A 71444-nucleotide genomic window follows, 5' to 3' on the forward strand; every position below is an offset into this window, starting at 1 on the left:
TCATTCTGGTGGTATAATTTGAGTATCTAATGCCAGCTGTGCTTGAAGACAGGCCTACTCCTGGCCTTCTGTTACCATTGTTTAACAAAACCTGGATTTGGTTTCTGTTACTTGCAACTTGGCATCCTGAAACCATAAATAATGGAGACCATCTTATGGTAAATAACTTTGCTTTCCCATCTTCTCAGATGAGTTGTTGAGGTCCAGCCAGTCAACTTATGTATATGTAGTGTCATCTATTGCCAATGGCAGTTCTAAGCACTGGGGATGCAACCATGAATAAAAGAGTCCTTGCTGTCAAAGAACTTATATTCTAGAAGGATGAGACAGCCACTCAACCAGTCTACCATACCTAAGTTTAGCTATAGATAAGAGATATCAACAAGATTAAGTAGGATCATGAGCTGGAGAGGCTGTTTTTAGTGAGGGTAGCCAGGGAATGGTCTATCAGAGGAGGAGGTGATATTTGAGTGAGGTCATAATGAAGAGGTCATAATGGTAAGAAGAGGCAGCTGTTCAAAGATTGGGGAAGAATGCTCTCAGCAGAAAGAAGAGCAAATGTAAAGGCTGGGAGCCAGGAATAAGTTTGGCCTGTTCAGGAGACAGAAATAAGGAGAGTATGACTAGAGTATCCTGAGTTAGGGAACAGTGGAGGGAGGTGAAAGGACAGGTAAGCTGGGGCAGACCCCTGGACCTTGTGAGAGTTTGGGTTTTATTCTGAATACAACGGGCACTCACTGGAGTGTTAGCAGGTCCTGACTTACCTTTCAAAAACAGCATTCCCATTGTTGGGTGAAGGTTGGACTAAAGGAAGACTAGAGGAAAGTAAGAAAGACCCATTAGGAGATAATTAAATAGTCCAAACAAGAGATGATGGAGGGGCTCTGGACCACAGTTGACGCAGCAGAGATGGAAATAGAAGAAAGTGGTGGGATTTAGGATACATTTTGGAGTCAGAGCCAATAGGATGCACTGATAACTTAGAAGTGAGGTGTGAGGAAAAGAGATAGTGCAGGCACAATGACTAAGTTTTAACTTGAGCAGCTAGATGGATGATGGTGCCATTTACAAAAATGAGAAAGCCGAGTTGGGGAGCAAACAGGGTAGGGAAGAATTCTATTTCTGTCTCAGCTGTGTGAGACATCCACGCAGAGATGTCACATGGGCAGACGGTCAGCCACACCTGGAGTTCAGGGAGATGTGTAGGTTGGAGAGACCTATTTGCACATCATAGACATACAGATGGACTGGATGAGGTCACCCAGCTGGAGAAGAGAAGAAAAACAGTCAAAAACAAAGGCCTGGGCTCTGCACCGTTCAGAGAAGGGGAGAAGGAGAAAAGGAGAATGAGGAAGGGCCAGTGAGGTAAGAGCATCAGACAAACATGACGTCACGGAAACCTAGACTAGTGCTTCAAGAACGAGAGAGTCATCATCTAGGTCATAGGCTACCCAGAGGTTGAATAAGATGAGGACCGAGAACCAGCCATTGACTTTGGCAAGATAACCCTGATAGGGACCGTTCAGTGGAGGGGTAAGGACAAAAGCCGTGCGGCAGTGCAATGAGAAGGGAGTGAGAGGAAAACACCAAGGTGGCAATGTAGGGATATGCTCTTTTTTTAGTTGAATATTTTTACAGTTTATTTTTAGTTTAATTTACATACAATGAAATGCACATATCTTAAGTGATGAGTTTTTTTGTTGAGGTAAAATTCATATAACATACAATTAACCATTTTAAAGTGAACAATTCAGTAGCATTTAGTACATCCCAATGTTGTCCAATCCTGGCCTCTATCTAGTTCCCAAACATTTTCCTCACTCCCAGGGGGGACCCCCATACTCTTTAATGGGTGTGGAGTTTCCTTTTGAGTTATACTTTATTTTTTTAAATATATTTTTATTGATTTCAGAGAAGAAGGGAGAGGGAGAGAGATAGAGACATCAGTGATGAGAGAAAATCATTGAGTGGCTGCCTCCTGCATGCTTCCTACTGGGGATTGAGCCCTCAACCAGGGCACGTGCTCTTGACTAGAGTCAAACCAGGGATCCTTCAGTCCACAGGCCAACACTTTATCCACTGAGCCAAACCAGCTAGGGCTGGAATATACTTTCTTAATGCACTATCTAATACACTCCAAAAAAAAAAAAAAAAAAAAGGAAGATTTATTTTTTAGGTCCAAATAGCTAAAGTTCACATAAAACAGCTCTTTATTGAAAGAACATGAGCTAAGCCAAAGTAGTCTATTATTAGAAGTCAGGGTCATGGTTACCTATGAACAGAGAAGAGAGGAGACTGTGTAGGGAATGGAAGGAGAGCATTTGGGGCCTTCTGGGATGCTAGAAATGGTCTATTTCTTGACCTGGGTGGTAGTTACATAAGTGTGTTCACTTAATTATTCAAGCCGTACACTTACGTACATTTTTCTGTATTCTTCAATTAAAAATTTATAAAAATAGCTAGGAATCAGGAGGCCTGGGCTTCTATTCCAGCACTGGAGGTGACCAGCTGTGTGATTGTAGTCAAGCCACTAAACCTCTCTGCGCCTCAAGTTCCCTCATCTATACATGGAGGGGATTGAGCCAGATGCCCTCCAAGCTGCCTCCCACCCAACATGGTTCCACGTGCGGTTTCCTTCATTTGAAGTCGTGCACCTGTGCTGCTGAAATAACCTGAAGCCCTCGCTGACCTTGGCAGAGGGGCAGTCCGGCCTTTTTCCTGTCCTTCCTTTCAGAAACTAACGGTTGCAGCTGACGTCTCTGTGGTGCCACTTGTCACTGGCAAGGCAGCTGTGAAGTTAATGATAGTGCAAATAAAAAGCTGCTGGTAATTAGTGGCTGGATGTTCAGGCATTACTGTTATTTTAAAAAATCAATTAGCTGAATAAGAAAATGCCATTGAGACAAACATCTATATTTTTCCTAGCTTGGTTCCAGCTGGGTAAGAGGATAATGTGGTCAATTCCAGAAGGGGAAAATGTGTTTCTGATATAGTGGAACTTAACATATATTTTTAAACCTGCATAGGGGATGGTCGGAGGCTGTAATCTTTTTATTTTATTTGGAAGTTTTTGTGGTGGAGAAAGAAGCTTCACATAATTGCCTGTGATTCGTAGCCGCTGCTGCCTTGTTAGCAAGCCCCTGGCTCTGTCACTTCTTCCCTTTAGAAGGCCGTTGAGAACACAGCTTCCAGGACACCTGGGGTCATGGATCCGACCGTGTTCCTGTCTCTAGGATAAGACCTGGGAGACTCTGACACAAGTCAATGAAGTAACAGAAATGTGTTCCTATATTTCTCTTGTTTATTGGGCAAATAACTGTACTTAGCTAAGTGATACAATATGGCTGTTTGTTTAGCGCTTCCTTCTGAAGGCTGCCTGGGTCTGTGTCCTGCACTAGCCAGGTAATTCTTGGCCAGTTACTGAAATGTCCTGAGCCTTAGTTTCCTTATCTGTAAAAGGAGATATTACTAGTACCCACCTCATTTGAGTACATATGTGCGTGCGCACACACACATGAATTTGTTTACCTAATCCATGGAGAATGCTTTGCTTAGTGCCTGACATGTAACAGGCGCTCAGTAAGTATTTGCTATTTTTACTCTGGGGAGAAGAGGTAGTTCTTCGGCCTGCGGGGAGGGCAATGGCAGGCAGCAGACAGTGGATGGCTGTTTTCCTCTTTGTGGCCTTGGGGACTCCTGCGCACAGGGGCTCTCTGCCACTGTGGTGTTCACAAGACCCCCGGCAGGGCTTGGAGACGTCTCTGTGCTTATCAGTTCTGATTCCCTGCTTGTTGGGCTTTCAGAGCTGCAAATAGCCCTGGGGAGGGAGTCCGAAGTTCTGGCTCTTCCCCCGTAATGGATGGTGACCACACCCCCTGCCACCACCGCTGGTGACACAGGCTTTCAGCATAATGGAAGGCTTTCGGGGATCTATTTTTCTCTCGCTGCATTACTCACCTCACTCCTCTGTGTCACAAGGAAGGAGAGGGGGAGAAACACAATAAACTGCCAAGGATGAGTCAAGTTTCAACAGCGCATCCTTGCTCAGGAGGCACCGCTGTTTCTTATGCATTCCCGAGATTCACATCGCAAAGCAAGTCCTGAACTCACGCTCCTTTCTTCCTCCTTTTCGGGGAAGGGCGGCCACTGGAACTGTGTTTTGATTGTATTTTTTCTAGGCTAGAGAATGAGGGAAAGTGATACTCCCAGAGCTGGCTTCTTCGGGGCCTCTGGGAGCCTTGATCGTGAACACAGGCTGGTTCTTGCAGCCTCAGCTCTCACCTTCTGAGACATCAACCCCCATCTGAGCCTTTCTGCCTTCCCTCCCAGGAGTGGCCCTGGTCACTATGGTTTGTCAGCGGCTCTCGCTTAAAGATGAGTGTGGAGAACTCCTCCTTAACGACCAGCACCCTGCTCTGGCCTTCTCAGCAGGGGTAGCACCCGACTGATGCTCCATTCATTTCAGTGAGGAGGCCGGTCAGTTCCCACATGAGTGTAAGTGCCTCCACCTATAACGTCTGTACAGAGTTCTCTTTTCAGGGTGGCATGGGGTCCTTCCCCAGGAGGTGTCAAGAGAGGGGAATGCTAAAGAGAAGGAAGAGATGCCATCATTTTTATAATGGTCTGTTGTGTAAGCTAAAGGATTTTTCTTATAACACCTTGTACTTGCATATATTTTCTTATTTCCATGGTACACAGCAAGGGAAAGATCAGGAAGGTAAAGCATAGGGTCAAGTTCAGGGTGTGGGGCAGAATGTAGGACATTGTTGAATTAACCAGCTTCTGTCTGGCATGAGTCATGTATTGAGCATCTCTAAAGGCCATAGGAAACAACATTACAGAAAACATTGATTTTAACGGAATGGGCGTGCTTGAGGCCTGCAGTTCCCAATTTTGGCCAAGCATTAGAGTCACAGGGAGCTTTCTGGTGATGCAAGTGCTGGGCCCTATGCCAGGGAATTGTGAGTCCCTGGTCTTGGGTAGGACTCTTCATGTTAGAAGTTCCCCCAGGTGGTTCTGATGACTGGTCAAGTTTGGGAACTGAAGGGTTGGGCCACATTTTGAGGGGAAGTGATCACATATCATTTACCATCGATAAGGCAGCTCAGGCTTACTTCTACACCTTTGGTGGTGAAGTGTAACATACAGAAAAGCACACAATGCAGAAATGCAGCTCAGAGCAACATCCAGTGTCCACCTCCCCGCTGAGAAAGGGAACATTGCCAACAGGTGCATTTTTTGGCAACTAAACAGAATCTTGAAAACGTCCCTGTTTACAAGCCATGGGACCTATTCCGTTGCTCTAGCATCTGAATGGCGAGGCTTGGGCTTTGGGTGTATCTCTCACACTCTTGGGTTTCTTTCTGACTTAAGGAGCTAACTTTTCACCCTTCATACCCTGCACTTGGATCCTGTAATTAACCAAGAGTCAGAATTTCGCTTCAAACCCCAACTCCTCCACTTTCCTGTGGTGTGAACTTGGGCGAGTTACTTTTTATTTCTGGCCTTTAGAGTTCTCATCTATACAATGAAAAGAATAACGATATCTACCTCATAGGATTTTGTGAGCATTAAATTTGTTGAGAAAATTCAATAGGACCTGGCAATCTACAGTTTTCCTGTCAAATCCCATTTTCACTCTACTCCTCTCCAAAATGTCTCTTCCAAGAAATTTTCCCGTCTCTCCCCTGCATCTGGGCCCCGAGCCAGCGGCCTGTGTCATTTCCATCTACAGGCTCTTACCTCTTACCTTAAAAGGAAACAAGCAAACAAACAGAATCCCTCCGTGACCCCACATCTCTCTCCTGCCATCACCTCATTTTCCTGCTTATCTTCACGGAAAAGTTTTTGTAATTATCGTCTCTGCTTATTCACTCCGCGTTGTTTCCTCTGTGCTCTGCGGTTGGGCTTCTGTGTCCCTGAGCCACTCACACCACACCTGTCCAGCCGACCAATGATGTTTGCGTCGCCCCAGTCCAGTGCTGACTGCTCTATCCTGAACTTAGTTGGCCTTTCAGCAGCATTTGACAGCTGACCATGCTGAGAGTTGGAGGGAGAGCCTTCCAGGCAGAGGGAACTGCAAACACAAAGGCCCTGAGATAGAAACAGAAGAAAAGGCTGGTGTGGCTAGAGCATAAAGGGTGGGGGGTAAGAGCCGAGAAGGCTGAGGTCAGCAGGGGCCTCACCACGTGGCACCCTGTGCACTGGAGTGAAGCTTCAGCACTGGGCCTGGCACAGAGCAGGTGCCCGCTGTTAGCTATTGTCATTGTTACTAGTGCCAAGTGTGGGAGAGGTGGGAAGCGGGCTGAGAAAATCCCGGGCCTTGAAGAGCTTTCCTTCTAGTCAAGTGTCTTATATCCACTTCGTGGGTTGCTGGGCAAGAGCCTGTGAGCCTATGTCTCGATAGTCAATTTGCTGTCATTGCCCTCCCCCACCTCGTACCCCCCCCCCCCACTTTCTTGATGAAATGCGCCCGATCCAGTGATTCTCTCTGGATATTTAAGGGTTAGTTTCTTACTTCAAAGGGAACAAAAGTGGGCTGTGAGTCCAGTGAAGAAAGAGATGACTAAGATCCCAACCATGAGATCACAATGTGGGCTGGGGACAGAAACCAGCCCTGGTGTCCTCTCTGATTTTCCAGATTACTCAAAGTAATCCCTTCCAAGTAAATAATAGCTGGCCTCTGTTGTTTCATCCGCGCCGAGCTGCCCAGCACACAAAAGAAAGCAGACTCTGGAAGCAGCCCTTTGAGTTCCTGATGCAACGCCTGTGACCTAACCATGGGCACACCTGTAGGCATACATACACTCAATAAATATACATTCTTAACATATATACTCGACACACATACACACTCAACACTGAGACATTTAATACACATAGACATTCAACACTCTCAACATATATAACCTACAAACACCCTCAACACACATAACCTATAGTCAACTGACATACACATTCAATCCCCACACATACTCAACACATACTACCCAACAGATACCCATGGACAATACACACACACTCATATACTCAGCACACACACATTGAGCTCCCACATTCAACACATCCATATTCACGCACAATCTGAACACTCATGACGCTAGTAGACTATGAGATACTTCCCATTTCTTTGCCTTTATTGCCCAGCAACTGACAGACCATGTGGAAAACTGAAGTGAGTCAGGAAAGATTCACCACTTTCAATTTTAATTTTATGCCACTTATCTACCAGATCAGAATTGGGAGGAAAGATCAGGAAAAATGAGCACGTAATTCTTGTGCGTGCACACACAACTGGCATAGTGCATTCTCTTTTCCTGTCTCTGCCCCTCTGTCTGTCTCTGTCTCTGTCTCTGTCTCTAATTATGGAAAGTTGGCCCAGAAGAGTGACCCATTTAGAACTGAGCTCAACAAAAAGTTAATGTGCACTATGGCTTTTCAAGGAGACCTACTTAAAACAGGCCACACTGAATTTACTCCCCCAAAGTTTGAAAGTTTAGAGAATACTCCAGTTACCACACAGGCAAATTAATTGACATTGGATGATTTGAAACCAAAACTTTAATGAAGAATGCCATGAATAAATGATGTTGCTACATCTAAAATTAATTGACTTGCATTTCCCAACTCTGATGCTAGCAGACTTCTTCCCCAAAATGATAAACCCATAGAGCATTCTGAGTGATGGCATGTAAATGAGTAAGAACACTGTGTTCCCTGTTGTTGATTCTGGTAGACCATTCATATGGCAAGAAATATGCTAGGAACGGATGTATTCCATTCTTAATCTGGTTGTTTTCAGACTTTTCTGCTTGAGAACATTTTGTCATTACACTAGTCTTCGTGTTCCTCTTTTTCATGTCTGGTAGCTCGAACTTTTCTTCTGTCACGCTCTGTTCTCAGCATTCCAGGCCAGCCAGATATCTTTATCCTCCACTTTAGACTCTACAGCATCTGTTGTGTGTCTAAATGTGTCTGGCTCAATACAGGTGCTTCACTTGAAGAAAACCTAGTAGAGAATTAGAAGTCATTCATAGAGATTCCCTTGACAATTTGTCTTAGTACCTTTTTGGTCTTTCAAATTTTTAATTTATATTCATAATCTTATTTTAGAACATATTGGTGTGCCACTGATGGAAATGGGGCAGGGGGAGGGAAGGGTTCATCACCCACAGGTAATTTGAGAAGCAATGATGTAGCCAACATTAGAATCAAGAAATTCTATTCATGGAAAGGCACACAAGGATGAAAAGCCTCAGAAATGGCGGGCGGGGGGGGGGGGAGGAGGGAGGATGTTTGCAGCACATTCATTATTAAGGAAGTTATAAGAATCAATTCAAATAAAAATGGGCAAAAAACATGAACAGACATTTTACATGAGGAATCCTAATGTCCAGTGAACATGTGAGGAGTGTTCAGCCTCACTATCACCAGGGAAAATACTACTAAAACCATAAGGAAAGCCAGACAGCCACCAGATCTCCAGAAACGAGGAAGTCTCATAATTCCCAGCGTTGGTGAGGACACAGAGCAGCAGGAGCTCTCTGGTGGGCGAGCAAGCCAGTGAGAGCCTTTGGAGCACTCTGGAAGCATTTGCTAGAGCTGAACATAAAGCCGGGCCATGAGCGGTAATTTCACTCAGAGACCTAGTCCTAGGAACCAAGGAGAATGTGTGCACGAACCCAGTGATGAAAGCAGCTTGATCTGTGATGAAAGCAAAGTGAAAGCAAGCCAATGGCCACCACCAGCGGACTAGGTAAGTAGATGTGCGCTGTTCACACTATGGAATAGTAAACAGCTGTGAACACTGTCAGGACACAGCTTCAGACCAGGACATCGGTGAAGCTCATGGCCTGCACCCTCTGTCCATCTCGTTCCCCCATGGGACCTGCAGGACATTTCAGGGTCGACTGTCCTATACATTCAGTGACATCCTAATGCTGGAGTTGTTCCTGTCTGCAGAACCTGCCCCTCTTGGTGCCCAAACATTGTGGGGGTGAGAGAGGGTCTTGAATGTGAGGGCCCCGAGCTCTCCTGGTCATCACTGTGGTTGTCATCACTGCTGTTAAGAGCATTTGGCCCTCAACAAGCTGGTTCTTGAACCACAGGTGCCTGTTCAGGTTGTTGTTCAGCCTTCCTGCTCATAGGCTGGTGCCTGCCCTTGTCAAAGGGGATTCCCAGCTCCTGTTGCTGTTCCCTGCTGTGGACCTTGCCTTTCTGATCTACCTCCTCAGGGGCCTGGGGATGGCATGGGGTGCATGAGATTCTTAGTTCTTACATCCTTTGTTCCTCTATTCACTCCCCTTGAGCTTAGAACATTTTAAAATGACTTTTCTCATATAAGATTTCAAGCCATATACCCCTCTGTCCAAAATAAGGTCCCCGAGAAGCATTAGAGGATGAGGCCGTCACGGCCCTGGCCTCTGCAGACGTAGCCTAGATAGATGACTGGGTGGAAGACACACAATGAAAAGGTAAAGACATTGAATGAATACACCGAGGACCCAGGACCTTCCTTTTCCTTCAGGAAATAACCAGCTGCCTCTCTTCCTTCCCAGCTGTAGGGCCCTGCAGCCCCTTAATCACCGCTTTCAGCACCCTCCCCCCCCCCCTCAAAGATTTCATTTTAAATTTAGCCTAGTTGTTCCAATAGCCCTTCTGGCTTTTTCCTTCTAGGAGCCCTCTAAATTGACTCCCAATCTGCCCCACCCCCATCCCCATCAGCATTGAAGTAGAACAAACCCTAGCGTTGGAAGGAGCCAAGTCACAGATCAGCTCAGAGCCCTGTGTGGTGGCTCCACACTGAAATGGGTATATTTTTGTAGTTGTTCTCGTATTTCTTTTTTTTTTTAATTAGTCAATCTCATTTAAAAATATAGCATAGGTTAAAAAATGTATATTGTACAAAATTCAAAAGGGAAAAGCTGGGGTACATGGTGGGGAAAAGGAGTCTCTCTTCCCCGTCTCCAGCCTCCCAGGCCCCTTCTTCACTATCACTGGTTTCTGCCAGAGACAGTCTATGCATATCCAAGGTTGCAGATGGCGTGTGTATGTAGCCTTGCCATTTTGTAAAACCTCAGACAACAGCATACCGCACACAATGTTTGCCTTTTCACTTGAAATTTCTTGACAATTTAGCTCTTCTTGAAGGCTTCATACATTCCACTATGAGACTCCGAAGGCTGCACTGGGATTTTCTTTCCTAATTTTTGCCCATTACAAGTGAGGCTGCTGTGAATAAGAACCCCTGTGTTTCGATGTCCTTCTCTAGACTGTTTCCTGAGTAGTTAGGAGAATGTTTCATGTTTCATTTCCAGAAAAGAGGATGTGGGAAGGGAGGGCTCTTCTGGGGCCTGCTGGGAAATCAGGGCTCTGCTGTGTACCACCACCTCACCTTGGAGATGACGTGGGAAAACTCCCATGAGAACCGTCTGGATGACATGCAATAATACGTTGGTCAGGGTGCTTTAAGAAGTTGAAAACATACAGATATGAGAAGATGTAACTAATGGGTAGATACTGCTGGAATCGTATCCTGGAACCAGCCACATTGCTTTATGTTTGCATAGATGGTATCCAGAAGGTTGAGAACGCCCAATCCAGACTGACTCAGGGAAAAACTGGAAATCTATTGTTGGCTGTAGGAGTTCATGGGGGAGGGCTGCCTTTAGGCATGGCTAGATTCAAATGCTCAAATGATGTCACCGGGATTCAGTTTCTCTATCTTAGCTCCATCTTGTAATGTACAGTGGTAGCCCCTTGTCTATGGGCGTTATGTTCCATGACCCCCCCAGTGTGATATGTTCCATGACCCCCCAGTGGGTGCCCGAAACTGCAGATAGTACCAAACACTATATATACTATGATAAAGTTTAGTTTATAAATTAGGCACACTAAAAGATGAACAATAATAACTAGTAATAGAATATACTAGTAACAATTATAACAATACTAGAGGCCTGGTGCACAAAATCTATGCAGTTGGGGTGGGTCCCTCATCCCAGCCTGTGCCTTCTCTCAGTCTGGGAGCCCTTGGGGGATGTCTGACTGCTGCAGAGGTAGGAGAGGCTGCTGTGGAGATGGGAGAGGCTCTCGCCAGCCATGAGCCCAGCGTCTGGCTGAGCGGCGCTCCCCCTGTGGGAGCGCACTGACCACCAGGGGGCAGCTCCTGCATTGAGCATCTGCCCCCTGGTGGTCAGTGTGCCATTCAGTCAATTTGCATATTAGGCTTTTATTATATAGGATACTGCAATGAAAGTGATGTGAATGTATTCTTTCTCTCTCTCTCTCCCTCTTCCCGCCCCCTCTCTCTGATAAACAATCTGATAACTGAGATAGCTACTAAGTGACTGAAGGGCAGGTAGGGTATACAGCCAGGATACGCCAGACAAAGGGATGATTCACATCCCGAGTAGGATGGTGTGGGAAGGCCTGAGATTTCATCAGACTACTCAGAATGGCATGTAATTTAAAACTTATGAACTGTTTATTTCTGGAATTTTCCATTTAATATTTTCAGACCACAGTTGACCATGAAAAACTGAAACTGTGGAAAGGAAAAGGGATAAGGGAGGGCTGCTGTATTGGCTCCATTCTCCTCCGTCTCCCCTTGTGGGGACAAAATGGCCATGACGGTCCAAGCCTCGTGGCCCCTCAGGCTTTTGTACAACAGAAAAGGGAGAGAACCTTCTTCCCTAGTAGTTGAACCGAAGGCCCAAACTGACTATGATTGGCCAGTCTTTGGTCAGGTGACCATCCTGAACCAACCAGAGACTGTGATTCTCTGGTTGTCCCAACCTTTTCTGCGACTCAAGGCAAAGTCAGCCTCACTGGAGTCCTGTGGACTGAGAGGAAAAGAGTAGATATATGAACATAAAACACGTGCTGGTCTGGCATTAAGTGAAATGAACATGGGACCATCAAGAGGGCACACATTTTCACTGCGTTTGGGGACTTACTGTTCATGAACCTGTCATTTAAAAATTCTGGCTCAGACAGCTGAGTTCCCATCAAGGAATATCTCCGCTTTCTGTTTTGGGGGTGGTAAAAACAACGAATTCCATGCAAGTGTGTGACAAAAAAAAGTGTTTACATTTTGAAATGGCCTTTAAAAATGTTTCTTTATGAGACAGAGGAAAACTCTTCCTCCTGCGGAGTAAAGAGGTTTGCCCTACAAAGAGCTGGCAAAATGATTTTAGTTTTCCATCAGCTGCAGGGAAAGCAAACACACGAAGGCTGAGCATCCTCCCTCTGCACAACCCAGCAGAGGTCAGGTGCAGGAAACCCCTTCATGTGTGTGAGGATGTTTAAATCAGAGCAAAGAGGGGAAAAGGCAATAATGGTTTTTTGATCCAACATGTGATTGCTTTTAGAATAAGCTCAGCCATGTGTTTTGTCAAAAGGGAAAATGGAGGAGGTCCCCAAATATGCTCCCTCACCTTCAAGCTTTGAAAGAGCCAATTATGGGATGCAAATGACCCAAAATTATGCTGGGAAATTATTGCTGAAATAATTGATGAGCAGGTCAGTTCTCTGATCTTATTTTCTCAGTTTATGCATCTGTTTCAACGTCTTGCTGTGCCTTTTTTCTGATTATTTCCCCAGCTCCACCCTCAGATCTTCATGTCATGGGAGCCTGTCCGTCTCGCTGAGCTCAGGGGAACAGTGCTGGCAGTCAGTGGACCGGCCTTCCTGAGGTAAGCACCGCTGCTCGGGGCCCTGTCCCATCTCACCATTCAGGTAAGTCAGCAGTTACCATCCTGCCCTTGACTCTGCTTTTGAAGAGAGGGGAGTGACTCTAGGGACAGGTGAGCCCCAGTACGCAAGCTGGAGGGGGCCACAAGGGGCACAGTGGAGAGCAGACTATCTGACAGCCCCAGGGAGGAACAGGACCCAAGGGCTCCTTTGCTCTTTTTCTGGTTCTATGGTCAAGCAGTTCCCAGCTCCCTCCTCCAAATATTTTGTTTCCAGGCAACTTGTTCCCTGACAATCAAGTACCCCAGACTGTGTTGGCCTGCAGATTTTGTTTTGTTTGATCAGTAACAAGTTTTAACAAATCTTAAATTTAAATATCTTTGGGTACAGTATATATATTCTTTAGTTTTCCACAGTCGCCACCACTCCCTAGTGCCTTCACATGCCTGCTCCATTATATCTTATCTGACTCTGACCTTCAGCTGGGGGTTCATGTTTATCACCTTGATTCTCTCCCTCCTTTCTCTTTCTCTGAAGTAAATAGCCTCAAGGAATGACTCTAGTCTTGTCAGTATACCCCCTCCCACGCCTCCACTGCTTCCCTGCGCCCCACTGGGTCCCACTTTTCACGTCTGCCTTTCGTGTCCTCAAAGAAGCCACCGCCCCCCCTCCCCCCAGAGTCTGCACCCATTCTGGCAGCTCTTCCTGCCATGCCCTCCGCCCCCTCCTCATTAATTCATACTCAGCCTCCAGAGCTCCACCCAAATGTCACTTCCTGAAGAAAGCCCTTCCTGGCTGCCCAGACTAGGCTGGATCCCGTCACGTGCTCCGAACACCCTGCACTTCGGCTTCACAGCAGCTATCTGATTGTCTTGCAATAGTTACCTATGGAGTGAACTAGTGACTGATGTCTGCCTTCCTCTCGACCTCCACCTCCTCCCAAACATGAGCTCAGGGAGGGCAGGAACTCTGTTTGTTTTGCTCATAGTCGGATCTCCAGCTCCTGGCACAATCTGAGTGCTCATTACATACTGATGAGTGAGGGAGTGAATGAAAGGATGGTTAGGATGTCGTCAGACTGAGATGGCAGGGAGGAGAATTTCAGGAGAAAGACAGCTCAAAGGGCCCAAAATATTAGAGCATGGAGCTTATGACAGTACCAGGCGAAGTCGAGTTCATTCATAAATTCCAGCCTTCGTGAATGAGCTGGATGTCCCGAAGGTGCCTCAGTGCACCAGAGGCTGTCAGACCGTCATTCTTCCCCTCACCACTGTGTCCCAAGGGCCCGCCATGAATGAGTAGGCCGAACAGGGTTTCCCAGCTTCTGCAAGTCCTTTTACTTGTCTCCAGAAAGTCCCTTGTGCACTCCCTCCGTAGCCTTTCACACCTCCCCACTGTTTAAACTCCTCACTCCACTTCCTCCTGAAATAAAGGTCATTCGTTAAGCTCTTCCTTGGTTTCTCTTTCTTCCATCTCAATTCTGCCCCTCAGCAGCACTTCTACTTAGTGGGGCAGAGAGAGCAGTCTTCCCAGGACAAGTTTCTCTAAACATTTGTGATTTTGCCTGAATTGTTTTTATTTGAGGCTTAAATGGATCCATTCATTTTTCTGATCCACTCAGCAACTTTGCTATTTTTTATTATTTTTGTTGTTGTTGTTAATCCTCACCTGAGGATATTTTCCCATTGATTTTTAAGGAGAGTGGAAGTGAGAGGGAAAGACAGAGAGAGAAACATCAATGTGAGAGAAACACATCGATTGGTTGCCTCCTGCACCAGCCCTGACCAGGGCCCGGGCCAGAAAGGACTCTGCAACCAAGGTATGTGCCCTTGACTGGAATTGAACCCTTTGGTCCATAGGCAGACGCTCTATCCACTGAGCCTAACCGGCAAGGGCTCAACTTTGCTATTTTTATTTTTATGTATTTTTATTGACTTCAGAGAGGAAAGGAGAGGGAGAGAGAGATTGGAACATCAATGATGAGAGAGAATCATTGATCGGCTGCCTCCTGCATGCCCCCTTACTGGGGATCGAGCCTGCAACCCAGGCATATGCTTTGACTGGAATTGAACCCAGGACCCTTCAGTCCACTGGCCGACACTCTATCCACTGAGCCAAGACAGCCAGGGCAACTTTGCTATTTTTAAATAAAAAAGGGATATGCCAAGTAATAATAGCAAGCCGAAACTCCCTCCATTGGTGAAAATCATCTTCAAGGACAGACCACCTTTTGGAGGCCTGGCGACGTAATGGAGGAGAGTGAGTCTGGGTGCAGGAGCTTGGGTGCTGAGGCAGCTCTGACCCAGCCCCTGCCGGATGGCCCTGCCCAGCACTGGCCTTTCTGCACTGTGAGGGAGCTGGTCAGGGGCTGGATCTCAAGTCCCCCTCTAACTCGGACGACTCCCCTGGGTCCCTGAGCTCAGGGTCAGTGGACGCCACGCTTTCCCCCTGCACTGAAACCCAGGAAAGCCCTAGAGCCTGGGTCACCTTGTGGCAGCATCCGTGGGCTCACCTGTCTCCCTGGACAGTCATGGTGCCAGTCTGGGCAGGGGGCGCATTGTGAGGTCCGATTTCCAGGAATGGAAGGAGAGTAGAGAAGTGCCTCTTTCTGTGACCTATTGTCAACAAGTCTGTGGTGGTTTGCTGCCTCAGCACCAAGAAATGAATACAGGTTTCTCACCAGATATCCCTTGGAAAACTTCAGTGTTGTCATGCAGTTCAGACCCACTGCACTCTGACTGCAGTACCCCCCAAGATGACCAGCATTCTGTAGATTCCGTCCCAGGAAACGCTGTCCTCTCTTTCCTGGGCCTGTGTTCCCTGATTCTCCACCTGGTCAGGAAGATCAGTACACATATTGACACACAGCACTATGTCTGCTATAAAATCTGCACTGAGTACCACCACTGGGAGGGAGTGCAGTCAGCACGTACTGAATGCCCAGCACTGCCCTGGACACCAGAGGCACCACACAGACCCCCTTGCTGTGCAGTGCGTTCGTCTGTTTGACCTTCACACTACCCTGTAAGCTAAGTAAGGGGAAACATTTTATACCGGTTTCGCAGATGAGTAAACTGAGGTTCTGGAGGTATTAAGTGCTTGCTCAAAGTCGTGCGGTAGGGCTGAGCTTAAACCCAGAATTCCTGCCTATTCTTTCCACAACACTAAGCCTCCTCCAAAACCAGTCTTTTGGAAGTCCGGGGAGAGGAAAGTGAAATCTCACAGCAGGTTTCTTAGAAGAGGTAGAATTTGAGCAGTCTTGTAAAATGGTAGAATCCCAATGGGTCAGGGCTTGGCAAATTGTGGCCCAAATCGAGCCAGCCTCCTGTTTCTGTAAATAACGTTTTATTAGAGCACAGCCTTGCTCGCTCACTTACACGTTGTCTACGGCTGTTTCCATGTTGCAGCAGCAGAGCTGAGTGGTTGTGACAGGAGCTGTGTAATGTGTGAAGTCTGAAATATTTACTATCTGGCCCTTTACTGAAAAAGCTTGCCGACTACCGCAATAGATGAGTCCATGTTTGTGGAAGGGGCTTGTGGGGGGAGAGGGTAAATGCCTACAATCTAAGGAAATCCACAGCTTCCGGTTAAAAGTAGCATTCAATTCCTTGGAGTAACTATCTTTCTAGTCCTAATAATAATAGCAAAAACGCCTATGGTACCTACGATGTGCCAGGCAGTATTTTAACTGCTTTACACATAACAGCTGTTTATTATCATTATCACCCCCCTTGTATAGATGAGGAAACGGGAACAGAGGGATCAAGCCGCATGCCCAAGCTTGCACAGGTAGCAAGTGGCAGAGCCAGTATTCCCAGCTGGGCAGCACACGCCAGAGGCTGTGCGGGGCTGCCTCCATATTGCTTCCCACACCCTTCGGAATCTCCAGCATTCATTCATTCATTCATTCATTCATTCCACAAGAATGTGGGGAGCCCTGCTGTGCTGCAGGCCCGGTACTAGATGCTGCTATACGGAGAACCAACTGTTTATGCTCAGGCATTTTCCTGACAAGGTCCCACACACCCTGCCACTCGCCTGGGAGCAGACACACTGTTTGCAGAATGGCGACTGTCCTTTGATGCACTGGCCTTGGGAGGTTCGGGAAGCTGTGACAGAGACAAAGTGCTAAAGCCACGAGGCAGTGATCACAGGCAGAGTCACCCACTGAGTAAGGCAGGGAGGAGGCTGCGGGGCCCCGTCGTGACGCCCAGAGACTAGTTACTCCGGCCTTGAGGACCTCTTACATCCACTGAGGCTGCAGACTCCGCTGAGAGCCACCTCATGATTAACTGGAGAGGATGAGCATGATGGGCAAGCCGGCCAGCTCCAGCATTGCACCCGCCCCATCAGCGCCCATCAGCTTTGTTCAGCTGCCCAAAGATCTTAGGGCGGCGTATTTCTCGTCCCCTGCAAAGGTGATTGGTGCAAGAAAATTAAGTATCTACTTCTTATCGGGAGACACAAACTCTCATACTGATTATTTCATCTGCGGTCAGCGGGGGGAAGAAGGAGGCCACTCCGCTGCAGTATGTTTAAGAGGAAACAAGGGCTCCCACCTACGGAGGTGAATTTACCTGTCCCTGGCCTCTTGCCACTCCACCCCCAGCCGCTGGGGAGCTGGAAGGGGGAAGAGAAACTGCCTATCAGCTCTCTCCACCCACATCCCCTGCTCTTCAGACAGCAAGTCTGGGAGGAGAAATACAGGTTGTACTTCAGTGCTGCTCAGCCGCATAAATCCTCCCCCTCCCACCCATCAGCCAATGCTGAGAAGAAGCAGAGGAAGCTTTGATGGGGCTCCCTGGCCCTTGGGAGGATCGCACACAGCATCAGTCATGGGGTAGTGGGTGTCAAGTTGGGGGAAAGAAGAATACGCTCCACCCCAAACTAAATGGAATGAAAGAAAAGATACTTGAGTATGAATAACAGGCTGCCCTCTCAAGATAGCTGCATTATTGGAGGCAGGCAGCCCAGGGGCAGGACAGGGAACAGTTCCCAGTTCTGCAACCCTCAGGGGACATCCACCTCCGACACCTGCCTCTGCCGTGACCTCGGCTGACGGCCCCTGGCACAGCTGCTGGTGAGCTGGCCGGCTGGGGGTTGGGGGACCCTCACAGCTCAAAGAGGCAGGCTCCAGCGAAAAGGGCGGAGCACCAGAACCCAGGGACACCCAGGGCCTGGCTTGTACCTCAGCACCTCTGCGCCTCCTTGGCTGGTGCCCCTGCTCTGAGGGGCTGGACACCTTTCACCACCGGCCCCCTGCTCACATTCCCTTTGTGCCTAAAGCTAAAGGCTTAAGCAAGCTCCCCGCTGCAGGCAGGCCTGGCCAGGATTTCAGGAATGAGCTGGCCAGCAGGCGTTTGTTCCGGGTGCCCAGTCCAATCAGCAGGTGCCACCATTTATTTAAATCAGCAAGTGACCATGGAGAGTCTCCATGTGCCACTCGGACCCAGGCCCTGCTCACACAGCACTGAATGTCTAGCTGAGGGACACGGACCCGAAACAGATAAATACAGAACCATCAATGGCACCATGTGCTCTGGAAGAGAAGAGCCAGGTGCCGAGACGGCAGGTACCAGGAGCCCTAAGTTAGCTGGGGGCTCCAAGGAACTGTGGAGGCAGCTGTGGAGCCTTGTGGTGGGTGGGCTGTGGGCGCTGTGGGAGGGCGAAGCTGTGCAGCCAGAAGAAACCACCCCTGTGAGCACGTGGTGTTGCCACCAACAGGCCACCAATGACCCAAGTTGGGTACAAGGGAGAGAGTGACCTGGGAAGAGGACAGGGGCTCCATCATGGCCCAATGTGATGTGACTGTGACTGGGTTCCCCCCAGGCTCAAGTGTCAAACAGTGCAGCCCCAAGCTCTTTATCAGGATGCTTGCTATTGTTTTCTCTCTCTCTCTCTCTCTCTCTCTCTCTCTCTCTCTCTCTCTCAACCTTACATTTGTCATGCATTTAAACCCAGACCCAGCAGCCTTTTGTTTCCTGTCTGCGTGCCTCAATGCCATCATTTGCCCCCTCTGAGCTATCCTGGCAGCAATACATGTCTAGGAAAGAAACCAGAAGGCATGAGTCTTAAGAAAGACTCTCTGGGGGCCCTGACTTAGGGGCTCCTCCCTGGAGACCCCACTCTCTGTCCAGTGCTGAAGGCAACACTGTTACAGTGCAGGAGGGGAGGGAGCCAGGGCCTCGATTTGAGTCCTGATTCTGCTCCCAGTTGACTGTGTGACCTTGAGCACGTCACGCACCCTTCCAGGAGTTTGTTGCCTCATCTGTGAAAAGAATTGATCCCCCTAGACCAGGGGATCCATATGCAGACTTTAAACGGGTCCCCAAATCCCCAGAATTGTACATAAACTTAGTGGACGTGAGTATTATGCATTTTTCTGGGCAGGGCCCATGGCTCTCGCTCAGTTCTCAAAGGGGACCAGGACCCCCAAAAAGGATCAGGAGCACCTGCCCTGGGGGATGTCTGTGAGCCCACAGCTTTCACAGTAGTCAGACTGCTGGCTCTGAAGTCTCGCCGTGGGTGCGCTTACTGAAAACGGAAGAGACGTGGCTTTTCCCAGAGGGGGCCTCTGGGGGCTGGGGGTGCTGCAGGCATTTCCGGTAAACTGCCTAGAGGGAGTTCTGAAGACACACACCTGAGTCTGCGTGCTGTGATCCCCTCAATCTAAGCAGTCACTGGGCACTTAACCTTGCTTTCATAATTCTGTACTCTTTTTATTAAGGAGGAGACCCCAACTTATAAGTCTTTGGACACCATACAACCTGGGTTTGTTCTTGGACCCAGAATGTGGAGTGGGGGTCCCATACTCAGGTGCTGCTCCCACTGGCCAGCTCTCTCCTCACTTGGCAGCATAGCCATCCCGAACCTGCCCTGCCCTTCCCTCTTTCCTTTCTCCTTTGCTGTGGATTCCAGGGGGTGGGTGGTCGGAAATGATCTGAATGAGGGGCCAGGCTCCCTGGGACAATGGCCCGGTATTCTCAACGTGGGAGAGGCATCTGCTGTGACTCAACCCCGCCCGGCCCAGGGTCGACACCTCCTCGGAGCCGGCTGCGTCTCGTGGAGGCGGCCCAGCTGTGCGCTGCGTGGCCCAGACGGACACCTCTCACTTCCTGTGCGAACAGAACTCGGGGTTTGGATGACGCGCAGGCAAGTCGGTTGCGCAAAAGAGCACATCTCCACCTTTGGTCTGCCTGCCCCACCCCCAAGGCCTAAAACAGGCCAAGAAACAGAAAAGTAACACCTGAAAGGAACTGGGCTTCCAACTGCTACAGACTTCGATCGGAGTCACTGGAGAGGGGTCCAGGGCGCACCTGAGACCGGTCAGATGGCAGGGCCAGTCAGCACCTCCTGGCTGTGTGGCTGGGGGTACAGGGCAGCCACAGGCCCTGCTGGAGCACCCCTGGGCAGCACCGACTGCCACCCCAAACGCAGGGTGGGGCCAATGGTCCAAGCTTCCGGCCATTCCCCGGGTGGCCACCCCCTCCAAGTCCAAGGGAAGCCATCTCCACGGGAGTCATAGAGCCCCACTCCCCACCTTTACAAGACACACACCGGACAGATGTTTTGGCCTCTGGACCTGCCCATTTCCTTCCTGCCCGCAGGCTGGGCAGCTAGACGGGGACACGTGAGTGAACAAATCCTCCAGGAATGATGCTCCTTGGAGTTTCTTGGCTGAGTTAAAAATAAGCAAATAAATGAAAATTTCTACTGGTCACTTGAGGCAGCATTGGTCCGCAGCACATGCCTACGCAGCCGGGTTCCTGCGGGGCGCACTCGCACCGCTCAGGCGGGGCTGTCCTCCCTCAGTCCGGTTTGTCTGAAGAGAGGGGAGGTGAACCCAGAGCGAAAGTCACAGTTGGTGAATTGGGCAAGTCCCTGACCCTGTCTGGGTCTCACTTTCCTGTTTGTGGGGCCTTGAACGCCCACAGCAGAGAGGCGTTTGGAGGATGAAAGGAACACTACCAGCGCAGTGCCAGGCACACAGTAGGTATCGGTGCAGATCACTGCCCCCTCCTGCGTCCCTCTCTCTGAGCTGCCTCCCTCCCTCAGGCCGCACTGGCTGCAGGCGAAGGCTCACCCTCTGGGGCCTGAGGCATTGGAGGCCTCGCTCTCCCTCCCGCGCCCCCCCCCCCCCCCCCCGGGTCATTAGCCACAGAGGCCTGTGGATCCTCCTGCCTTTGCACCTGGCTTCCTGGTTTCTCCCCCGCCCACTGCAATGCCAGGTCTCTGTCTCTGGTCGGACTCCAGCAGCCACTCCCTCTGGGCCTTCGGGTGCCTCTGTGCCTCTAAGCATGGGCTGTCCTGCCAATTCATGGACTTTGCTTTATTTGCATGCCTGCCCTCCCCTTGCACTGGGAGCTGCCCTGGGGTCCCTCCCAGCTCAGAACAGTAAACCTAGCATGGGGTTAGGTCCACACACAGGGACCATTAAAGCCCCCAAGAAGGAAAGAGCCAGCCTCGGACATCCTGCCCATGGCAGCCGGGGAGCTCTGAGTTCTCCTTCTCCCAGGAGAGATCGACTCTCAAAGGTCAGCTGGGCCCTCAGCCCCACCCCACCCAAGTGACTTCCTCCTGAGGAGGAGAAGGAGGAGCAGGAGGAGGAAGGCACTGCTTCTGGAGGCCTATTCTTGGGATGCTCTGGTGGAAAGAACCAGTCTTCAGGGGCTTTGGGTAGGACATGAGGTGGGGTGGGGTCACCGTGGGCCTCCATCCTCAGGTCCATCCTCTCCCCCACACCCTCTCTGTCTTGAGGTGGCCAGGGGCACAGTCGTGCGTCTGGTGGCTCTCCATGTCACCGTCAGGTGAGTCTGCGTCAGAGCCTCGGGTTTGACATCTGGTTCTGAATCTGCCTGAGTGATGTCCTCCTCTGGTTTTGAAGTTCGTGCCAAGGAGGAATGCCGCTGGAACGCGGCCTCTGCTGACATCTGGGCTGCTGGTCCTCGGCCACGAGGCTGACCTACTGGCTCACCCATCGAACGCTGTGGCTTCCCAGGTGTGGGCCAGGGACCCTCCTGTCAACCAGCCACACTCTCCCAGTGAGCATGTCTGCAAGACAGGCAGCCCAGATCGGGACACAGTCTGTGGCCGGGGATGAGTACACCCACCACAGAAATGAATGCTAGTCGCTAGCCTGTGAAAGCCTGTCCTAAATACCAGTCTCTGAGCCAAGCGCAACCTGTGCAGGATCTGACTTAATCACACAGATAGCCCTATCAGATCTTAGTATCCCCATTTTACAGAAGAGAAAACTGAGGCGCTCAAACTGAGCAACTGGCCACACAACGGTGGCACCTGTGTACCAGGCAGGCCAAAGCCCGTTCTAACCACTGTACTCCACTACCTCAGGGAAAGGGAGTGAAGCCGACTCTGAGCCCACGCAGAGGTTTAATCAGTGTGAATGACGAGTGTGTTTGAGCAAGACTGCCAGCAACCAGCAGAGGGATTTCCCTCCACCAGGGCTCCAGGTGGAAAAACAAACAGGAGGGAAGGGGCCACTCCTTGCCTGGCCCGCCCAGTCTCCCCACTCCAGCCCACCTCCCTCTCCCACATGTTTTCCCACCAGCCTCCTACCAGAAAGGAGGAGAGAGAGATTTGAGCACCTACATGTTAGTTTCCCTTCGTCACCCATGTGATTCTCATCCCAGCCCTGTGAGGCTGGGTGTCATCCACGGATTTATAGGTGGAGAAACCGAAGCTCTGAGAAGGCAAGCGACTTGCTCAAGATCATTTCACGGGAGGAGCTGGGCTTGAGACAACGCTAACCCTGACCTAGAGCCTGTACGTGGGCTGCCCCACCACAAGAGAAGAGAACCCCTTGCAAGAGGCTGATAAAACGTCCGTAGCTTGGAGAGCAGGGCTGCGCCTGTTGGGAAGGAAGGGGTGGTCGAGAGGGGAGAGGGGCCCTCCTCTGGTGAGCTCAGCCCCTGACCTCCCTGCTCAGGCCAGCTGAGCAGCCCCTGCCAAAGAGGAGGAGGACGCTGGGCCTCCAGGAGACAGGCGTCTGCAGAGTAAGCCGCCCAGCGCTGGCCTCCTGTGTAGTACACTTAGCACAAAGCGTTGAGAAGCACCCGACCAGGAGACCCAAGAGACGTGACTTCCTCCTGAGACCTCAGATTGCACACTCCTTATCCACCGGTCTCCCCAGCAGCTCACCCACCACAGGCCAGAGTTCCCACGGTCAAGGAGCCGGCCTGTGCTCTATGACTTCCCTTTAGGGAGACGCCTTGCCGGGGGCCACTCAGACCACAGGCTCTGATGCACCTGCCTGCTGACTCTCAGGTCATCGGCAAAATGACTAAATACCAAAGTATCCTTACTAGTTAGCTCTGTGTGGCTGAATTGATTTTTTTAAGCTTTCTGAATATTCTAGATTCTCTCAAATGAGCATGGATGATTTTTATATTCAAGAAAAAATCATTTTCAAAGTCAGCTTCAATAGCAAAATCAGCAAAAAGAGTTCCTTTGAGGCTGAAGGTAAGGAAGCAAAAATTTGCGCAGCACTAAGAAAGGTGGCCGTGGAGAAGGGGGCTGCATCCAACTGGGGTCTCAACCCAGCACCGTTGACTTTCTGGGCTGGGTCCTTCTCTGTCCTGTGCTTGTAGCATCCTGACCTCTACTTACCAGATGCCCCCACCCTCCTGCCCCAGTCTCAGCAGCCAAACTGTCTCCAGACATTTGGCCAATATCCCCTGGAGGTCAAAACAGCCCCTAGGTGAGAACCGCCGCTCTAGCTCCGCAACCTTTGACGTGAAGGAAAAGTCATCCCTCCAGAAACAAAGCGTGGGATCCCTTCACCAGGACCTTGCTCTCCTGAAACTCTTCCTTCTTCCGTCCAACCCCACCCAAATCCAGGAGGCAGAAAGCCTGCCCTGAGGTTTCACGTCTTCACATCGCCTAGCTATGGGACCTTGGTGGGTTGAATGGCCACTCGCCACCTCAGTTTACTTACCTGTACAATGAAGGGGAGTCTGGATGAGCTCTAAGATCCCGGGAGCCTGTGTCAGTGCCAACCCCCTTATGTTGTAGGTGAAGAAAGTGGCCTTCAGAAATGTTGTCTTGTCCAAGGTCACACACCTAACCATTGGCAGAGCCATTACTAGGACCCAAGTCTCCTGATCTCTACCTCCACCCCCTCCACACCATGCTCTCCTCCTGTGCCCTCCACGGATTGGAAGCAGCTCTTTCTTGTGCCAAAGATCAGAAGGAAGATGGAGAGTGAGTGGGACAGGCCAATTTTATGTGCCATTGAGTGAGCAAGGCACAGAGAAACCTCATCTCTGTAAATAACAACAGTGCCAGTGACCCAGGCAACACACAGAGACACAGAGCCCAGCAGCTCTTTCAAGACGGGGAGAGTCTGGGACTGAAGACTGCGCGCTGCTCGATGGCAGTGGCTGTGACAGAGGCTGCAAATGCCACTCCGGGATGTGCTAATGAAGGCTCCACATGCACAACACGGGAGGCGTCCGCTGCTCTCCCTGGCACCGGCTCCTCCTGGCAGGGGAGCTGCTGGCGGGGCTGGAAGGAGCTCAGCAGAAAGTTCACCGGGAGCCAGATGGAGAAGGAACAGAACTCGCTGTCTGGGCCAGCCACCGCCAAACAGACGGAGTGCTTGTCCATCTGCCTTGGGGGACGTGAGGAGGAGGTGGCGCGGGGGGAGGAAGAGACTTAGCCAGTGGAGGGAAAGGGGTCAGGCAGTTTCCAGGCTGCATGGAATCCTCCCTCTCTGATAACCCTCGGCCTCTGGGGCCGCCTTCTTCCCTGGCCTGGCATTGCCAGCCAGATGGGGGCCAGGAGCCATCCCAAGACAAAACACGGACAGGACGTGAGTCAGGACAAGAGGGAGGTCAGTTTGCAGATGGGTTGCTTGGCATTCACTTCCCGCGAAGACCCAGCTTTTGTCTCCCAGGCTAAAGGTGTCCAGGGCAGAGACGCTTCGAGATACTGGGAAGGAGAGCTTGTCCAGGTAAATGCGGCCCCTGCCTCATGTAGGCGCAGTCAGGTTAAAACTAGCATCCAGGGCAGCTGTGAATATAAGTTGAGTCACCAGGGCTAACGGTAAATGGGTCCCACACATTTCCAGGGGTGATACTGGCAGGCAGAGAGGTTATATGAGACCTGGGTCTTAGCAGCAATTTCCCTCCAGCCCACCTGCTGCATTTCCAGAGCTGGAGGGGTCAGGCTGCGTGGCTTACCATGTGTCACTGGCACCAGCCACAGGCCTCCCTCCTGTGTCCTAACTGTGTCAGAAAACGGCTGCCCCCCATTCAACACCCCCGCCGGGAGATCGCCACCACGGGCTCAGTGAAGCATCGTCCTGGGCTAGTGGCCTGGTCGGAAGAGCGGTGCTGAGACCTTCCCAGAGAACACATTACAAAGAGGCAAGAGAAGACCTCTCTGGGCCTCCGCAGGAGACAAGGAAGGACTCCGTTCATAACTTCTGTTGGTGTCAGCACCCCGATTCTGCCAACGGCTCCCCAGCCTATGGACATGGGGATGCTGTGTGTAAGGACTAGCTACATGTGACAGGGGCTACAGATCGGTGACACCAACAGAAATTGCCCACACTCTGTGCTCTGCTTACACGTCCCGACTCCTGTCCATGGCTGAGGCTACACTCCATCTGCAAAGTTGAAGAGAAACCACAGAGGGAGGCACCCCATGGGCAGTGTGGTAGGTGGTTAAGAGCACAGGCTCTGAGGGCAAAACGTTCTGGGGTCAGACCTCAACTCGCCCCCCACCAGCGGTGTGAGCTCGGGCAAGTCCCTCAGCATGCCCAGCCTTGGCCTCTCCTCTCAAAAATGGGACTCCCTGCTGGGGAGCGGGGGAGACTTCGCCCAGGGTCTGCAAGGAAAGCACTTAGCGCAGAGCCCGACTCGATGGGGAGGAAAACCTTAATGCTTGCTGCTTCCTTTCCTCTGTCTGCAATTCCACATGCACTCTGCACCTTTTTATTTATTCCTCTGTGGAGAGAGAAGAGAAAACTCCCGAAGGGCTTTCAAGAAAAGAGACTTGGTTTCCTGGCATTTCAGGGAGCTCACTCACCTGCAGGGAGCAAAGCGGTTCCCTTTTCTCCTTTGAAGAACAGCTGCCCTGCGTGTTTCTTTTCTTGCTCCCCAGGGTCCAAGGAAGTGGCGTGAAGCAGGTTCCCCGGGAGAATCCAGGGGCTGTGTCATCACGGGGCCTGCAGGGCCGAGCGTCTTCCCGACCTGGGCTGACTCATGTCCCCGAGGCAGGAGATGTGCCCGGGAGACAACCGCCCGGTCAGTGTGGTAGAAACCCCCTCCTGGCCTGGGGAAAGGGGAAATAGAAACCCGCTTGACCTTTATCTAGAAACTCCCTGTATGTAATGACTCTCCCTTCTCTAGGCTCTTGAGGGTCACCTTGTTTATCCCTGTGCCCTTGGTGGCAGGGCAATGGGTGGATATGCATGGAAAAAAATAAATGGATGAATAGACAGATGGATGAGGAATTAGGATGCCACCCTGGCCCTGAGCAACTCACAGGCCAGTGGAGAGGTCAAGATACACCTAAAAGAACTGCGAGTGCAGAAGATGGTCTTTGCTTAAGCATCAAACTGGGGGTGTGATTTGTAGAGCCCAGTGCTTGGAGAAGGCCAATGAGAATGAGCCTCGCAGACCCGCAGTGACAGGAATGGAATTTAACTGTGTGCTCCCGCTGCTGTGTTCTGAAGTCCATCACTGCTGAGGCCACTCTTCTCTCTGACTGCTCATGGTCAGTGACAGGGTTGCAGGGGAACGGGGCCAACCGGTTCCGGAAGATAGCAGACTCCTCTATCTGCTGAGGACCCCACAGCCTTGCCGGGCCTTCCTGAAATGGCAGGACAGTCTAGTTGCTTTCACCCAACCTCCCTCTGCCCTTCCCTCCCAGTGAGACTTGCATCGACGTTGGATGGCCCTCCCAACCTTCCTGACTCCCGCTCCTCTTTTTCTCACATTGGTATGTCCCCAAGTAAAACCTTGCTGTGTCCAGTCCTGTGTTGGTATCTGTCCCTCAGAAGGCCCGGACTAACACAGCTTTAGAAGCTTCAAGTGCTCACTCTGGCCAGGGATGTCAGAACAGGCTGGATGAGGGGGTGCATATAACCCAGGGCTCAAATAGCCTTTCTCTGCCCCTCCAGTATCACCCCTGGAAATGTGTGGGACCCATTTACCGCTAGCCCTTGTGGCCGGGATGATCCCTGGAAAGTGTCCAGTCCCTTCATTCCGCGGAGTCTAGTTTCTGAAGAGGCTCTGAGCTGAGGAGTAGCTAGGGGATGGGTAACAGGGAGGAGATCCCCCAGCTCCACTGGAGGGAAAGTCAGGAGTCTAGAGTTTTCAGCTGGAGACCCCACCATTGCTGGGTCCCTGGGCTCTCTGTACCCTGGTGGCCTGGTCATTCCACATTTACTAAGCATTTACCCGGACCACCAAGATGAAGTGCCCTTAGGGGTATAGGACGGCTTCTGGTGCCCATCCTGCAGGGCCTGGGCCATTCTGCTCCCGCCACAGCTGCAGCGGAAGTGTCCCCCACCAGCCTGCCCCCGCCTCTAGTTCCTGCCCCAAGGCTCTCCCTCCCACACTGCAGGTGCCAGCAGGGGCCACAGGAGAGCGGAGGCCAGCGGCAGCAGAAGTTCATTCCCACCAGCGGGGGACGGAGCCAGTGGGTAGAAATTCTGGCCAGCCTGCTCAAGACTTCTCAAGTGCTTCCAGGGGAGCTGAGCCCCGCTTCCCACAGGGGCCAGCTGGATAACACACCCTTCTATGAGCTTTTCCTCGCTTTCCCCATCCCTCTCTCCCAAGATCACCTTCCACATAAATTACCTGCACCCAAGTCCTTATTCGGGCTCTATTTGGGGGAAGCTAAGATTGGGGTTAATCCAGGAAGAGACGACAAAAGTGAGAGAGCAAGTGAGGAATCTTCCAATATTTCCACCCACTGGAGTCCAGTGTGCCAGTAAGGGCGGGCTGGGCCAGGATGGGGCCACACACAGAGTGGTGGTGAGGTTGCAGGTGGTGATGGACAAGAAACACCCACGCCTCTTCCTTCACTCCCCCCACCCCCAGCCAGATGGGCCCCATTGGCTACCCTCCCCCACCTGCCAGCTGCCAACTCACCACCACAGAAAACTCCTTGAGAGGTGCCCCTTCCCTTAAAAAGAACAGAATCCAGTTCTCTGTTCCCTCAAAGGACACCTGACCGGATGCTTAACCCCATTTCATGATGTTGGTATGGTTTTTAAGATGCACAGAAGGGGCAAGTAGGTTACTTGATTGCCTTTCTGTATTCTTGTAACAGAAACTGCTTTATGGGGCAGGAAGCATCCTCAGGGGCTTGTGATCTGAAGAGGTCGCCTGGCTTGACCTTTCATGACCTTTCACGGTTGAGATGCGGGATCTGCCCGGGAAGTCGGGAGAATGGAGGGTGGGAGGCTGCTGGGCTCTTCTTCCGTCCACGCCAGCCCAGAGCTGGAACGCAAATCCCACCTCGAGGGGTAGCCTCCTGCAGCTTCGTCTCCACCAGCCTGCCCCCGCCTCTAGTTCCTGCCCCAAGGCTCTCTTTCGCACACTGCAGGGGCCAGCAGGGTCCACAGGAGAGCCTAGGCCAGCAGCAGCAGAAGCGAGAGCTGACGTTATCGCCACTCCACATCCCGCAGGGGAGAGTCTGCCCGCTGCCTGCGGCCCCACTGCCCAGCCTGGCAGATCCACATATGGGGAGCCTCACCTTGGAGCACAGGTAGGACCAATCCCCCAGCCCCATCCACCGCCCCCCCCCCCCACCACCACCACAGTAACCTTCATCTAGTATTAGCTCTGGGCCAAGGCCCTATGCTAAACACTTTACGTGTGCTAATCACTTCATCCTTATGATACTATAAGATACCCTTACCATCCTCATTTTGCACATAAGGAAACTGAGGCACAGAGAGGAAAAGGGCCCTGAGGCCCTGTGAACCCGAGGCGGCGAGTTGAATGTTCCCATAATTGGCTGTTCTATGCCCTGTGGGGAGTGAGTGGAGTGTGGGCGAGGGAAGAGGAGAGCCTGGGTGTAAGGAAGGCAGTCATAACCATAACGCCAGGGGCTTGGTGTGTCCTGGGCCTGGTGTTTTGCATGTACCTTCTCCCACACCATGATGAGGTAGATGCTACTGATGTCATCATTAGGAGAGGTCCTTTCTCCTCAACTCACTCCCTCCCTCCCTCCCTCCCTCCCTTCCTTCCATCACTTCTTCTGTTCTCACAGGGCATCTCCTCCATCTGTCCTCTCTGACCAGCTGCCCTCTCAGCCCCGAGGCTCCTCTCAAGCCTGTGCATGGCTCATGCAGCACCCTATCAGCTCCTACCCACCTGCCCAGCCTGCTCACCAGTGGGGCCAGCACACAGCCCTCCCTTCACCCAGCCCAGCTGCTGAGTGGGGTTGAGGGCAAATGGGAAGTCACTGAGGGCCGTGCCTCTGGCCCAGCCCCCCTCCCGCTCCTGACGCAGAGCACATGCTCTGTCCAGGCTTTGTCCAAGGTTCTGGCAATGGCCTGGAGAGACCCCACTGCCCCACAACACCACAGCCCCCGCCCCTGCCCTCCTCCCCAGGGCTTGGCGTCTGGGTGTCCATCCAGGAAGTTTATCCTTCCTCCTCAGGCAACCTGGCCTTGGCCAGGGAGCATCCCCAAGTGTGATTTCCGTCCAGCTCTGTCCCATGACTCCTGTGCCATGGAAACGCCATGCTCTGCTCCCCTCCCACCCCTGGCGCCACCTCAAGGCCACTTCCCACGCGACCTTCCGGCTCCTGAGATCAGAGTTATTCCCACAGGGTTGGGCCCCGGCCACCCCCTTTTCTCCCATCCTCCCCCCCCTCTGTCCCTCCCACTCTCCCTGCAAAGAAGGCTGTCACAGGCCCTCCCCCCATTGATTAGCAGCCCAGCTTTCACTGATAATTCCACCCAAGGGCTGCAGCCCAAAGCTTTGAGTAAACATAGTGATTTTCCTTAAATAAACATCCTCCCCACAAAGTAACGTGGGTGACCTGGCCAGCTGACCCTGCAACTGTTTTCACCTCTGTGTTCTGGTTCTCCCTGCTCTCCCCGCATCACGTGTGTGTGGGAACAGCTTGGAGATCCATCCTCACTCTCCCGACCCCCTCTTCCTCGGGGGAAACTCCCGCCCCACCTGCCACCTGCAAGCCCTCGCTGTCCTGGCTGTCCTGTCCGTCCTGAGGCTGACAGCTCCTGCTACCGCTGACCCTTCAAATGGCTCCTGCCACCCACCCCGACAAAGGGCCAAGGTAACAGACCAGCCTCCTGCTTGGCGCCCTGCCATTTTCACCTGCTCTGCCTGGCTGTCCTTTTGGCGCTCTTGGACTTGGGAAGCCAAATGTTCCTACTCAGAGGGACCTTCAAGGGTCCTCCCTCAGTAAGGCCCTTCACCCTGTGGCCTTACTGAGCCCATCAGTCAGACGCTGTGATCCCTTATAACGCTGGATCCTTTGGAATATTAACTTTTTATTTTTCCTCTTTATGGTAGCTCCTTTTTCTTTCTCCCATTCAAGCAGGAGTAGTCTGATAGGGTCTTTGCTCAAAAACTGAGGACATACTTACCTGATCACGAAGGTGGTTTTCCCAGGGCGAGTCTTATCCCTTGCACTCGGATGTGCTGACCCCTGCGATTTCCCCAAATGTGGGAAACTCTACTGCATAATTTGTGGCAGGGGGGACTGCATTCCTGCTCACCCCTGGAGAAAATTTGAGGACAATTTTGGGAGTTTACAGAAGAGCTACAGGAAGTGGTTTACTGGGATGGACAAATGTCCATCCCCTACATCAACTGCTCTGAGACCAGAAAGTGATTCTTCCAGCAGGAGATGGGAGGCCTCAGCAGCAGGAGCCCCCCGCCCTGCTTCTGGGTAGGGTGTGTAGAGACAGCAAGACCCTGGGAGGCGTGGCTCCCACTGTGCATCAGGCACGGGAACCATCCGCACTGGGTTCCTGGCCGTGACTGACTCTGGCCTAGCACGGAGGCAGGGAGAGGATGGGGACACAGGCATCCCCGTGCTAAGCCATGGAGACTGGGGGCTGGCCTCGTGTTTTGGCCACGTATAGGACCCGGGAGCATCTCACAGAACTTTTTTGCAGCCTGGAGGAATGGGGCTCACAGTGAGAAATGAATAATGAAATATGGCTCTGAGTTTAGGCACCAAGATTTATGCCCATAGCGACCAGAGGACTGGCGGTGACCAGAGTACACCACACTGTTTCCCGTCTTTGTGAGCAGCCTCTGCGCGAGCTGTTCCCTCTGCCTAGAAAGCCCTTCCTTCCCACAATCTGATGAACCCACTGTCCTTTAAAACCAGGCTCGGATGGTGCCTCCTCTCTGGGAGACCGCCCCACAGAGACATACCTGTCCACACCCTGCTTCCCCTTCGAGGTGACACTCACTTCTATACTGTTACATATTTCTCTTTATTTGTTTTTATTGAGATGTTATTCACATAACATAACATTCACACTTTTGTAGTGTATAATTCAGCGTTTTTAGCATATTCACAAAATTGTGCATCATTATCTAATTCCAGAACATTTTCATCGCCCCCAAAGTAAACCCACACCCATTCGCAGTCACTTTCCTTTCTCCTCTTTTCCTAGTCCCTGGCAACCAGTAATCTGTTCTCCCTCTATATGGATTTGCCTATTCTGGACAATTCATATAAGTGGAAACATACTATATTTGTCCTTTTATGTCTGGCTTCTTTCACTTAGCATAATGTTTTCAAGGTTCATCCATGTTGTGATGTGTACACATACTTCTATTTTTTCTTTTTAGAGATGACAATATACTTTATTGCTTGACCAAGCTATTTTTCAAGATAAGGTAGTTATTACACAACAGAAAAACAATAGTTTCCAATTCAAAATGAATTACTCTAGCCCTGTCCGGTTTGGCTCAGTGGATAGAGCGTCAGCCTGCGGACTGAAAGGTCCCAGGTTCGATTTCGGTCAAGGGCATGTACCCTGGTTGCGGTACATCCCCAGTAGGGGGTGTGCAGGAGGCAGCTGACCGATGTTTCTAACTCTCTATCCCTCTCCTTTCCTCTCTGTAAAAAATAAAAAATCAATAAAATATATATTTTTTAAAAACAAAATGAATTACTCTAGATTTATTTAGCAAGTCTTATTTTTATAAATAAATTAGTATCAAATTTTAATGAACTTTATCTGTATTTCACACTTTATCATTGTTTTCTTCTGAGGTGATGATTCAATCAGTTTCCATATAGTTTTTTCCCCACTGCATGTAAAGATTGGTAACATTGCAAATAAGCATTAAAATGTGAATTCGCAAAATATGTTTATATTCTGAAGAGACCAGAATCTGTGTTGAACACATGCTTTTGGTTCTGTAAATATTAGTTCATCATCACATCTTTCCGTGTGTTTCTGTACTCACCTTTGTTTGGGATCTAGGGGCAGGAAATGAGAGCAGAAGGCAGGAAAAGGAAAGTTCAAAGACTTTTTCCAAGGGCTCCATTTCCTAATAAGATGGATGACTTCCACTCTACCTCTTTGGTCATCAAAGCGATAGAAGAATTAATAAATTCTCAGTATGATTATGAACCTCATGTAATACCATTAAAGAGGTAGATTCACAGATTAAAGTGACAGATTCAAGTTCAAAGAATAAAAAGGCATCTTCATAGACAATCCTCTGATTTCTTAGAGTGGAGAAGTCCGGACGGAGCCCTGGGAAATCAGGGGAGGAGAGGGTCCACTGAACCTACTAGTAGTAACTGCAGTCTTGACCCCTCGGGCACTTGAACCCACGGCTCGAGTGGGGGGATGGGATTTATTCTGCATGGTTCTGGGGGCAGAGCTGGTATCAGGAAACAAATGGTGACTGTTACTCCCAGCTCTGGATCCGGTGGGACTCCCATTAGATAACAAGTGAGCCTCCGGGTTTATCTCAGACATTGTCTGAGGGTAGCAGGAAGGACATTGGCCTAGACCCACCCGGGTGTGACCGCTGTCCCGCTGGCTGGGACCCTGGGCAAGTCACGTGACCTCTCTGCCCCTTGGCCTCTTCATCTGTATTGAACATGCACAGGGTAGCATTTTCTTTTTTAAAAATATATTATTATCAATTTCAGAGAGGAAGGGAGCAGGAGAGAGAGAGAGAAACATCAATGATGAGAGAAAATCATCAATCGGCTGCCTCCTGCATGCCCCTCACTGGGGATAGAGCCTGCAACCCTGGCATGTGTCCTGACCAGGAATCAAATTGTGACCTCCTGGTTCATAGGTCAATGCTCAACCACTAAGCCAAGCCAGAGTAGCATTTTCAAAGAGAATAATGGCCATTTAAACTTTAAAAAAGAAAGTAAGTTATAGCAGAGGAGGGTAAGAGCTCTGGGTATACATGCCCGGGTTGCAGGCTCTATCCCCAGTGAGGGGCTGGGCTGGGTGTTGAAGGCCCCGTGTGTCTGGTCAGTGTCTGGGAACGGGGACTGTATCAGGGCAGGGGTTCAGGGGTCCAGTGGAGAGGTCACCCTCCGGTGGGCAACGTTGAGGGACATGCTGTGAGTTGGCTGAAAATGAGATTGGAGAGACTGGTAGCATCTGACTCTCCTTCCTGATGGGGCCCAGGGCAGGGGCAGCAGGTAGCACAGTGAAGAACAGGCGTGAACACAGGCTGGCTGCGGAGTGCCAGGAGCTGCAGAGGGTTCCACACCCCAGCCACTCCTCCATTTGCTCATTCCAAAAGCATTTGTACCCAGCTGGCATGGCTCAGTGGTTGGGCGTTAACCTATGAACCAGGAGGTCACAGCTTGATTCCTGGTCAGGGCACATGCCCGGATTGCAGGTTCGATCCCCAGTGAGGGACGTGCAGGAGGCAGCTCGTCGATGATTGTCTCTCAACATTGATGTTTCTATCTCTCTCTACTTCTCCCTTCATCTCTGAAATCAATAAAAATATTGAGGCGGCGGGCGGGAAGCATTTGCTAGTGCCCAATAACACTCCAGACCTATGTTAGATTGGGGGCCCAATGGGAAAGGGATCTCCAGGAGACCACAGACTCAGTTGCAGACCAGCCTACTTGAAGGCCCTGGGCTCTGTGATCCAGGGCAAATTACTCCCAGTTTCTAGACCTTTCCCTCATCTGTGGATAGTGACTGGACTTCCTCACAGGGTTGACTGGGGGAGGAACAGCATGAGAGATGATGAGGGCGGAAAAATCCAGTATTCCCTGAGCACCAATAAATGCCAGCCATTGTATTGGCTTTCGTTTATGTGTGTTTGCAACCTTAATAAGTAAATAAGTAATAACTATTTCCTAAAGAACCGCTTCTACATGTGTACAAAGAAGAATTTATGCTGGATGGTCTAAATAGCCAAACAACTGAACACAACCTAAGCGTCCAAGAGTGGGGGAGTGATTAACACGTAGTGGCTAACTCCGTGCATTCTAAGACTTACTGCACAGCTGTTTCGAAGAAGGAGATAGCTCATATGAACTGAAATGGAGAGATCTCTAAGAAATAGCATTAAGTAAGTGTTAAGGGTAAGTCCCAAAATTGGTACAGAATGGTTCCATTTCTGTAAATCTAAAAAAAGATCCAGAAGAATTCACACCAAATGATTTTGCCGTGGTTACCCCCTGGGAGGGGATGTGGTTAAGGAGGGTGGCCTGAAGGGGGTTTCACTTTATCTGTAATGTTTAAATTCAAGAATACCTGCTATACTTCAGGTATCAAAAAAGGTTTAAGGGGATAGGTGGGTGGGTGAGAAGAGATCAACCAAAGAACTCGTATGCATATATGCATAACCCATGACACAGACAATGGGTGGAGAAGGCCTGGGGCGGGGGGGTGGGGGGGGGGAGGGCAGGCTAGAAGGGATCAATGTGGAAAAAAAGGGGACATACATGATACCTTCAACAATAAAGATTTTTTTAAATGATTGTAAAAGAAATGTCCTTTTTTCCACCTCTCTTAGCTTCAATTTATTTCTCTGCAGAACAAGGAAAATGGCCTCTGCACTAGGAGATGTTTAATGGTCCTTCCATTAAATTTCTCACTGTGGTAAGATATAAATAACATGAAATGTACGTATTTATCTCACCTATTTTCAATGTACTGTTCAGTGGCGTTACGTACATTCACATTGTTGTGCAACCACGACTACTATCCATCTCCAGAACTTTCTCACCATCCCAAACGGAAACAGCTGTGAGGGGGAGGCTGGGCAGCTCCAGTAAACCCCCAACCCCAGCCCCCCCTGCAGGTCTGCTCACAGCAGTGGGCGTGTGGGCAGGGGGTTGGGACCCTGGGGTTTCCCTTCGATCTGTAAACTGGGGACAGGTGGGTGGGCTCAAAGGCAGGAAATTCTGAGTCAGGAAACCTGTGGGTGCGCCCACCTCCCTCTCTCAGCCTCGCTAACTGCAGGTTAAATTCCAGACCCCATAGCCGTGGCATCGCTCTGCCTTTTGCTCCCTGAGATCAGTCGTCACCTATCAGTCCTCGCCTTTCTTTGTTTCATGACGGTTTCTTTCTCTTTTCTGATTCTAAAATTAATACGCCTGTTGCCAGCTGACCTGCGTACAACGGGAAACAACTAAGTGGAGGCTACCAGCCTGCGATCGTGATGGTCATGGGTCATAGAGTACAGACCTTGTGCTGGGCCCTGGGCTCCAGACCCCGGGCCCTCCCTCCAGCACCACCCCTGCCCTTCACAGTGATTTGATCCCCCTTAGGACCAAAGACACTGGGCCTGAATGAAGGGCTGGGGCAAGCAGAGTGGGGCTCAGCTCCAGTTTCCTGTTTCAGCCTCGGTCCTGTTTCTGTTCATATTTGGATTTGTCTTGCCTTAAAAATCATTGTTTTACATTTCAAAACTCCCCTTAGAAATGTGGGCTGGTTTGGGTATTTTAGGAATAACAAGATATGCTATTTATAGCATCGTTTACTCATGAAATGATCGCATTGGGTGTTATTTAAAATTGTTTTAAAAAGGATCAGGCTCACGTTGTTGAGCGGCTGTCTGTTTGCTCCCACCCCCACCCTGCCCTGCTGGGCCGCTCGGCCCTCTTCACTCTCCCCACGATGCGTCTCCGGAGGGCAGCTCAGCAGGCTGTGCTCTTACATATTCTCTCCAGGTGAAGTGTAGAGCATCCTCACCTCACCACCTTCTGGAAAGAACCAAAAAGTATGGGCTTCTGGGAAGGGTCCCCCGGTCTCTGGTGAAGTCCATTCTAACCTCAAGTCCAGGCAAGACCCCAGAATCACCCTGAATCCTCAGTGCTGCACTGGCACCTCTGCCTGTCACCTGGGCTTGACATGGGGCTGAAGACACCTCACCTCCAAGACTGGAGATGAGACCATGTTTTCTTGTTACACAGATAATATATTATACTAGAGGCCCGGTGCACAAAATTGGTGCACGGGTGGGGGCCCTAGGCCTGGCCAGTGATCAGGGCCAATCAGGTTCCCTGCCTCCCCACCTCCCCGCCTCCCCACCGCTTCCTTCCCTCACCACCCACCACTGGTTTCCCATCCCAGCCTGGGGCCCGGCCCCAATTGGGTGATCAGGACCTGCCAGCCAGGGAGAAGGAGGGAGGAGGAGAGGGAGGAAGGAAAGGAAAGAGGAAGGAGGGAGGGAGGACCCAGGAGGTTGGCCACCAACCCTGAGGAGGGAACTGGCCCTTGGCCACCCTGGGTAAGGGGCCGCTTCTGCCACCACCCACCCCTGGTTTCCTGTCCCAGCCTGGGGGCCCGGCCCCGATCCAGCGATCAGGGCCTGCTGGCTGGGGGGAGGGACCAGGAGATTGACCAGCAGGCCCCATCAGCGATCATAGCGACCAGTCCTTCCATCATAACAGTGGCTTAGGCTTTTATATATATAGATAACTTACATAAATATTAACATGAATTTTATATACTATATATATAAATATAGAAAATATTAATATATAATGTACTTATATACAAATATAGTTGTACATATGAAACTACAGAGAAACAAAATTGTTGAATTTTAAAATAAAATTCATTTGCAATCTCATGACCTAGAAAGAACCACTGTTAATACATATATTTTGTGATACGTATATATGTGTAAGTGTGTATAGAGGGGTGTGTGTGTGTGTGTGTGTGTTTAAACAAACAGAAAAATGAAATCATACTACATGTACTATTTTCTTATCTTTTTTCTCTTAACACTATGTTGTGAGCATCTAACTGGCTGTGTGACCTTGGTCGAGTTAACTAAACTCTCTGTGCCTCGCTTTCCTCATATGTAAAATGGGGATGCTGTGAGGATTAAAGAAATTATGTGTAAAGCTCAAAACTGGGCCTGGTGCATAGTGTTCCCTCAGTAAGTGTTAGTTATCATTACTTTTATCATTATGTGTCTTTTTTTTAAAATATATTTTATTGATTTTTTACAGAGAGGAAGGGAGAGGGATAGAGAGCTAGAAACATCGATGAGAGAGAAACATCGAACAGCTGCCTCCTGCACACCCCCCACCGGGGATGTGCCCGCAACCAATGTACATGCCCTTGACCAGAATCGAACCTGGGACCTTTCAGTCCGCAGACCGACGCTCTATCCACTGAGCCAAACCGGTTTCGGCTGTGTCTTTTTTTTAAAAAATATGGAACGCTTCACAAATTTGCGTGTCATCCTTGCGCAGGGGCCATGCTAATCTTCTCTGTATCGTTCCAATTTTAGTATGTGTGCTGCCGAAGGAAGGGAGCACTATTATGGGTCATTCTTAACAGTTGCACAGAAGTCCATTGTGTGGACCAGTGGATTTGGTTCTGAGCAGGTAATTTGCAATGTCTGGAGACATTTCTGGTTGTCACATTGGGGTAGGAGGTGCTATTGGCATTTGGTGGATGGAGGCGAGGAGGCTGCTAAACACCCTACAGTGCAGGACAGTCCCCCCAAAAAGTCGATCGTGCCAAGGTTGAGAAACCCTAGTCTAGACAGTTCCTGGTTTGCTTAACCAGCTCCCTGTTGTCGGATGTGTACTTTGGACTGGTCTTTCTTAGTCTACACCCCACTGCAGAGTATTTGTACAAGTATTATGGTGCTTGAGGAAGGGATGGGAGCGGCTGTACCTGTATCCAGCCGGGACATGGGCGGGAAGGCAGTCTGAGATGCGAGACCCTCAAGACCCCGTGTACCTCCTGTGACCCTGCTAACTATGATGTAAAGAACAGAGCTGGGTCGTGTCACTGGCGACAGACCACTGGGTGAACGACCCCACTGCCACTGAGGGACAGTTCCCTAGAGATGGCTGGCTGAGATAAGGGAGGGGAATAAAGGGCTGTTGTATATTACACCTCTGGGTGACCTTTCGGGGGGTGGGGGGTGTCTTCCTTTGTCCTGTCTGCAGACTAGAAACTAAAACTTAAAATCTGCGATTGGACACCAAAACCCACATTTAAATCGTGCTTCCTTTGCTGTGAGACGAGCCCATAGTTCTCATGAAGAGTGGAAAGGGGCTTCCCGGGCCCAGAGGCTTGACCGGCAGAGAAGCCCTGGATGCTGGCCTGTGGGAGCCCAGTCCCCTCCTCTGGGCTGTGCTCCCCCAGTCCCTCCTGAGGACCCAGCCTCGCCTGCTGGGTGTGTTTCTACAGCACACAGGATGCTTGCTCCCTACCCCCCTGCAGCCCTCAGAGACCCTCCTGGCCTGTATTTTCTCAGCCTTCTCTGCACCCGACACTGGTACAAAACGAACAATACAGACACGGCCCAGCCTTCATGGGGACAGACCTTACGCATGGAAACAAGTGGGTAAGCGCGTCAGGCCTACAGTGTCCGAATGGTGACCGTGGTGATGGAACTCAACTGGGATGACACGCCCCCCAGAGCACCAGGCAGCTTCTCTTGGGGGAACGCGTCTGGGCTGCAGCGCGTGATGAGGAGGGTCAACGTGTGAAGATTGGGGGGAAGGTGTTTCCAGCAGAGGGAACAGCAGTGCGAAGACCCTGAGGAGGAAATGAGTGTGTCTCATTGGAGGAAAGGCCAGACACCTGTAAGCCCCTGAGATGCTCCCGGCCCTCCTCGCTGCACTTCACACACCTACCTTTTCCCAAGAAGCAGGGCTGCCTAGTGGTTAGGTACCAGGGCTGCCTGGGCTCTGAGCCTGGGCGCGGGGATTTCCTAGTCCCTGCGAGGTGGGCAGTCCCCTACCCTCTCTCTTCTCACCAATGGAGCTGCTAATAGCGTCTCTCTTTAAGATCTACTTACAGCACTTGGCACAAGGCAAGCGCCCAATAAACGTTACTATTATTTTATGGGCCATTGGGAAGCTTGCTGGAGCCAAGCCACAGCAGATCGGGAGGAAATTTATTTCCTCACCGTTTCCCATCACGGAACCCAGGAGGGGAGAGTCATTTGGCACCGCTCTGCCCAGCGGGCTGCCTCGGTGGGGTTTCTGCTCTCAGAGGTGGGGCTGGAATCCAGGGAAGGCCCAGAGAACACGCCTCCCAGGTCAGCCAGCCCTCCCCACCAGGGCGGGAGGGGGAGGCCCTTCCCTCTGGGGTCCTCCTCTGGCTGAGGATGAAGGAATCATGAGGAGGTGGGGCGAAGCCCGGTCCAACACAGTTAGGACACTTTTCATTCCAACACCACATTCCCAGACAGGTGAGAGGACCTGAGGGTCAGTAAGGGGTGCGGGTGCCAAGGAAGCCCCTCCCCTGTGCTCTCCTGCAGTGGCTCCTGACAGCACAGAGACCCCACCCAGAGGCTCACTGTCCCCCCTTCCTCCCCGTCAGCGTGCATCCCCGCAGTGCCTGGTGTCAGCCTCCCCCTGGCGCCTCATAACTGCCCAGGTCCCCCTGTTTCTGGACAGGAAGCCCCTCCTGGCCTGCCCCTCTGACCTCCAGCCTCTCCTCTCCTCCCTCTTCCCCCGGGCCCTCCTGCCTCCCCTCTGCCAGGCTCCCCCTCAGCCTCGCACAAAGGCCCAGGCACTTTTCTCCCCCTGTCACATGGGGCCAGGGCTCCGATTCTCATGTCCCCCGGGGTCTGTGACAACAGCGCCCAGGAACCACCAGGCACTCCGGACACAGGCCTTGGCGTGAACACACATCTGATCGGAAGGCGGCTTTCTGGAAGCGGGGATGGAAGTGTCTTCAGCAAGTTTCCTTCTTTACAAAAGGGGTGAATGGGCCCTGGCCGGTTTGGCTCAGTGGATAGAGTCGGCCTGCGGACTCAAGGGTCCCGGGTTCGATTCTGGTCAAGGGCATGTGCCTTGGTTGTGGGCACATCCCAAGTGGGGAGTGTGCGGGAGGCAGCTGATCAATGTTTCTCTCTCATCGATGTTTTTAACTATCCCTCTCCCTTCCTCTCTGTAAAAAATCAATAAAATATATATATTTTTTAAAAAGTGGTGAATGGGACCCAGGGACTTTGTGCTGCCTAAGAGTCAGCAGCTTCCTTTGTTCTGAAAAGGCTGATTTGGGGTGGGGTGGGGAGGGTGTCAGGGGGAGATGAGCCGAAAAGGGTACACTCAACGCCCCAGGCTGAGGTAGTGACTGGGAATTAACTGAGGACAGGTGAGCCCTGGGACAGGAACTCCTGCCCTTGGGCAGTCGTGAGCACTGACCAAATGCATGGCCTGACCCGGGCTGGACACACTTTGCCCACCCACTCAATGGGCGCGCACTGGACACCCTCCTGTCACATCCCTGTGGGGACATGCCCAAGCAACCCACGGGACACGACACGCGTGTGCACTCACGCATCTAGCAGATGACTCACCCTTGTCCCTACATCCAACAATTGCACACCAACACACTCACAAAGACAACAATATCCCCACTGACAGAGCCGCATCCCATTTACACGCAACACAGCTCCCAAGGCAACAGGTCATCCCACTCACACCTCCCAGCACTTTCATTTCCGCCACCAAGTGCACAGCCCGCCCTCCCCCACGGGCACCCACCACTTTGGGACCGGCCCTGACCCACACACACAGCAGATGGCTCTCACAGCTCTCACGGTTTACACACAGCAGTGTCTGGTCAGACCCTTCCCCTCTCTCAGACACACACACACACACACACACACACACACACACACCTCTCTCTGGGAACTCCATTCTTAGGTTCTCTTGGTGGTGACCGAGATGCGGGCACCCAGCTCCAGACCTCCACCCCGCAGCTGAAGGAAGGCTACATAAGAGAGTTCCTCTTTCCCAGCAGCTCCCGCAAAGCCCAGGGTTGGTTCTGATTTGCCAGGACGAGCTCTCATGCCCCCGTGGGGACCTGGAGGGTAGTTAAGCCCCAGAGAAGCACATAGAGCTAGAGATGGAGGCAGGATTCTCCCAAAGAAAATAAGGTCACTGTTACCAGCAGAAGGGGGAATGGACTCAGGACAGGCAAAAACCATGCCCATGCAAGCAGTGATTTTCGAACTTCAATGAGAGCACATTGGGTCGTGTTAAAACGCAGACTCTGGTTCAGCAGGCCTGGGCGTGTGGGCTGAGAGTCTCCATTTCTGACCAGCTCCCCGGGCCGCTGCTGTCCCCTGGGTCCACACCCTCTGAGTGGCAAGGGCCCTTACTCAACCTAACATGCAACGAGGGGACCAGGGTGCTGATGGAGTTGGGGCCCACCTTGGTCCTTCCTCCCTCCTGAGCCCCAGCCGGGCCTCTTAGGTTACTCTTCACCCCAACCAGGGCAAGCTTTTTTTCTTTTTCCTATTTTGCAGGTGAGAAAACAGAGGCTCAAATAAATTCTGTGACTTTCCCAAGTCGCCCTTGTGGCAAGGAGTCGAGCTGGGCCCCAGATACCTGCCTGCGCTGACGGACTGTAGAGCTCTCCTCAGCCAACCCCTCTTCTGACAGGGACAGAGGAGGCAAGTCTGCAGACAGAGCCCTCAGCAGGACCCCTCCCACTCTGGGGACGGGGTTGAAGGGCTGCCAGGACGAGGAAAGAGAAGTGGCCCACCGTGTTACCGTCACACTTGCCAGGACTGGAAATTCCCAGGGCGCTGAACAGATGCTGTGTCAGCTGATGAGGGTTTTACAGCCACCACAGACCCAGGTGACCTTCTGGTTGTGTTGTTTGTAAATCAAAGTTGGAAAGGGCAAAGGTCATCTGGGCTGCTTCCCCCCCCCCCCCCCCATTATTATTAACCTTCTCTCCCTTATCAGTTTTCTCCTTTCTGCTCTCCAGTTGTTATCGTGATCAGAAGAAGTTTCACCCAAGGTGGGGCCGGTCACACCTGGGCTGCAGGGGAAGAACTGTGGGTGGCCCCGGCCCCAGCCCCGGCCGCCACCTCACAGAGGTGCAGCAGGCATTGCAAGTGATCTGAAGGAGGGACCCTTAGGGGGTCTACGGGCTGGCACCCACGGAAGATCACTAGGGTGACCCAAATACTGAGGAATGAGCTACAGGAGAGGGAGGGCGTTCCCCAGGGGTCATGGGTGGAATTGTAAGCCCCCAACATTTATAGATTGAAGACCTAGCCCCAGGACCTCGGAATGTGACTTTATTTGAAAATAGAGTCTTTGCAGATGAGGTTATATTGGAGTAGGATGGGGCCTAAATCCAATGCCGCAAAAAGCTTTGTTGTTCCCATTTATTGGTCCAATGCATGGGAGAGGAAGACTCCAGAATAGTTAAAAGGATTGCTAGTGGTTTCGGGAAGAGGCTCAGGCAAAAGCCAGACACCAGGGGAAGGCAGAGGGGGCCCTCAAAGGGCTCTGAGCTCCAAAGGCTCCTAGATATACTAGTACTTGAGGGCGAGCCTTTTTTTAAAAAAATATATTTTATTGATTTTTTACAGAGAGGAAGAGAGAGGGATAGAGAGTTAGAAACATCAATGAGAGAGAAACATCGATCAGCTGCCTCTTGCACACCCCGCACTGGGGATGTGCCCGCAACCAAGGTACATGCCCTTGACCGGAATCGAACCTGGGACCCTTGAGTCCGCAGGCGACACTCTATCCACTGAGCCAAACCGGTTCCGGCAAGGGTGAGCCTTTTAAAGAGACACTCGCCCAGCCCAGCCCAGCCCAGCCTGGGGGCCGGCCACTCCGCGGAGGTGAGTCAGGTGTCGCCCCTCTTCTTGATGAGTTCCACCTGCTCACCCAGGAAGTGGTTCTCCAGGAAGTCACAGAGCTGAGGGTCTGCGCGGGCAGAACCCAGGGCCTGCAGCTCACACAGGACCTGGTTCAGGTTCTCCAAGGCCAGGGCGGCTTCCATGGCGTCCTGAGTTTGGCCCCATTCATATTGGGAGGCTCAGCACGTCCTGGACGAGAACTCGCGCTGGCTTCGCATCTTTAAGAGAAGCTCGGCACCCTCACACTTCACTTCGCCAACGAGTGGAAGAGGTGGCCCACGGCCTCCGGAGCCACATCGTCGAGGTGGACATAGAAGCCCAGCGACAGGTAGGTGCAGACGCCGCAGATGCAGGCTGGCCAGGCGTTGGCGACAGCCTGGACCTGGTGGAATAATTCTGACGAGTCTGGGAGCTCATGGTTGTTCAGCAATGAGGAGTGAAGGTCAACAAATGACGTTGGCTGGTCGCAGAGGCTGAGGATGGCTGAGGTGCTTCCACAGGTGGTGGCGTTCTGGAGGCTGGAAGTGTGGGGTCAGGATGTCACCTGGTCGGGTTCTTGCGCCTTCTGACTGCGTCTTGGCCTGGTGCGAAAAGCCGGTGTCCTCTTAAAGAGGACCATTCGGACACAGACAGGGCACAGGGAGGGCACCCGGTGAGGAGGAAAGCAGAGACTGGGGGGATGAGGCTGAAGTCAAAGGACACAAAAGACGGCCAGCGAACCCAGAGCGAGGTGAGGGGCACGGGGCAGAGTCTCCTTTCCAGTCTCAGAAGGAACCATCCTGCCAACACCTGCATTTCAAACTTCTGGCCTCTGGGACTGCGAGACACATTTCCGTTGTTGAAGCCGCTGAGTTTGTGGCACTCAGTTATGGCCACCCTAGGACACGGATACCCCGTTGCTAGAGGAGTTCACCCTGAGGCCGACAGCCACGTGGCAGGATAAACAAGCCACCCCTGTGATTTAAAATTTTCGACTAGCCACATTAAAAAAAAAAAAGATGAAATTCATTTTAATAATATATTTTAGTTCACATAATTTATCCGGAACAGCATAAGTAGTAAAAAGAGTTGTTGAAATGTTGTATGTCCTTTTTTGTTTGTTTCATACAAAGTCTTTGAAATCTCGTGTGCTATTTTCCGCTGACAGCACCGCTCAGGTGGGAGTAGCCACATCTCAGGTGCTCAGTAGCCACACACAGGTAGGGGCCACCATCTTGGACACACAGGTCCAGTTCCGTCTCCCCTCTGTACCCATGTGGCGTCAGGCAATTTCCTGAGCCTGTTAGATCCTCAGTTTCTTCACCTGTAAAATGGGTCAATAATGATACCTTCACCACAGGGTTGGCATGAAGATGAAGTGTGAAGGATGCGCCTGGGCTTATCGGGTTTCTGACACTGGGTAAACCTATAACCAGGCACGGTTACTGTGGTACAGGCCTGAGGGCATCAGGCCACAGCTATAAGGACATTCCCCTTTGAAGGATCAGACAATCACCACAGTTCTCACGGGGCTCGTATTGAACTCCCTCCACTCTCAGACCCAGGCTCCCCAGGGGAACCAACCTGAGTCTGCCTCCTCCAGGAAGTCTGCCTAAGAGCCCCAGCCCCCATTTTAAATTCTCAGAGCACCCAGGGAGAGCCCCCCAACTTAATGCTTAATCGTTCTGTTCATTGTGTTATGCATGTGAGTGAGGTTTTGCATCGCTTGAAGGCTGGGATATGCCTCCTCGGTTTCTCCTCTGGCCTCTGAGTTTGAGGTTCATGTCATCAGTTGGGCAGCAACCTTTATTGAGCACCTACCCCCGTCGGCCATCTTCATCTGCCGGGCTTAGTGTAGGGGTCGGTGACCACGTGCAGGTCGGTTTACCCAGGCACACCTCTCAGAAGCCCCCAAAGATGTGGTCTCTGGACACCAAGACCCACGGCCCGGGCTAGAAACTCATCCCCCAGGGCAGGGGAGGTCCGAGAACCTCTGGAAAAAGGGGTCAGACGTGCCAGAGGACACTTTCCAGCACGCTTCACCCAGCAGGGAACGGTTTCCTGCCACGGGCTGGGTGGGCCGGCCCAGGATGAGACCCAGGGCTGCCCTTTGAGCCACCTGCCCTCCTCACTTCCCTCTTTGCCCAGATGGCATTTTGTGGTTTGTTTACCACAAGTCACACCCTGATAGGGGCCCCGCTGGCTGGGAAGGGTGAATGAGTCACCAGCACCTCCATGAGAGGCTGATGTGGGCGAGAGTCACAATCACGCCAGCCCAGCCCGGCCCCTCCTAATCCGCCACCCTCCCCACCCCCAAACACACACAGGCCGCTGAGTGATCACACTAGGGCTGATCTGGCACGGGACAGGGACAGCCTGGCTGAAACGACAAGTCCTGTGGGCATTGGAGGCCTCGCCCACTTCTGCTTCTGCGAGCAGCCCCTTTCTCTTCCCTGTCAACACTCCGTACAGAATCCAGAGAAGCCATGTGTCCCCCAAGCCAGTCCTATAGATCCGTCCCACCCCAGTCTTCCTGCACCTCCTCTCTTATTCCACGGGGGCAAAAGACCTGGGTTTCAATCAGACCATGCCACCTACTAGCTGTGTGGCTGTGGTCAAGACATTTAACCTCTCTGGCCCATCCGGCGTGGCTCAGTGGTTGAGCGTCGACCTATGAGCCAGGAGGTCATGGTTTGATTCCCGGTCAGAGCACATGCGTGGGTTGCGGGCTCAGTCCCCAGTGTGGGGTGTGCAGGAGGTAACTGATCAATGATTCTCTCTCATCACTGATGTTTCTATCTCTCCTTCTCTCTTCCTTTCTGAAATCAATATATATATACACACACACACACACACATACACACATACATATATACATACACATATACATACATACATATACACACACACATACATATATTTTTTTATTATTTTTATTTTTTTAAGACATTTAACCTCTCTGAGCACCAGATTCTTCAACCATCAAATGAGGATACCAATATCCTCATCGGGTTGTTCTGAAATTTACTTGAGACCATTTCCATCACGTGCTGGTGTGGTGAGTGGCCCCCAGGATCACAGTGCTGATTACCGTGAGCTTGTGCAGGGCGGCAGGAGGCTTATTCTGCGACCAGAAGGCACATTCCAATCCGGTGCAAAGCTAGGAAACGTGGAGTCAATTTTACCTGCTTTTTTGGAGATTTTGCAGCCTATGACTTTTTGTTGAGGAATTTGTACTGATACAAGGCAACTCATTCATTCCACAAATATGCACTCAGCACCTGCTAAGGAGGTGACGTGTTGTTGGCGGTCTCAAGAGCAGGACTGGAGGATGTGGATGAGAGGCGCTCCTGGCAGCTGCCCAGGCCCACATCACGAAAGTCCCTTTCATGCTTCGCGGAGGTGTTGGCAGGTTCTTCGCCTGGGTCCCTGTCTAGTGGGCCTAGCATGGCCAGGAGGTGATTGATGTCCAAGGAGGGGAGGCTGGCGGGGCCTATGCCCAGGGATTTGAACCAGCTGGGGTTTGGGTCCCAGTTTCTGGTCTTCTAACTCTGTGACCTTAGGGAAGTCCATTAGTCTTATAGAGCCTCAGTTTCTCCTCTATTAAATGGGCGTAATAATACCTAGCCTGAGGCCTTACAGGGTGCTGTCAGCTCATGTGTGTGGAAGACTCTTAATAGCTGTTTTTTCTTTCCTTCATTCATTCACTCCCGCCCCCTTCCTCATCCGTCCACTACTCAACCACCCAACACTTTTTTGATGACCTCCTTCCTCTCAGCTACTGTGGAAGGAGCTAGTGGTGGAGGGGAGCCCAGGGACCCAAGGAAGTGCTGGCCACCAGGAATCACAACCCTTCTTCTACCCTCTGGCTGTCCATGTGGGGGCCAGCCGAGTCCAGCTCAGGTGACTGGTGGCTCCTCTGTGTACAAACCGGGTCTGGGTGAGAAGCTGCCCACCCTCCAGGGCAGATGTGCGGGGTAGACCTCCCCCATTCTTGGACCCCAGCCAGCCCTCTCAACTGGACTCTTGACCCTGTTTTCCAGCTCCTGGGCAGGAAACGAGCTCTGAAAGAAAAGGGCTGAGTGGGCTCCAGGCAGCGTACCCACGCTTCAGGCAGGAAGTAGGAAGTAGGGCAGGTCCCCCCATCGCTGTTTCCTTCTCTTTGAAAGGCAGTGCTTTCATACACATCTCCCCAGCAGGCTTCTGCTTAGTCCTCTTTGGAAAGAACTGGAACATGTGGCCACTCCTAGCGGCAAGAAAGGCTGGGGAAAAGGGAGCAGGATTGTCACCATTATCTTAGACCAAAGGTCAGCAAACTTCTGTAAAGGGCTGGAGAGTAAATATTTTAGATTATGTGGGCCATGCAGTGTCTGTTGAAACTATGAAACTCTGCCTTCGTAGTAAGAAAGGGCTCTAGAAAATCCATAAACAAATGGACGTGGCTGTGTGCCAATAAAACTTTATTCATGGACACAAACTTGAATTTCAAATAACTTTCATGTGTCACAAAATATTATTTTTCTTTTGTTTTTTTTTTAACCATTAAAAAAAAGTCAAAAATCATTTTAGCTCACCGGCCATACAAAAAACAGGGAGCAATCAGATTTGGCCCTCAGGCCATAGTTTGGCAATCGGTGTAGACCAATCATAACCCATTCCCTGGGGCTGGGCACACTGCCACTCCAAGGAAAGGTGTGCATGATGTGTGTGTGTGTGTGTGTGTGTGTGTGTGTGTGTGTGTGTGTGTGTGTTGTGTTTACCAACAGGTGCTCAGGGGCACTGACTGGGGTGGGGCTCATTACATGAGTGACTAGCAGTATTCACCACAGGCCATTGTGTCAACGCACAGGGAAATAGCAGGAGTTGGACCCAAACCATCCTAATTCGAAAGCCCAGACTCTTTGCCTCCATGTTAATAATCTCTGCTCAGCATTGAAGGGAAGGGAGGTGGGAGGCACGTGACAGGCGCTGTCACCAAGATGGCTCATGCGTGGACACAGGCATTCCCAGCAGCCTCTTCGGGATGGGAGATTATGGGAGGGGGGGGAGGATGCTGGGAGGAAGGAGGATCTCCCCCCTCTCCCCAGCCCCCTCCCCCCTCCGAAAGCACACATCTCTGGCGTGGAGGGTGAGGTGGGGGCTTTCCTCCAGCCCTGGAGCAGGATTTCCTTTTCCCTTGACATCGATGGCCCGGAAATTGGGTCTTATTCTCATGGTAGGAGGAGAAGCCCTCCCCCTCCCATGATTCCCCTCTTTCTCCTGCTCTTCCCTTCCTGCCTCCCCACTGCCGCACACAGGAGACTCAGAGGGAGCCTGGAAGAATATGAAAACTCAGAGGTGTCATCCTTTCAGCCATTTAAACATATTTTCTTGAGCTCCTACCATTTGATTTAATTTTTAAAAATGTATTTAGTTCCCACCAAGCACGAGCTAGGCACTATTCCAGGGAGTTTCACATTCTTCAACTCAGTAATCCCCCAACAACCCTCTGAGTAGGTATCATTACACCCATTTCACAGAGGTGGAAACTGAGACCCAGTGAGCTTATGTAATCAATGGCAGAGCTAGGATTTAACCCTGGAAAGTAAGGACAATGAAGGATGGAGGCTCAGTGCTCAGGTTCTAGAGTTGAGTTCAAGTCCTGCACAGATATATACTAGTTGCTTCCTTGGGTAAGTTATTTAATGTCTCTGAACCTCAGTTTCCCCTCTCTTCCTCCAGCACCATGATTTCTCCTTGGGAAACTGCTATTCCCAAACTCTCCGTTTCTTGGGTTCTCCTGGCAATGAGCCCAACTGTCAGGTGCATACTCAGCTGATCAGAGCATCTTGTTCTATCAGCCTTAGTGATGAGTTCAGGGATAAGTGCATGTGACTAAATCCAGCCAATGAGCATTAGGTCTGGGATTTTTGCTGGACCCATTAAGAAAGAAAAGGCTCTCTTTTGGCTTATTGGGATATAAGCCTGGAGTTGCTAATGGCCAAATTGTCACTGCACAGGAAGAGCCTGCCTGAGTATGAAGAAAAGGAAGAAAAGAAAAAGAGGCAGAACTGAGAGACCCTAGCCCCAACCGGTTTGGCTCAGTGGATAGAGTGTCGGCCTGTGGACCAAAGGATCCTGGGTTTGATTCCGGTCAAGGGCATGTACCTCGGTTGCAGTCTCCTCCCTGGTCGGGGCTCGTGCAAGAGGCAACCAATAGACTTGCTTCTCTCACATCGATATTTCTCAATGTCTTTCCCTCTCTCTTCCACTCTCTCTAAAAATCAATGGAAAAATATCCTGGGGTGAGGATTAAAAAAATAATTTAAAAAAAAGGGGGGGGGGACTGAGAGACCCTAATGGGGAGACGAGTCTCAATATGACACCTGAGCTCCTGGCTCCCACATTGCCTAAAACATACCCTTTGCTGCCTTCGTTAATAAGCCTACCCGTGTCCTTCTCTGTCTAGGCCAGCTGAGATGTTTCTCTGACACATACAATCAATAGAATGAAAGTCTACTGAGTTAATGCTGCATCTCCAGTGCCTGGAGCAGGGCCTGGCACCTCGAAGGTCCTTGGCTAAACAAATAGGCCTAGAGAACTTCAAATAAAACACCCACCTCATGGGATGTTGTGAGAATAACATGGGCAGATGAATATCCAAGGCTTGGCCCCAATGCCTAGATGGTGAACCTCTCTGGGCCAGACCCCTGCCCCACCCCACCCCCAGCAGCTTCTAGTCTAGTGGGCTGTCCTCCCCGCTGTCCCTAGGTGAGGTGGGGGGAGGGGAGAGGCGAGGGGTGATTTATGTGAGGAGCAGTGATCAAAGACCATGAGTGGAATCCAAGGTACTCAGGGCTGTAGGGAACACAAATAATTGTCCAGACTTGGTCTCTGCCCTCCAGGACTACACTTGGCACTGTCCAGTCTCTATGGCTCCCTGAGCTGGAGCCACTGAGCTGCCATCATTAAACACTAGGCCACAGCCTTCACACCCTGCTTTGACCGCCCCTGCCGACCTCTGTAGCCAGTACTGGACACTAGCCCCCATGCCTCGCGCTCTCTGCTGCAGCCCACTGGCCTCCCCTAGTGCTGCCTGCCCATTTCCAGCTCTCCCTTTATGCAGGCCATTCCTCCTGGGTTACCCCAAAAGCTTTGTTGCCTACTTCCTGGTGGGCACTCCCTCATACTGTGGCCAAGGAGATTTTCCTAAACTGCTGGAGGCCCTTCAAAGGCTGGGCAGAGCTGTTCGGGAGCCTCACAGATCTGGCCCTTGACACTCCTCCAGCACCATCACCTCCGGGCCAGGTGAGGTGACTCGAACACAACAATTAAGGCATCGCTCACTCTCAGGCTATATAGGTGCCCCGATGCCTCAGCTTGATCTTCTCCATGGACCACATGTCCTACTTCCTCTCACCTTGACCCTGTCTTGGTGTACTGTCAGCTCACAGATACACAGACACTGCAGCTGGAGAGCCAAGGCATGCCCTGCCCCTCCCATCAGCTGTCTGGAAACATATATATGTTCCCATTTCCAAGAAGCACCCCCAAAAATTGCCCTCTAAATCCTGTTCTTGTTGCTTTCAATCTGGATAATTAAACTCAACACCTCCGGGGTGATTAAAAATTAATTCAGCATTCAACAGGCCCGGAAATGAAATGCAGTGAGAAACACACTTGGTGCTGGGCTAGAGGTAATTAGAAAGCCGTCCTGCTGGGAAGGGTAACTCAGGCATTGCTGCAGCCACTGAAGTGTCAGTCAGGAAGGTGCCTGCCCCACGCTTATGTGGTAACAAGCCTCTTCCTGGCCTCTAATTACTTACTCTTGCTCTGACAGTTGATCGCACCAGCGGTTGGTTTACAGGAAGGGTTTTTAGTTTGTAGGCTCCACTTCTGCCCGAGCCTGTTTGAGTCTCCACTCTGCCGTCGCCCACCACATCCCCTTGCTGACAGCCGCTGGCATCACTTCCCCTGCCCTCAGCCACACCATCCCCAGCAGGCCCATCCCCAGCAGGCCCATCCTGGCCCCTTTCTCAACCTGGCAAAGTCCCAGAATCTCTTCACCTTTTGCCCCTGATGCCCCAGCCCAGCCCCATTTGTTCCTCTCCTCGATCCTGTCCTCCAGGGGTGGTCCCCGCTGCAGCCCAGTGCCCCCTGGGAGGTCTTCACCATGCCCCATCTCCCAGGCTACAGCTTGGGATGCTGGTATTCCAGGATGCCACAGGAAGACATTTCCCTTCCCCGTCTCAGAAGCCACCAGGGGCCTTCGCACCTCCCAAACCATCCAACTTTCCCATCTGGTACCTCTGAGCACCGTGGACAGCAGGAAATATCTCGTTAACCCTGGAGGGCTAGAACCCTGTACTATTTTGAGATGCTCGGGAGCTTGTGGCCGAAACTGTGTTTTGCTCAAGACAATCTCAATCCCTTCCTTACTGTGAGCTGTTTAACTACAACAAGGCATGAGGGGACGTTCTGAGTCTTTCCTTGGCCTTCTGGAAGGACCGGGGCAGTGCTGTCTGATACAGTAGCCACGAGGCACCAGCCACATGTGGTCATTGAAATGAATCAAAATTGAATCAAATGGCACATGTGGCTAGTGGCTACCATATTGGACAGTGCAACCATAATATTCCCTCATCACAGAAAGTTCTATGGGATGGCGCTGGCAGAGAGCATCAGCTTCAATGGCAGACCCTTTACCATTTACTCTGCAATCCTGGCAACTCATTAACTTCCTGAAGCCTTCCTTCATCTCTGAATCTATAATAGTAACTATCTTGGAGAGTCTTTGAGGTCCAATGAGAGAAGCCAGGTACCTGCTCTGCAGTGTTTGATAATAGGAAGAGCCGATAAAAAGAAGCCAGTGGTTCTTGGAGTAGAGGGTGCGGTGTGGTGAAGTAGAAGGACTTAGGATAAGGGAGACTGGGTTCTAGCCCCAACTCCATCACTACTGTCAGCCACATGTGAAGGCTGGGACCCACATGGCCCAAATTTAAAAGAATGAATAGAGCCTGGCCGGCATAACCCAGTGGTTGAGTATTGACCTATGAACCAGGAGGTCATGGTTCAATCCCTGGTCAGGCACATGCCCAGGTTGTGGGCTGTATCCCCAGTATGGGATGTGTAGGAGGCAGCCTATCAATGATTCTCTCTCATCATTGATGTTTCTCTCTCTCTCTCCCTCTCCCTTCCTCTCTAAAATCAATACAAAATATATGTTTTCTTTTCTTTTCAATATATTTTTATTGATTTCAGAGAGGAAGGGAGAGGGAGAGAGAGAAACAGCTATGATGAGAGAGAAACATCATGGATCGGCTGCCTCCAGCACGCCCCATACTGGGGATCAAGCCCACAACCTGGGCATGTGCCCTGACCGGGAATCGAACCGTGACCTCCTGGTTCATGGGTCGACGCTCAACCTGAGCCACGCCGGCTGGGCTGTATTTTTTTAAAAAGAAAAATAAATTTAAAACCTGAAAGAATGAATGAAAAAAATCAAAATGAAATGGGAAACTCCAGCACAGATCTTCCTTTGGAGCCTGGGACCCAACATCCAGCTGCTGAGCCATTCCAGTGAGGAGCCCTGGGGCAGGCCACTTCGTTACTCAGGCCTCAGCTCCCTCCTCGGAAAGTTGGGGTTGAACTAGATGACTCCTACAGGTCCCTTCACCTCCACGGTGGTGAGAGGTACCTACAGAGATGGCTGTGGGCCCTCACGCTGTCTACCCCTTCGGGTCTCACTCCTACCCCGAGGCAGAAACAGGTTCTCAGACTGAGAGCCTCCCGAGGAAGCAGAGGCCTCCTTCCAAAGAAGGCTCAGGACCACTCCCTCTGAGCATTTGGTCAGAGGCAGGGCGTGGGGTGGGCGCTGAGCTGGGCATCAGGACAGCCGGGGTCCCGTCCAGCCTCAGTCCCGCCACTGGCTTTCTGGGTATTTGGGTATTTTTCTAACCTTAATTTCTTCATCCATAAGACGGAGGTTAGAAACGTAGACCCTAGGTTAGTGATTCCCAACCAAGCGCATCCCCAGAGAATTCCAGTGGGGCCAGATGTTTAAGTGGAGAAAGATGGTGGATACCGCTAAGCGTGCCAACTGAGCAGCACCCACAAGGGGACAAACTGGCATTCCGAGCCTCCTGAGATGATGCAATGAGAATATCATCTATGTGGCATTCTTGCCCCCAAATGCGTATCTAGCCACGAAGAGACAACCAGACCGATCCAAGTTGTACGGTATTCTCTTAAAACAGTGGTCGGCAAACTCATTAGTCAACAGAGCCAAATACCAACAGTACAACGATTGAAATTTCTTTTGAGAGCCAAATTTTTTAAACTTAAACTTCTTCTAACGCCACTTCTTCAAAATAGACTCGCCCAGGCCGTGGTATTTTGTGGAAGAGACACACTCAAGAGGCCAAAGAGTCGCATGTGGCTCGCGAGCCGCAGTTTGCCGACCACGGTCTTAAAACAACTGGCAGGAAGTCCTTACAGTGTCATGGCCAAGACAGAAAGCCAAGGCAGAAGGTGACCAGTCACCTGACATATGACCCTTGTGAAGATCCTCAGTTAAAAACGACATTATTGGAACCCTTGGAGGGAATTTAACGTGGAGTATATGTTAGATGCCATTATTGCATCAAGTCTTGTGACTAGGCAGAGAATGTCCTTGTTCCTCTGAGATAGTAGCTGGTGTATGCAGAGGTACACCGTCATCATGCTTGCAAGTTACCTCCTGAAGGAGAGAAACGGCAAATGTGGCAAAACGCGAATGACTCATGAATCCAGGTGAAAGGTATGGAGGTGCTCACTGTGTTCACTTTTCAGCTTCTCGGTAGGCTGAGATTTTCCAAAATAAAAGGTCGGGAGGGAAAAGGGCTCAACAGAAATTGTCTTTGTAATGAGGCTGCTTTGAGTTAATCACCAAGAATCAGAGCAAACGCTTACTGAGGTTTGAGCACCTGCCAGACACTGTCAAGAGCTTTCTGTGAATAATTTCACTTAATCTTCACATCAGCCTCATGCGGTGGGACGGTTAATGCAGAAGAGGATCCTCAGACACGGAGGGGTGAAGCGACTCACGGCAGGTCCCCCAGCGAGGAAGCAGATGGGCCAGGGATCGGAGCGCAGGCTACTGTGGCTCCTGGCCTGTTCCCTTAACTGCTTGATCCTAGATTAAGTCTTTCAAAACATGGATTCTCTGGGGTGAAAATAATAGAGAATTCTGGGGGAAGAAAAAACGGTTAGCGGTTGCCAGGGGTGAGTGGGGAGAGAGGGATGGGCAGACAAAGCATAAAGGGTTTTTAGGGCAATGAAAACACCTTATCTGATACTATAATGGTGAATATATGTCATTATACATTTGTCAAAACTCACAGAATGCGCAAAACCAAGAATGAACCTTAATGTAAACTATGGATTTTTATTTAGAAAAGTATAGTATTAAAAAAAAAAAAAGCACAGGAGCAATGATAAAATTACTTTCTTCCTGACACTTGGCATCTCCTCTCTGCTACTATCTTTCCTACTTCGGGGGAAATCTTGTTCGCAGTGATTACTTTCAAAACTGACCCACGGTGAATGTCAGTAATTCTGGATCTGACAGGAGACATATTTCCTTTCATAATTGTAAACAACTGCTCACACTGTTATATTGGCTGGGCCGCAAAAATATTCACTGTGGGCTGCATGCGGCCCGCGGGCCACGAGTTTGACATGCTTGATCTTAGAGGGGGTTGTTGACAGAGGGGGAGGCTGTGTGAGTATGGGGCCAGGAGTATATAGGAATTCTCTGTACTTTCTGCTCAATTTTGCTGTGACCCTAAAACTCCTCTAAAAGATAAAGTTTATTTAAAAAACACAACTACATTTCTCGGGCCTCCTAGATTCCGGATAGAATTCGGGTTCAATTTGGATCTAGCAGACAGACCCTGGCCGTGGGACGGGTGGTGCAGACACCTCCGTGGAAAATGGGCAGAGGGAACCCAGGACCTGGGGAGGAGCCTGGGTCCCTGAGACCAGCTGCATTCTGGGAAACATGCAGTCCCCACCCAGGGGGCCCTGCCATTAGGGCTCAGGGGAGAGAGAGGCCAGAGGAAGTGCAGATAGGGCCTCGGAACACCCCCCAGCGCAAAGGGGAAGATTTGCATCTGGGCTGTGGGAGGAGGCTGTTTGTGGAGGGATGGGTGTGTTTGCTGTTTTCTGTTGGCTTTTCCTTCTCCCTTTAGCTTCCCCTCCCCCTCATCCATAACTGGTAGAGCCTGGGTCCCTTCCTCTGACTCAGGGGCAGGGAAGGGGAGTGTCCCGCAGAGCTTCCCACGTCCCTGGCTGGCAGCCTTGCCCCCAGGGCCTCTGTGTCCACCAACTTCCACTGGGCACACTGTTCCTCTTTGCGCTCTTCCTGATGACGTGAATGCCTGCGGGCACAGATGTACGGTTCCCTCAGGTCTCCAGTGATCAGGATGAGGAGGCTTAACGGGGCCTTTAGCCTTTCCCCCTTTTCATCCTCCCCGGGCTCACCTGATTCCCACATCAGCTCCCGAGGTGAGTGGCATCGCTCCCATTTCAAAGAGGAGTAAACTGAGGCCAAGCAAGGAAGAGGGACTTGCCCAAGGTCATTTAGCCAACAAGTGGTCTGGCAGTGATCAGAATTCAAATCCTTTGACCCCCAGTCTGAGGTTCTTTCCATCATGGCCAGCAAAGGTGCCCATTCCAGGGGTTCTGCCTTCTTTCCAATAGGGGACCTCAGAGGACTCAACACCCCCACACCCCAGAGTCATCTCTGGAAGGTCCTTAGACATCACATAGGTGCCCACGACCAGTCTGATGATGTTTCTTCTGCTCCAGCTCCTTGCTGATGCCTGCTGTGTACTGGGCACCTGAGGCAGGGCCCTCGCCTCTCTCACTGCCCAGGCCCTCCAGGAGGTCCCTGCTTCCCCACCCAGGCTGTGACTCCCAGGGCTGGCTCCAGGCAGGTCCTTGGTCCCCACCACAGTCAAACGGTTCTGTGCTCTGAGCCAAAGAAGGCAGAAGGCTCCTCTAACTTGTGTCCCAATGTGCAACCCAGGCCCCAAAGGAGCTTCTGAGCTTTTCCCTGCAGCGCTCGCGCTCTCTCTCTCTCTCTCTCTCTCTCTCTCTCTCTCTCTCTCTCTCTCTCTCTCTCTCTCTCTGGAATAAGAGGTCAGTGTTTCTTGGCAGCCTGTCCCCATTCACTCAATTGCAGTAACAGCTTCCACTCAGTTTGTGTGATTTCAGTGAAATTATCCCCACTACACCATGAACACACTCCCTGTAACATCCCTGTCCCACACACCCAGATCCCGGATAGAGACTGTGACACTCCTCCCAGCCCCTGGCCACAGTCATTGGTTAAGGGATGCTTGGTCCTTGATCAAAGTCGGGCCAATCAGAGGCCATGAAACTGAGTTCCAGAACTTTGAGCTACCAGAAAAGCAGATTAGTTCCTTTCCCCAGGGAGAGGGTGTGAGGCTTGGAGCTCTTGCAGCCACTTCGTCCCCACGGGGTAGAACACGCCTGGGTTAGAGCTGTGACCCAGAGAAGAGCCGAGCCAGAAGACAGGAGGGAGCACCAGGTCTTGGTGACATTGTTGAGAGTCCCCGATCAAGCCTTGTCTAAAGCCAGCCTCACCCCCTTGGACTTTAGTTCCAAGGCCAGCACATTCTGATTTTGCATTAAGCAAAAATTGGGGTTTCTTTCACTTGCAACCCAAATTCTAGTGATACAGAAGGTCAGCGTGGGGCCCCTTGCTTCTCTCCCTTCCCCACCCCTGCTTCTCACGAAACTTCCTCCTCAGAGGCCTACCCATGCAAATGAACTCATACAAATACATAGCCAGGGCTGTCCACGACTGCCCCATGGGTGTCTCGTATTAGTTTAGAACCCTCTGTGCCACGTAGAAAACACCCTGGATACAGTCCCTTCTTGGCAAGGGGCGGAGAGGGACGGTAAGAGAAAGGGGGAGAGAGAACAAGACTCAGTGCCCCAGCCCAAGGGCATTCTAACTCCCCAGTCAGCCCTGTCTCCTGAGGGAGGCGTCCACAGCTGGCCTTAGCCCAGAGCCCAGGAAAGGCCTCCTCCCCCGGGCCTTGGGGGCCTCCTCCTACCGCTTTCAGTTGGAAGGATGGGTCAGAAAAGAGAAGAGACCCTCTCTCCCCCTCCCCCCCCATAGAATTGCTTTTTAAACTGGATGTTGTATCCCCCTAGCTAAGCGGGCACAGTGGGAAATGAGGGTATCAGGCATCATTTCTCAATGCACCCTCATTTCCCACTGTGCCCTCTGGCCAGGCTTCCTCCCAGCCACACCCGCAAGCCAGTCCTTTCCTTCCCAGAGCAGGAGCCTGAGAATGAGCCAGGGCCTCATTCATTCTCTTCCTTCCTTCCCCAGTGGTCTAGCCCCTCCCTCCCCTCCCTCTGCCAGGCCCTCCTCTGGGCAGCCATCTGTACCATGCACAGTGCAGACTGTGCCCACGAGCCACTGGGCGGGGGGGTGAAGGGGGGGAGGGACGGACAGGAACGCTCTGTGTGTGAGGACAGGTGGGCAGGGCCCAAAGGAGCTCCTGAGGGCTCTTGACAGAGAGCTGGGGCCTCGGGGGAATGGGCCACAGTGACGGGAGTCTTTCCAGCCCCCAAAGAAGGACTTTCCCAGGGGGCCGGTCCTACAGGCCCTGTCTCTCTCCACAGTGTCACGCTCATTTCTGTGTCTGGCCCAAAGAAGACGAATGAAAATTCTAGCGAGCGCCTCCTGTGCCACAGTCCCTGCCGTGAACTCTGAGTTCTCGTAACAGCCCTCAGCGTGGTGAAGGCTGACCACACGTAGAACAAGGAAATGAGGCTCCGGGTGGCGAGCTCGCACCTGCAGCAGCACCCCCTCTGCGTGCTGGCCCCGCGCTCTGCTCCCCAGGGCCAGGGCCGCAGCTGCGCTGGGCCAGTGCCACCCCCCTCTGCCCTCACCCCCAGCAAGCCTCCATCGGTCCAAGGCTGGCCGGCCCCAAGCCAAGATTCTTGTGTACTTTCTGGCCGCAATCAAGCAGCGTCAGGAGCAACCCCCGTGGCCCTCCTGCCTTAATTGGGAGAAGAGGAGGAAACTAGACAAGACATGGGCTGTGCACCAACACGCCTCGTACGGCCACACCACGGGTGGCGTCATTCTCTGGAGTGTGGGGGACCCATGCCCCGAGGCCCCTGAGCTAGCACATCGGGGAAAGAGAGGAAAACAGAGGCGCTGCCTTGTAGGGCCCCAGAGCAGGGCGAATGTTTGTGATGGCAGCAGGCACTTTCTCCCAGTAATTAAACCGATGTTCTACTTTAAAACAAATCAGCGTTATAGGGGGCTTGAAAGCCTCGGGGAGCCCCTGAGAAGCCCCTGGGAAAGTCATCTTGGAAGGAGTTTGTGAGGTGGGGGGTCCATTCCATCAGGGGCGAGTCTCTGAACACAGGCTTGCCTCGGGTCGGTCTGGGCCTGCCCCAGAGTGTGCAGTCACTGAAAGGAAGGTTCAAGAAGCACCAGGTAACCCTGGTGTCTCCAGAGAGACATATGGAAAAGCAGTCTGGGCCCTTGTAGCATCTTCCAGAATCCGTTCTCAGCCCTGGCTGCACATGGGAATCACCCGAACATTCTAACAATACTGATTCCTGGGCGCACCTCAGACCAATGAAGTCTTAATCTCAGGATGGCAGCCGGGCAGCTATATTTTTTTAATCTCCTCAGGTGACTCTATTGAACTGTGCTTTTCAAATTCCCCTGATGATAACAATCACCCAGGGTACACATACAAAATAAAAAGATTAGCAGGCCCCACACCAGTCAGACCCACAAAATCAGAATCTCTGGGGAATGAGGCAAGGAATCTGCATTTCTCACAGAGACACCTGGGAGCCCAGGGAGTTACACTGACCGAAGCTAGAAGACCAGGTCCCACTGCTAACCCCTTGGGTACCCCAGTGTCCCTCAGCCCCCCGTCCATCCTCAGCACTCCACCGAGGCCGTCCTTCCTGGACTCCGGGGCTTCCCTGTGGCTAAATCTAGCACCCATTTTCTTCCTAGCACTTGTCATCACGTGTGGCTGTGTATGTCTGTGTTTGTGTCATGCTAGGCTCCCCGCTAGTCTGTAGAAGCCGTGAGGTTAGCGGATTCTGGATAGCATTGGGGTTACGAGTGCAGTTCTGAAGCCTGGACTGCCTGGCCTCGGATCCCAGCTCTCCAACGCACCCGTTCCCCGATCTTTGTCACGTTGCTCCTCTTTCTCATGCCTCAGCGTTCTCATCTATAAATTGGAAATTAGGAAAATAATGCCTGCCTCGTTTGGTTGATGTGAGGAACAGGTGAGATTCTACAGGTAAAACATGTAACATAGTTCCTGGCACCTAAGACGTGGTCAGTAAACGTTAATTGTATAATTATCGAACCACCCCAACCTTTAGTGGCTTGAAACTACAACCATTGGATGGGTCACAGTTTTCTGGGTTCGCAACCTGGGCAAGACTCAGCTGGGACGACTGGTCCTGCTCCAAGTGGTTTGGGCTGGGCTCACTCTAGCATTTGTGGTCAGTGAGCCGAGGGCTGGGGCTCCCCATGGCCTAACTCCCATGATTGGCAGCTGACTGCGGCTGTTGGTCAGGTGCCTCAGTTCTCCGTGTGCCTCTCCAGCAGGGTGGCTCGGGCTTCCTCGTGTGGCAGCTGGGCTCTAAGGGGGTGAGAGTGAAAGTCACATGTCACTTTTAGTCAAAGCAAGTTCAAGGTCATCTCAGAGTCAAGGGATGAAGAAATGGTGCCAGTCTTTACTAGAGTTGGGGTGCAAAGACTTTCTGGGCATTTTTTAAAATATATTTTTTTATTGATTTCAGGGAAGAGGAAGAGGAAGACTGAGAGAGAGAGAAACATCAATGATGAGAGAGAATCATTGATCAACTGCCTCCTGCTCATCCCCCACTAGGGATCGAGCCTATAACCCTGACCTCTTGGTTCATAGGTTAACATTCAACCCCTGAGCCACAAAGGTCGGGCTTCCTGGGCATTTTTTAATCCTCCATTGTGGTTCCTTTCCTGTATCTAGCCTAGTATTCACAAGTGCCTGGCCCCATTTATTCCACATTTGTTGAAGAAAAAAATAAATGGAGAGACGGAGGAGAAACTCTGGACCAGAGAGGTAAAGGGATTTGCTCAACATCACACAGCAAGTGAGTGGCAGAGCCAGTCATAGTGGTCTCCTGGTGCCTGGTCCCACCTCTTCCCATGACCCCTAGCTGCCTGAGGTGGGGCTGAATTCTCCAAATAACTGCCTCACTCCGCTTCTGCTGAGCCTCTGCAGATGATCTAGAAGGCCAGGTCTGTGCTGGCTTCCTGAAGAGTCTGGGACGGGGAGAAGGGAGCACTTTTCATTTCCCTGGGCTCTGAGCATCTCAGAGCGATCAGGGCCTCAGCAGCCCTCCTTCCATTGCTCGGGGGTGGGGGCCAGGGTAGCAGCCAGAGACAAAGGCAGACCCCTGTGTGGACACTGTGTGGCCTGCTTCTTTTCCCACCAGCTAGGCGTGGACCCAAGGGTGTGCGTGTACACCACATAGGCACGCACACGTCACACACACACACACACACACACACACACACACACACACACACACCCCTTCTCTCTAGCCTCTCCCGTTAAACCCTGGGAGAGAGTGCCCTGAGGTTGGACAGTGGCACTTGTGGCTCTTATTTGGCCTGACCAGCAATCCCATGGCTTTTGAAACGTGATTTCAGGGGAGGGGCGCAGAGGAAAACGTCAGCTGGCCCAGGAAGAGCTGTGAAACGCCTACTATGCTTCTGTGCCTGTGCGTCAGCCGCTTCCTGTTGTCCTGGCACCTGAGGTAAGCAGGGCCTCGAGCACGTTCCTCCGCCAGGAGCTCGCTGAGTCACCCACCTGCTGCAAGGGGGCACCTATTTTTAGCCCGAGGTAAATGAGCTCCGCAGCCGCCCGACCGCGGTCCCTGTGTCTCTTTGTCACAGCTGATGCGGCTGCATGGGGACCACGTCACAGTGGGCCCTCCCACCCAGCCCAGGCACTCTCCTCTCCTTCCGAGAAGCCTCACTGCGTGGCAGTCACTCTCCTGACTGAGTGTGGCAGAGGGCAGCAATGGGGGGGCAGTGAGAGCAGCCCACCCTCAGCGGAAAGCACTTTTAAAAAATATATTTGTATTGATTTCAGAGAGGAAGGGAGAGGGAAAGAGAGAGAGAAACATCAGTGATGAGAGAGAATCATTGATCGGCTGCCTCCTGCACGCCCCACACTGGGGATCGAGCCCACAACCTGGGCATGTGCCCTGACCAGGAATCAAACCATGGCCTCCTGGTTCATAGGTCCATGCTCAACCACTGAGCCATGCAGGCTGGGCAGCAGAAAGTAAATTATTACTGACATCATTTAGAATCCCTGTGCATCATTTTTAGTTGGTTTTATTATTGTTTTCAACTTTTCTATAAACAATATGTCCCCTTCTTGTGCCAGGGGGACTCCCACCACCTCCCTACCTTTGGAGATGCCATTGCTTGAGAGCTAGGATGGTGAGGACCTGGAGTCCAGCAGACTGGTGGAGCCAGGCAACTCATTAGCTGTCTGACCCTTAGCCACACTGACCTCTGGCCTCCCCCAGGCCCTCCAGGTGATCAATCACAGGATGTCAGAGTAGGAAAGGCATTGAGATGTCAGCAAGTCCAACCCCTCACACACACACACCCACACACACACACACACACACACACACATTATTGATGGGGAAATGGAAGCAATGGAAAGGGCAGAGGTTCACCTAGGCCAGGTGCCAGAGACCCTCTGCAACATCATTCAACCGGGGCCACCGCGTGGATAAAAAGCCAGTGAAAAGCAGGTGCCGGTGAGAAGGCCTCTGCTGGTCAGAACCGTCGGCACCTCCCAGTCCCCAGTCCCTGGAGCCCAGTGCAAGGCGGTGAGGCGTTTCTCCCTGGACCACCCACATCAGAACCACCAGAGCCACCTGGGTGCTTATCAAAGTGCCGATCCCTGGGCCCCACTCTGGGTGGGGGTCTGACCCGCAGCATGGCCACCCACTAGCTGTGGGACTTGAGGAGCGTCGAGCCGTCTCTGCCTTAGTTTCTTCGCCTGTGAAATGAGGCTAGACCTCCTTATGTAGATGTGGGACAACGCGTTCACGTGGGAGAGATGGCAGCGTGCACAGCACGTGGGAACTGTACAACATGTGTCCCCTGCTCGTGACTCCCAGAACTGACTCCACAAATCTCTGCCAGTCAGCGGCACTGCGCAGACCAGGGCTCAGATCTCAAGATGTTCCGCTGTCTGCTGAACCCCCTCGCCCCCCGGCACAGCTGCTGGACACAGATGTCACTCAGCAGAAAAGCACTGGTCACATCCCCTCTCCTCCCTCTCTCTCTCTCTCTCTCTCTCTCTCTCTCTCTCTCTCTCTCTCTCTCGACTGAGACCTGATATATACAGCTGCACTCTATTCGTTTATGTTTATTTTCTAAGTTCAAGTTGCCTACATATTCCTGTGTTACTTATAAAATCAGGGTGAACACAAGTGGGCTTCGTTGAGTGAAAATCACGCATTGCTTCTAAACGTGCATGTTGATGCTTGTTACACATTTTCAAGTAGGTTGAAATACATTTTGGAAATTATATTTGAATTGAGCATTGGCAAAAACTGCTAAGCTCCCCTGAAAAATGCTAGGATCTTGTTTAGCCCAATTTGCAATGCCTGGAGAATTCCAAAGGCCTTTTCTTGGATGAGAAAGCGAAGGTCCATGTAGGAGATGGGGTTTGCCCTGTGAGTGGCCACAGCACTGAGAACCCAGGCTCGCTAAGCCCCAGGTTAGTGCTCCTTATCCATGTCCACATTCCCTGCCTGACCAGGGGGATGAGCTGATCACAGGGTTGGGGACCAGCACATGTGGCTCTGGCCATTGGCCAAACGGGTCTTGAGTGATGATGGCTGTTTATGGCTCTCAGTGTCTGAGGCTGAGGGGTGGGTGATGGGAACAAATCCAGACCCCAAGGCCTGTGGGGAGGAAGGTAGTAGGTGTGCGGGCCCCACTTGAGAGCAGGAAGGAATGACGTTGGAAGGCTTTGGGTTGCTTCTCCTTTAGCGGCTAAGCTCTTGGTCCAGCCAAAGTCTTACTCTGCAAACCGTACCTGAGTTTTCAGATCCTGAGATAAAAGACTCCAAAGAAATGCAAATTAATATTACCGTTGATGACCATTTTCACCCTAGCCAGCAGCCTGGTCCCTGCCCCCCAGAGAGCACCCCTGTGCGGGAGAAGATAAATGATGCTCAGAGCCCTGGCCTCGAGCCACACCCAGGGCGTCCTGCTGCCTTTCCCACCACATCCCAAGCACCACACCCGGCACGTGGGACACTTCCTTCTGTGGCACAGCAGCTGCCCAGGTGCGGAGTCACTACCTGTTGTCAGTCGGTGGGCCCCGCCCCGAGAACGGTGCCCTTGGAGGGTGTGGCAGAGCTCCGGCAAACAGGCCTGTGGTGACCTGCCTGCTCCCCGGGGAGGAGCTGTTTCCCACCTGCGATGGGCCCGGGGCCAGCAAGGGGATCCCCCCAGCTCTCAGCCTAGGCTCCTGGCTGGATCTCAGTGCCCGGGCCCTTGTTGGAGTAGGGCTCAGCTCCACTGTGGGGGTGAAGTGGGGGTGGTGGTTGTGTTTGCTCTCTACCCCCTCACCCCTCAGGAAGGCCCATCAGAAGGGAGGTGGGAAGGAGTACAGAATGCCTCAGGGTTCTCCAACTTACTACATAGCTGTGCACTCCCAGATAGTTACTTTCATCATTTATGTCTTTCTTTTTTTTCTTTTCTAAAGGTACAGAAATAACACTCATGCCTCCTCTGATCTCTTTTACCCAGTTCCCCTGTCCCCAGATTCCTTCCCTGAAGCAACTGTTGTTAACAGTTTAGGGGAATGTCCCTCCAAAGGTATTCTATGCATATACAAGTACATATATACACCGAGTGGCCAGATTATTATGATCTCTGAATGCATAATAATCTGGCCACTCAGTGTGTGTGTGTGTGTGTGTGTGTGTGTGTGTGTGTGTGTGTGTGTGTATTAGAGGCCAGGTGCATGAATTCGTGCATGGGTGGGGTCCGGCCAGCCTGGCCAGGGGGAGGGGACATGGGCAGTTGGTCGGCCTGCTTGCTGGTCGAACTCCTGGTCAAGGGGACAACTTGCATATTAGCCTTTTATTATATAGGATATACACTGAGTGGCCAGATTATTATGTGTTCAGAGATCATAATAATCTGGCCACTCAGTGTATATATGCCCATGTGAGTCTATTCTTTTATGTTTTTTGTAAATGTAACGAAGTACAAATGTTTTCTGGAACCCTTCTTTTTCACTTAATGACATATTTTGGATACTGGTTCATATTGGCAGCTGGGACCTATGTCCTTCTTTCTAACAGCTCTAGGCGAGCCCTAGACCCACCATGAACTATTAACCAGGTCCCTGTGGATGGGCATTCAATGACTGTGTCTATTTTAACTCTGTTCCTCTTGCATTTCTGGGATACACCCAGGGCACTGGGGAGGGGGCCGCAGGGGACAAGGTGGATCCTAGTGCCTGAGGGAAGGCCTGGCTCTCAGGTAGGGAAGGCAGCTCCACCCATGACCTTTGGGGAGGGCTCAGGTGAACAATGCTACAGAACAGCTTTAAAGAGGAAGTGGGCAGGGAGGATGAATAAGATTCTTTATTAAAATTATTTGAACAAGTTCTTTACTGATTATAAAGTAAATGTACTCATTATAGGAAATTTGGAAAACACTGAACAGATGGGCAAATAAAAGCCACCTGGATCCCACTCACCCAGAGGTAACCAGATCAATGTTTAGTCCGTTTTCTGCCCATCTGTTTTCTAGGTAGAAAGGATTCTGATGGTTACGGGGGACATGAAGGAAGGACTTGCGGTGAAGGTCCCTCCCGAACAGAGGGAGCACTGCAGGGGCATTAGACCCTTTCAGAAAGCAGAGAGTCAGAGGCAGGAGAGACAGGCGCTGGTGGCAGATGGGGGGTTCAGGGGCTGGATTAGGAATCATATAGAGTGGCTGAGAGGGGTCTCCCCTAGATCAGTGGGCACGGGGGAGCCCCTGCAGGCATTTGAGCACAGGACTGGTAAGATTATCCCAGCAAGAGATCTCAGGAGTCTGGCTTTGAGATGTTAGAGGAATGGCTAAGAAAAAATCTCATAGGCATTTGGAAGTGCAGGTCTGGAGTTCCAGAGGGAGGTCACCTCTGAAAATAGTAACTTGGGAGCCACAAGGAGAAACGAGGCCCGAGTGTGAATATGACAGGAGAAAGGTGTGGCTTAGCATAAACTTGGAAATAGTAAGACATCGGTCGAGTCCTCAAGACACCGCTTTCCAACTGTGAGGTATCGGGCGACTGAATTATCCTCATGGGGTCTCAGCTTCGCCGATAATCCACCCAAGTCAGAAGGTCAGCATGAGGACTACAGGAGGTGACACAGCTGAGAGCCTAACCTGGTGTCTGGCACACAGAAATGATTGTTGAGAGACTACTGAATAAGGGCAAAGAAAGAGCTGAGGTTGCATCTATGGCAGAGGGCACTGGGAGAAAAAGAGAGTGGCCCCGGGCAGAGCGGGCCTCAGGGTGTTGGGAGGAAGAGTTGGTGATGGTGCCAAACATGGCCCAGAGCCCAGGAAGGGCTAAGGGCTCAGAGGTCCCTGGTGAGTAGCAACCTCACAGCGGTTGCCATGGCAATGTGGGTGGAAGGCAGAGGCCGAGAGGTCAAGGCGTGGTGGGAGATGAGGAAGTCCATAGGGGAGTTTACAAGTGAGACAAAAAGAGGAGGTCCTGGCTCCGGAGAGACGCCGCAGACAAGAGGGAAAGAGGTGTTTTGTTTGGGTTGAAGGTATTTCAACATGTTTATAGGCTGAAGTGAAAAGTTCTCAAAGAGAAGTGATGAAAGATGAACTCCACCTCTCTAGACTTCAGGTTCCCCATTTTAAATATCGGAGAGTGGGTAAGGGATCTCCGAGTCCTGCTGGCTTTTTAGCTCTAATTCCATCCATCCATCCATCCTTTTAATACACTGTCTGTAGACCTCAGCCCTGGGCCTAATGGGGAGGTGGGGCCTGGAGGAGTGGGGAGGGAGGCAGTAGACAGAAATAGAAGCAAAGGCCCCTCTATCCAGGGGTCTGTGTTTAGCAGGAAGAGTAGACAATCAGGCAATGACTTAACCATATCATAAAAGAACCTAGAAATTCACACCCTTGTAACCCTCTGAAATGACATTCTAGCACTCACCCAAATCCCCACTCCCATCCCTGGTGTGCCGCCACCCCCAGCCTTTGAGAACCGGCCCTTGTCTTATTATTCCACTGAGGGTCCCCCATACCCAGCATTGTGCTGGGCCCACATAAGCAATTGGTAAACTAGAGCTTATTGTGTCCACTTATTCAATGAATGTTTATTGATCATCTACAGTGTATTCTACACCAGGCCAGACACTGGGAGACAATCATGAGCAAATGCGATCCCTGCCGTTCTTGAATTGGTTGGGGGGCAAGACCATCAAATAGGAAGGGGAGGGGAGGAGGGAGGTGTGTAGGCCTTGGAAGGAGACACATTTCCTGACAAGTGTTCCAAGCACCCAGGCAGCAGGCGCTGCCTCCCAGCTCACCCTCCTTGTCCTTCTGAGCCACCCTTGGGAAATGAGACCTCCCCTGGAGACGGGTTCTCAATCCCCAGCAAGAGCGAGGCCTGTGGGGGGTGTTTTGTTGACCAGCAACCAGGGCTGCTGTTTTAGCAGGAGGTTGGAGTCCTGGGGAGGAAGGCCCTGGCCAAGTAGTCCCCAGCTTCCACGGAGAGAGGGTGGCTGATGGAGCCCAGGTGGGTGTTCGCTTGGCTCCCAACCCGTTAGGCAGCCTCCTTGAGATGGTACAGGCTGACCTGCTGGCCAGGGGAGGGAGGAGGAGGAATGGCGGTTCTTCCCTCCACTTGGATCCCACTCTGCTACGTGGTCACTAAGTGACAGGGGTGCTCACAATGGGACAGGGAGGCTGGGAACCCTCATGTTCTGACCCTGCAGGGGTTGGGGAGCAGTCAGGCTGCCTGAGAGTCTCAATGGATGTGTGAAGGGGTGGCCAGGGAGACGGTTCCTCAGCAGCCTGGCTGGGATACTTTAGCTTTGGACCCTCCGGAGAGTAGACTCGGTGTCTTCCCTGGAACTACTTTGGGGGTTTCAGGAACACCTGAGAGCTGCAGACCAGATCTCAGACGTATGAGTCAAGGGAATAGGGAGGACAGGGGAGGTCTGCCTCAGTTTCCTCACTTGGGAAATGGGAACGATGCTGCCTTCATCTCCTGGCATGGCGATTGGAACTGAAGGGAGTAACTTAGTAAAGGGCCCAGCACATAGCCCCCCGACTCCTCTACCTCTGCTGCTATTTCCACCTCCACACTCCCACCCACCTCCTCTGTGTCCAGAGACCCAGATCTGACCCAGCAGCCAGGGGCAGGCCTTAGGTAGGCCACTTCCTCTCTGGGTTTCAGGTTCTTCGTTTTATGAATCTGAGAGCTCTCTGAAAAGGCCAAAGGCAAGAAAAATAGTCGTTTCGGATCTGCAGGCAGTTTTCGCCTCATTCCAGATGGTGGTGTGATACAAGCCTGGGCCCGGGCTGGAACGAAGACATGCTCCCCTAAATCCCAACTGGCAGAGCCCTTTTGTTTCCCATGAGAACTGGTAGCAGTGGAGAGCTCCATGGTACCAGCCACACACAGGAGAGGATCCAGTTGCCTCAGCCTGGCCCAGACTAGACATGTTTTCTGGAAGGAGTAGTGGGTTTCTGGATGGGGGGTGAGGGGGTTGAAGAAGGTCATTGTCCAGGGGCTAAGGGCCCAGAGAAATCACTGAGGAGTAACTCCTGAACAGTTTCCATCTTCACCCTGTAGGACTCTGCTCTAAACATACCAGCACAGGTTCACAAAGACATAGCCCAAGAGCACACTCATCACAAGACTGCTTGTCTTGGTAACAATGGGAAGCACCCCCTGCCCTCCCCCCCAAAAAAAACATTTTAAAGCATAGAAACTAAAATCCTGGAGATGCACAGCAAACTGCTAACAGCAGTTACCTCTAGGGTAGAAAAAAAGATGTTTAATTTTTCTTTTATACACTTCTGCACTGCACTGTTTGAGTTTCTTAAAATGAGCATATATTAAATCTGGTTTCACACAGACACACAGACACACACACACACACACACACACACACACGCACCAATAAACAAGAAAGAAATTGGAGAGGGTCAAGTGGTCAACCTTTTTCTAGGAGCAACCAGAGAAATGACAAGGTCCATGTGCAAGGTGATGTCCCACCAATAATCTGAGCAAGTGAAGGGCCGGGGGGAGGGGGAGTCCATTAAAACAGTGGGGAGGAGAAAGATGATTCCATTTCCCTGGTGATCAGGGCCCCACACAGCTCTCAGGGACTGTGCTCCTCAGAGAAGCTGGTGCAGGAATGCTGACTTCAGGAGGCAGCGGGCTTGACCATTAACTACTCTAAGTCCTGGACATTTTGAAGCATGCTGTTCCTTCATTCTGGGATACCCACTAAAGGAGCCCCTACTAATAACTAACCCAGCTCTATCCACTGAGGTTGGCTCAGTGGATAGAGCATCGGCCTGTGGACTGAAGGGTCCTGGATTCGAGTCCAGGCAAGGGCACATGCCGGGTTGTGGTCTCAATCCCCAGTGTGGGGCATGCAGCAGGCAGCTGGTTAATGATTCTCATCATTGATGTTTCTATCTCTCTCTCCCTCTCTCTCCCTCTCTGAAATCCTATATAATAAAAGCATAGTATGAAAATTGTCCCGTCGACCGGGAGTTCTTCCAGGGGGGTGGGGGGGGGGGCCGGCTGGCTGCGGCAAGTGGCCAGGGAGAAGGGAGGGAGTACCCAGCCAGCCACTACCAGCCGCTAGGGACCCTACCAGTGCAAGAATTTCATGCACTGGGCCTCTAGTCAATAATAAAAATACATTTTAAAATTTTAAGAAAATAAAAAATAATGTTCACCATTGTTATGCTTTCCATGTGCTAAGTATATTACATGTATCATCTCACGTTATTCCAGTCAGGCAGTTCCATCCTTTAACTCCATTTTACAAGTAAGGAAACTGAAGCTCAGAGAGATATGTAACTTACTGAAGTTCTCACAGCCTCAGAGGGAAGATGCTAAATTCAAACCCACACACTCTGACTCTGCAATCCACCTCAGAGCCACCATTCAGTGGCCTCTTAGTGACACATACAGCAAATAGACACCAGTTATTTTTTTGGACCATGTCTTCTTAGTAAAGTCTCCATTAGCCTGACTGCAGAAATTTCATAAGAAGAAGCTCAGTATGATGATGTCAGTGGCTGGGGTCCGTTGAGCCAAATTACTATGCTGTGATGCATGATGTTGCCCAGATATAAGGAAAGTTGGGGGGAAAAAAATAATCCTCGTCCATGATGTGGCTCAACTGGCCACAGTGTTTACATAGTTATAAAAGGTTAACAATGAATAACAAAAATTACCATATATTACTCTACTGGGGAGATAGAAGCAAGGGAGTAGAGGTGAGATATACAGGGGTGAAAGAATTCATCTCCCAGGGCAGGACATCAATAAATTATCCCTAAAACTGTCAAAACCAAGAATGAGATATTATTGAGAGGTATGAATGCTTCAAAGAATCAATTTTAAGAATTGAAATTGATTCTTTGAGCTGGATCAGGGCTGCAGTTGTCCATGACCAGTTGTAGAAATCTCTGGCTCTTTGTATTACATTCATGGGTAACTTTGATTTTTAAAAAATTAAATTAAATCCAAAGAAAAAGCAAGAAGGAGAATGCTGACCCCAGATGGAGTGGGATGGAGATGAATGGATCATGATCAAGAGAAGGGGGGCCTGAGAGATGGGGATTCCTTTGTCAATCAAACAAAGCAAAGCTGATGGGCCCTGGGCTAAACCAATGGCTTTGGCAGAGAAATCATTAGAATGGTTGCTTCACTTAGAACTGGTGTGGGTATGAGAAGGTAGAAAGGTTGGGTTAAAAAAAAAAAAAAAAGGAAGCACCAAAACGGGGGGGGAAAGAATAGGAAGCCTGGTTATTCCACAGAGATCTGAAGAAAAGGAAACCTGGTTACTCCTCTGAGATCTCTAGCCTTTCATTGGGGGAGGTGATTGAATGGCTCCTTTGGTTATAAAACAAAGATGTGGTCTCTCCACCAAATGAGGAAGCTTGGCCGTGAAGCCAGTGTATCACTGAGCAATGTGAATTGTTGGACTCAACCATCCCTGGCTGGGTAGGCCAACACATTTGGACCCCTGGATGTCACAGCCTATGGGCCTGAAGGGCTGAAGGGCATGAATGTGACATCAGTTTATTCTGAGAACAAGGGGCCTATATAAGTGCTCTTCCAGACCCCTGAGCACCGAACACCCATAGAGCTGAAGGAATCTACACAGGAGCAGAGAACTGGACTCACGCCCCCAAGTCTAGGTCAGGGCCATGTCTCTCTAAAAAGACAGCCCCCCTACTTCTTCTGAGCAGGCCCAGAGCTTGGGCCCAGTGAGCCAAGGCCTCCAGACTGGCCTGCAGGTTCCCTCCTCCAGATTCGCTCTGACTCCTACAGGAAGCATTTTCCAATGAGCTCACCAACTCACACCTTGCCCTCGAACCCATGAAAAACACACAAGGTAGCTTCTTACCGTTTTGACCTCCAGATCAAAGGACGCCTAAGCCCCTGTCTGAGAGATGCAGCAGGAGAAGCCCGGCTGTTAGTGCCACAGGCCTGGGTTTGAATCCCAGCTTTTCAATATACTGATTGTATGGACTCTTTGAGGCTCACTTTCCTCATTGGGAAAATTAGGATTAAAAAATCTTACTTCCGAGAGCTATGAGGTTTAAAGGTGCTAACATGGGTTAAGCACTAGCCCCAAGTGGAGCAGGTTTGGAAGAATGGCTAAGACTCAAGGGCTGGGGCAGGGTGGGGGTGAGGTGCGTGATGGGTAGTTCAAGGCAGGACATTGGATTGGACACCCTGGAATCCATCTGGACCAGGCTGTACTCATGTCACTCCGCCCAGAGGTCCTGAGCCCTATGGCTGCAGTTTCTCCCATAGTTGTCTCCATGCTGGAGAAGAGGCTGGTACAGGTCAGCTTGCCATCCTGCTTCAGATTAAGCTTTGAACTGTGCCTCTCTCTCTCTCTCTCTCTCTCTCTCTCTCTCTCTCTCTCTCTCTCTCTCTCTTATTCTTTGGGTTCAGGTGGCACATGCCTCCTCCTTGGCTTGTCCTATATTGTCTTTGGATGTCCCTGTGTCTTGTAGCATTGACACTTGGGTTTCCAGCCAAGCTACATCATTGCCCACATAGCCCCCAACCTCCTGATTCTGGCTCTCCCTCTGTCCCCAGAAGGTTCACCAACACCTTTTCCCATCTTCCATTTTCTTCCATTTTCACAAACCTAGGACAGATGTCAAAGAGAGACAATTATCTTCATTTTAGAGATGAACAAACTGACCCAGAAAAGTGGAGTGACTCACTGCTATCCAAGTCTAATCATCTCTACCCAGCCGTCTGTCCCCATTTACCTTCCTAAAGGCAGAGCAGTCTTATTTCTCTATTTGGGCCTTTCTGGCCATTTCCCAGTGCCCACCAA

At 51.3% G+C, this 71444-nt stretch overlaps 2 non-coding genes across 2 annotated transcripts; one reads left to right on the forward strand and one right to left on the reverse strand.

Moving 5' to 3' along the window:
• Nucleotides 1-30270: 30270 nt before the first annotated feature.
• Nucleotides 30271-30426, forward strand: LOC114232559 (U1 spliceosomal RNA). The gene has a single exon (XR_003618632.2). It is a non-coding gene; the product is annotated as a U1 spliceosomal RNA (small nuclear RNA).
• Nucleotides 30427-37329: 6903 nt separating this feature from the next.
• Nucleotides 37330-37440, reverse strand: LOC114232573 (U6 spliceosomal RNA). The gene has a single exon (XR_003618645.2). It is a non-coding gene; the product is annotated as a U6 spliceosomal RNA (small nuclear RNA).
• Between the last annotated feature and the right edge of the window lie 34004 nt (nucleotides 37441-71444).

The sequence above is a fragment of the Eptesicus fuscus genome, chromosome 17 (assembly GCF_027574615.1).
Source record: "Eptesicus fuscus isolate TK198812 chromosome 17, DD_ASM_mEF_20220401, whole genome shotgun sequence".
Taxonomy (NCBI): Eukaryota; Metazoa; Chordata; class Mammalia; order Chiroptera; family Vespertilionidae; genus Eptesicus; species Eptesicus fuscus.